Source organism: Ornithorhynchus anatinus, chromosome 3 (genome assembly GCF_004115215.2).
Source record: "Ornithorhynchus anatinus isolate Pmale09 chromosome 3, mOrnAna1.pri.v4, whole genome shotgun sequence".
Classification (NCBI taxonomy): domain Eukaryota; kingdom Metazoa; phylum Chordata; class Mammalia; order Monotremata; family Ornithorhynchidae; genus Ornithorhynchus; species Ornithorhynchus anatinus.
Window position 1 is genome coordinate 103505009 of NC_041730.1, and position 72089 is coordinate 103577097.

General features: G+C 45.4%; 2 protein-coding genes across 3 annotated transcripts in view; both read right to left on the minus strand.

Annotated features, from left to right (window-relative positions):
* Positions 1 to 1341: 1341 nt before the first annotated feature.
* On the minus strand, positions 1342 to 33479 carry HMGCS1 (3-hydroxy-3-methylglutaryl-CoA synthase 1). 2 transcript variants are annotated; one of them, XM_001506325.5, is made up of 11 exons: positions 33344 to 33479; positions 22369 to 22433; positions 16180 to 16637; positions 15766 to 15891; positions 15312 to 15476; positions 10659 to 10827; positions 10058 to 10228; positions 8118 to 8224; positions 6191 to 6316; positions 5631 to 5794; positions 1342 to 3029 (listed from the first exon to the last, which is right to left on the minus strand). In XM_001506325.5, exons 3-11 carry the CDS (start codon positions 16625 to 16627, stop codon positions 2943 to 2945), a joined length of 1563 nt encoding a protein of 520 aa, XP_001506375.1. In that variant the 5' UTR covers positions 16628 to 16637; positions 22369 to 22433; positions 33344 to 33479; the 3' UTR covers positions 1342 to 2942. The 2 variants fall into 2 exon arrangements, with proteins under 2 accessions (XP_001506375.1, XP_007665333.1); XM_007667143.2 differs by lacking the exon at positions 22369 to 22433 and having other exon boundaries at positions 33344 to 33478.
* Positions 33480 to 57878: 24399 nt separating this feature from the next.
* LOC100076636 (transcription factor A, mitochondrial-like) overlaps positions 57879 to 72089 on the minus strand; it is a 16306-nt gene continuing 2095 nt past the window's right edge. Inside the window, exons 2-7 of the mRNA XM_001507932.6 lie at positions 71352 to 71473; positions 68317 to 68387; positions 67550 to 67699; positions 65338 to 65433; positions 59992 to 60048; positions 57879 to 59155 (exon numbers count right to left, since the gene is read on the minus strand). Of these exons, the coding sequence (XP_001507982.4) occupies positions 59015 to 59155; positions 59992 to 60048; positions 65338 to 65433; positions 67550 to 67699; positions 68317 to 68387; positions 71352 to 71473 (637 nt within the window). The 3' untranslated portion in view covers positions 57879 to 59014. The remainder of the gene's footprint in view (positions 59156 to 59991; positions 60049 to 65337; positions 65434 to 67549; positions 67700 to 68316; positions 68388 to 71351; positions 71474 to 72089) is intronic.

A 72089-nucleotide genomic window follows, 5' to 3' on the forward strand; every position in this document is an offset into this window, starting at 1 on the left:
CCAAGCGCTTAGTACAGTGCTCTGCACATAGTAAGCGCTCAATAAATACTATTGAATTGAATGAGAATTTTTTTTTTTTAAACAAGCAGGAAGAAACCATCATTGCCTGTGCATCCTCTGTTGCTCCCCAAGCACAGACCTCAGAATATGCTTCCAGCAGATGAACCACTGGTCCAGCATATCAAATCGATAGTATTTACTGGGCACTTACTGTGGGCAGAGAAGTGAACTAAGTAATTGAAAGAGTATAAGACAGTTGGTAGACATTTTCTAATCCCTGCCCACAAAGAATTTACAGTCTAGCTTGACACTACAGTGTGCAAGGTTCAGATACAAGGGAAGGGCAGTGGGGTTACCTGGAAGGGAGAGAAAACTTGGCTTGTATGGTATCTTAAAACCCCAGACTCTCTTCATTAACTATGGAGCCAAATAGAGAATCATAGCAAAAAATAGAACTGGAGAACCAGCAACTTACAACACGAATGATGCTTTCAAATGAGGGTAAGAGTTGAAAAGGCCTAGACTAGACTTAGAAACCATTTGCTTATAACTCACTTTAGATAGATTTAGGGTGTTTTCTCCACCCCTTACTGGGAACTACTGGCTTCTAGCTAGAGGTTGGATGTGAAAAGCAATGAGATTCTTCAACAATGTTGGCTCCAAGCTACAACTGGGAGGCTTTGAGCAGCAGCGATCTGGCACGAACCACCTCTTCCCTCGCTTTAGTGGCTTGGCTCCCCTGTACTCAATCGTATTTACTGAGTTTTTACTGTGTGAAGGGTACTGTACTAAGCTCTTGGGAGAGCTTACTACAACAGAATGGGTAGACATTCCTTGCCTATAAGCTTACAGGCTACAGCATGGATATGCAAGAGATGGGATACCTCCCGCCTTTTATTCTTCACTCTTTCCGTGCTCCTTTGTTGATGACCGTGTGTTTATCACTTCTCACTAGAAAGATCTACAAAACTTAAGTAGATCAGGGACACACGAAGTACAAAAGACAAAAACCAGACCACACTTGAAGTTGAGAGGAAGAGTTTCCCCTAGCAAATCCGACAAATTACGAATTAGGTAGAATGTCTAATTTGTGTATTTAAAATTGTAATTCCAAATGGGCAGGCAGCAACACGACGGATGCACATCTTACAAGTATGTACATTTATATCCTGGATTTAAAAGTGCCACTGGAAGCCATGTCAGGAAGAAGTGAGATTGGCAAGCATTTGATTAAGGACAATAGGGGTAGCCCATCGTGTTCCCCATTTCAGCTCCTTTCGGGATGGGATACTTCTACTCAAGATTCACAGAGATCTGAACAAACTACACAAGTGGCAGAAATATTTCTAAAACTTTTATTTCAAAGTTGCTCTCACGATTAATGAGATGGATGGGGTTAATATTCTGTGCCCAGCGGATCTAAGGGCTGTCCGTTGCCGGCAACAGACTCAACCATCTCCCGGCACACAAGTTACGCTACTCATACCGTTTTTTGAGTCCACGATGCTTGCAAATGCATTTCATGCACCATTTTTCATCAATCTTCAAATCAGAACATACATTATTCATCTACAAATGTTAAAATGAAGTCATTTTAACATACTGAGACTGTACAAATCAAAATAACTACCAGTTAGACTAGAGTATTTTACAAACACATTACACAATGCCTTGCAATTTGTAACATATTACATTTTATGTCATTTGTGCAAGTATTAGATAACTGAAACTTCACAGAATTTAACCGTAAAATAAAGTTAAAAAATTTAGTTCTGTACATTAGTTCCACTACCTATGAGTATTTTTTTTTAATTTTTTATTTTTTTTACAGCCTCACAAGGCTCATGTCATAACTCAGCACAAACTGGGCCTGAAAAACTGCCAAACCTAGCTCCTCATAGTTCTCAAGTATCTGCAATGGGAAATAGAACAAAGGCTAACACAACCATCTTTTACCCATATCGTTGGATATTTACTGTTTCAATTCAACATGGGTGCAGATTATCAGTTCAGGTTGGGCCTTGAACACTAGACTACCAGCATTAAAATATGCCTGGATCTTGAAAATGTTTTATGCAAAACAAAACAAAAACCCCAGGAGTAAAGGATTTCAGGCTAATGGAAAGGTGGTGGAAAACCCCACCTCCTCTCACTCAAGATAAGGTGCAAAAAAGAACTGCAGCAGCATAGACTTCGAGTCTCAGCCGTGCCACCAAATAAACCATTAAGGAATAATCAAGGAGCAGCAGAGCAAGGACAGGTACAGACAGATGCACAGACAGACACACACAACTTCTACGATAGGGAAGAAATGGGGTGATATTATTTTTATGCCATTGAGGAGTCTGATCAAGACAGATCAACTCAGTTCACATAGGCTATTATAACAATAACTTCTGGTCACTACTGAGCTGGGTCTTGTCCAAACTGCTCAACTCTTCCTTTAAAAGGGAATAGCAGAGTCAGGACATTTCTGGCCCCACCATTTTCAAGTTTTATCATCTATAAACAATATTTAAAGGTACATATTTCCTGGGCTAGGAAGACTGTGCCAAGTTTTTAGCAGTTTAAATACGTTATCATATAAAAAAAAGTTGAAGAGGGAGAAAACTAGCACCTCCCTTCTTCTGCTCGGAGCCCAATTCATTTTATCACACTAAAATGCCAAACCTCATTTACAAATAGCCGCCAGAGGTATGAAGGTTTATACAGAGCCCTTAATATCTTTCCAATTTTCATGCTTTAGTGTTACATAACCACAACAGGAAATGTCAGCAACTGAACAGAAAGCCTCTCAGATACGATAGCTCATCAAGCTCTAAAAAGTCACATCAAAACTTCAGCATACATAAACCCTTTAAGTTTTCCCAACATACCCCACCCTGTCTCATTTGCTCCCTTCCCCTCCACCCCATTAAAATTTTCCACCTCACAGAGGTGTTTTAGTGCTCTCCGTTGCTAATGGCAGCTGCTTCTGGTTCTGCTGTTGCAGGAAGTCTTGGCACTTTCTTAGCAGGGCTTGGGATATGCTACAAAGAGGAAGGAAAGATACTGTTATAAAAGTCTTCTAATTTGTTTGCTTTCCAGCCACAATAATCACTTAACTTTGGTTAAGTTTGTACATTTCTAAGCAGAGTGGAGCTGAAAATTGAATGACCTACAAGGAAGCAACATGACCTAGTGGGAAGAGCATGGGTCCGGGAGTCAGAGGACCTGGGTTCTAATCCTGGCTCTCTCACCTGCAGCGTGACCATGGGAAAGTCACTTAACTCCTCTGGGCCTCAGTTCCTTCATTTGCAAAATGGGATTCAATATCCATTCCCACTTCTATTTAGACTGTAAGCCCTGTGGGGAACCTAATTATCTTCTACCTACCCCCAGCACTTAGTACAGTGCTTGGCAAATAGGAAACACTTAAATATCATAATGATTATTATTACTATAAGGAGATGAAAAGCTGTAAAACTCACGTGGGCCACTCTCTCACTGATTTTTCCAAATACCTAGCTAATACAGGGCTCTGCAAACAATACATGCTATTGACGATCACGTGCTGGGCCAGCAAAAGAAAGAGTGAATCAGGGCTTCTGAAAAGGGGATGCTGGGGGTGCCCCTACCAATTTGAGGACAGAATCTCCAAACGTGTCATGGATGGCAGGGGGGAGAGATTGCTAATGGGCCCAGAATGGGCTAAGCTTTCTTATCTAGTAAGCCCCACTGGCTGGAAGTGCATCTCTCCTTGAGGCTGGAGACAACATTTACCCAATTACATTTATTAACAAGGTTCCTAAATGGCTCACTCCAAGCCAATCAGTCTATACAATCACTCCAAGCTCTCACCTCTCCTTAAAACTGCATACTATAAAGAATTAGGGGATTTTTGAGGATGAAAGACATCTGAGCACAGGGGAGGAGACTATGATGAACCAAAGGAAATAAATTTCCCAGTTTGGGCTATCCACAGAGCTGGAATCTTCTTAGCAACCCTTGGCTTCCCTAACAGCAGGCCTTCATGCTGTTCAGACATTCTGTTTTTCCTACGCTGAAAATGATGGCCACATAGGAAGGAAGAGTTTGTGTCATATGGATGGCTGCCAGGAGCTAACAGTTACCTTCCACTTAGGATCACCCATCAAGCTCACTGCCCTTAGCCCCAGCCCTATAGTGGGACCATGATGGCAGACCTGACTAGTGGGAACCAGAAAGTTCTCCTTGTGGGTCCCAGCATCGAAAGAGCAGGAGACATAAGCCTCCGTGTGCCCGAGGGGACTACAAGCCCCCCGAGGGACATAGACCCTATCTAATTTACACCTGTGTATTCTTTCCCAGGCTTCAGAGTTCGGAGCACTGTACAGCAAGCGCTTAGTACTTTTACGACCACTGGTGATTAGATTTGGAAAGGGCAACAGAAACGCATAGCAACGCAAACCCCCTTTTGGTAGGAATTCACTGTTAAATCAAAATTGGGAATCCTACATCTGGAAGGGACAAGAAGTCAAAAGGCCTAGCTCCCTGCTCTCAGGAAGGTGAAGGGGGGACTGCGGTAAGAGTCTCCAGGTAGAGACCCCACAGACTCTCATTTCAGTGGTTCATAGCCCCTAAAAGTCAAAGTGTTCTTCCTTATTTCCGAAAACATCTCTTCTGTCATTTTAGTCATTTCCTCTTCCTTGATTCTCTGGTTATTTTCTTCCCCTCGAAAGTCTTATAGGATAGTTTTAAATCCATCCCTTCCTCTCTTGCACCAAAAATTTTCTAAAGTCCCCTCAAAACTTTAAAGATAACCTCAAAGAGTCTATTTACATTCCATCTATGCCCTTGGATCTGTACCCTTTCGGCATTTGGTATTCCCCTTTGCCCCCACAACATTTAAGTTATAAAAGATACAGGGGACAGGTCTCACCATGGCAGAATACAGTGGAAGGATTTACTTCCCAGGTCTTTCCCACAGGTAACTATGTCTTTAAGAACAACAGGCATATAAGAGTGTGCCCTGAGAGTCAACTGACCAGAAACTGAATAGGTACAGGTGCCTATCCACTCCTCTCCATTCTGTTACTTGCAGAGTTTGTTTCTGCCCTATCTTGAATTTCATTCTGCTTTGTACCCATGTCTATTTGCTCAAGTTCTTCTAATCGCTATACCACTCTTGCATCGTGTGAGCAACCTTGCCCAATTCAGCACTGTTTAACAAGGCTGAGGAGCCTGGCTGAGGCTCTGTCTACATTGGCATTCCAGGGCCAATCTCTACAGCACCTCACCACTAGGAATTCCTTGCCCCTGAGCCACTGATGATTATGAAGCTGGTGGAACTCAATAATCAACTCTCTCCTGATAACAGAATGGTCACTCTCCCACCTGGTCAGGGGGACTCACATTGGGACAGAACCAAAATCTTTACTAAAGACTAGGCACAGAGAGAAGCAATGGTTTTCATCCGTGTGATCTCCCACTATTACCAAAGGGAAGTGAATGGTTTGAGTCTTGTGAGAAAACTTTTGAAGTGCATTTGATTTTATCTTTATTTTGGTAATAATTCTAGTATTATTATGGCAGAGGTACCCATTTTAGTGGCCTAACTGTTGTTCAGGCAAGTTTTGACCTTAGGACGCACAAGAAAATATTCAGCTTACCTCATTAGTGATGCTGGCGTGCGCAAGACCTACTCCTGCATCTAAAGCACCATCATTTGGCAAGGGGCGTCGAGCATATGTCCTCCTGTGCTTTTCATCCACTCTGACAAGGTACCAGGTCCCCTCGAAGAGCCCATCCACTGAACTCTGGGGAATGTAATTGACTGGAAAAACAAAAAAGTTGAAATTATGCAAAATTTAAGACAGTACAAGCTCCTCTGGTAAATGTTATTTGTATAACTGAAGTTACTTTACATAAGGTTTCACAAAAAAGGAAGGATTTAAGGTAGATTCAACATGAAAACTGTAATACACTCAGTCCTCCTAGAACAAGGGACTGTGTTCTTGACAAATCTCACTGGAAGGAAAGGTCACATTAGAGTGCAAATGCACCACTGTTTCTCACCTCATGTTCTATCCAGGTAGACATATTTACAGTTCTTAATAAAGCCCTATTCAAAGAGTGTAGTGGAAACACATTTTTACAGAAGAATTGAGTGTATTTTTTGCATATTCCAAATAGATTCTTTAGTGAAAGCATAAACACTCCAAATGTTTACCCAAGTGATGAGTTTCCTCTCTTAGCTTCATATTTTCAGCAAAGACTTCTGGTGCAACACAGGTTCTGGAGTCAAGTCTTGACTTAAGATCACACAAACTAGAGGTTATTTTATCCAGGGAGGAACCTGCAACAGATATGCCCAGAAATAAGCCACAGGAACAGATGGAGAAAGTATCACCCAATTTGGAATATATGCATGAAAAAATTAAGCCTCTACAGACTGCCACTCCGGGATCCTGCACTGGCTGTCCTCCACATCACCAAGACACCTCCATCCTGACTGGATTCTCACCACCCCAGGGGTCAGAGAGGAGCATCTGCAGCCTGATGGCACCTCTACAGAACCTTGGGAAGACTGGACAGCTGCTGGAGTGCTCAGTGTAGCCGCAGCTGTGACTGTGGACTCCATCACCTTGCCCCCTCCTACCTCACCTCCCTTCTCTCCTTCTATAGCCCACCCTGTAGACTCCGCTCCTCTGCCTCTAACCTCCTCACTGTGCCTCATTCTCACCTGTCCCGTCGTCGACCCCTGGCCCACTTCCTACCTCTAGCCTGGGATGCCCTTCCTCTTCACATCTGCCAAACTAGTTCTCTTCCCCCCCTTCAAAGTCCTACTGAGAGCCCACCTCCTCCAGGAGCCCTTCCCAGACTGAGTCCCCCTTTCCCTCTGCTCCTCCTCCCCTCCCCATTGCCCCTACTCCCTCCCTCTGCTCTACCCCCTTCCCCGCCCCACATCACTTGTGTATATTTGTACATACTTATTATCCTATTTATTTTAATGTGTATATACAGCTATAATTCTATTTATCTATTTTGATACTATTAATGCCTACTTGTTTTGTTGTCTGTCTCCCTCCTTCTAGACTGTGAGCCCATTGTTGCTTATGGACTGGTCTCTATCTGTTGCCAAATTGTACTTTCCAAGCGCTTAGTACAGTGCTCTGCACCCAGTAGCACTCAATAAATATGACTGAATGAATGAATGTGGACACAACCACGAGGAGCCCAAAATTCTGCTCCTTCTGCCACAGACCCCAGTGAGCTTTATTTCTGTCGGTGTTTTTAGGTTTCTCTCTCCCTTTGTGTCTGTCGCCAGTCCTTCTCCCAATTTTTAAGCTGTGAGCCTCTCAAGCAACAGGGATTGTGTCTAACTTCCGACACCTGGATTCTCAGTACAGTGCTCTGCACACAGTATGTGGCCTTTTAGGGAGGTGGGGACTCTGGGCCATTACTTCATTATGGACTTGGGAAAGGGCCAGCAGAGAAAAGAAGCAGGTGGACTAAATGTCACAGATATAAAACGACTGCAGGCAAAGTACATCAATAACAAAAGAGTGGGGAGAAGCCCGACCAAACCAGTCAAGCTTCTCTAGGGATGTTTAATAAAACTAATTAGCATTCTCTGATACTCTCAGAAGCAGTATCGCCAGGAAGGCGACCAACTTGGGAATCCTGGGTTCTAATCCTGACACCATCACTTGCTTTGTGTGAAACCCTAGGCATGTCACTAACTTCTGGGTGCCTCAATTTCCTCAACTGTAAAATAGGGCTTCACCATCTGTTCTCTCTCCTACTTCCAGATTGTTAGGCTCATGTGGGACAGGGATTGCGTCCAACCATACTATTCTGTATCTACCACAGTGCTCGGAAAATACTAAGCACTTTACAATGGCCAAATAATTCTCTCTACCTTCACTTTTTAAGAAAAATAATTTGAACAGAAAAATCTTTCATAGAAGTGACACCCAGGCCCAGCTTTTTGTACTTCCCCAATTCTGACTGCCCTCCCCTACATGCACTCATCGTATCCCACTTCTCTACTATGATAGTAGAGGGAAAGAAGTGTTGTAATGACAAGTCTGCCTGTGGTGACGAAAGTGAAGCCAGTTTCACGAACAGCCTAGGAAACTACCAAAATCTCTTACCTGGTGTGGCATCTTGAGTAACTTTAAGAGAGTACAGAGTAGCAGCAAAACCAGACCCATAGGAGAAAACACCAATCCTCTGTCCTGCCAGCTGCTGAGGGGAGTACCTGCGTAACAGACAAAGTTGTTAGCTAAAGGCTGAGCTCAGGGCCACCTAAGTTGTATCGACAATAGCGGACCACATGACTAGAAGTCCATGTGGGACGTGCATTTTTTTAAGCAGCATGAAGCCGTGGCTTAGTGGATAGAGCACGGGCCTGGGAGTCAGAAGGTCATAGGTTCTAATCCCAGCTCCGCCACATACCTGCTGTGTGACCTTGGGCAAGTCACTTCACTTCTCATCAGTTAACTCATCCGTAAAAGGAGGATTAAGAGTAATCGGGCATTAAGCCCAATGTGGGACAGGGACTGCGTCCAACCTAACTTGTATCTACTTCAGCGCTTAGAAGAGTGCTTGGCACATATTAAGCACTTAAAAAGTACCATTATTATTTAACTGAAAACAATGAAGTATAATTGTGTCGGCTACTTAAAACTATGAATTTTTTTTAGCAGTAATAGGTTACCAGCCTAGTGCAAATCATTGATCACTTTTAATCACATCAATGAGAGAAGCAACATGGTGTAGTGGATAGAGCACGGGGCTGGGAGTCAGAGGTTGTGGGTTCTAATCCTGGCTCTGCCATTCATCTGCTATGTGGCCTTGGGCAAGTCACTTCACTTCTCTGTGCCTCAGTTACCTCATCTGTAAAATGGGGATAAAGGCTGTGAGCCCCATGCAGAACAGGGATTGTGTCCAACCAGATTTGCTTCTATCCACGCCAGTGTTTAGAACAGTACCTGGCATATAGTAAGTGCTTAAATACCACAATTTTATTATTACTACCTACTAGAGAACTGTAGGAGGTATCCAGCTGTGGCACATCTCAATTTAGAATAAGCACTATTGGCCTAGTGCTCATGTGAGATAATTGGGGGAGGGGGGGCCGGGGGGCAGTGGAGGAAGAGTAGGGACGGGAGAGGTGGGGAAGGGAAGCACTGCACAGGAAAGCACTGTATTTTAAAATACATAATCACCTCTACTTTCCTCCCCTTTTATTGCCCAGTAGCACAGGGATTTTCTTCATACCAATTTAAGTTCTAAAATTTACATCACCTTGCAGGGAGACTATGATGCAGAGACTAGTGATCTTTACATTTACAGCAGTTAAAGAAGCTCCAGAGGGCAAGGTGTGGTGTTTTTTTTAATAGAGTATTTATTAAGCGCTTCCTATGTGCCAGGCACTGAAATAAATAATAATAATAACTGTGGTATTTATTAAGTGCTTACTGTGTGCCAGGCACTCTACTAAGTGCTGGGGTGGATACGAGCAAATCGGGTGTTAAGCGCTGGGGTAGATATAAGCTAATCAGGTTGGACACAGCTCATACAGTTTTAATCCCCATTTTATGGATGAGGTAACTGACACAGAGAGAAGTTAAGGGGCACACAGCAGACAAGTGGCAAAGCCAGCATTAGAACGCAGGTCGTTCTGACTTCCAGGCCTGTGCTCTATCCACTAGGCCATGCTTCCTCAGTTGTATGTTGTTCAGTTTCACTGCTCCTGCTAAAGAACATTTCATCTTTAGAAATATTACTGTAGCTTTTTGATCCAAGGCCAGCAGTAGTTTTGCACTTTGCTAGTTACACTTAGACTAAGAAAAAGGACTATGTGAAAAAGGCGAGGGAAAAAAAAATATGCCTCCACCCAACTCAATTAGGTCCCTGTCTTTCCATCCTCCTCACCTAAATTAGTGAGTTTGAAGGGAGGATTTGAGGGGAGCAGTAGAGGCTGGCTATTGGGGTGACCCCCTCAAGCCATAAAATGGTTCCTTCTGATTCCGACTGAAATTCTACACCCTCCAAGGAAGTGATTTGAGACCGAACCTACGGTACTTACTGTGCTAGAACAGAAGCAAGGGAGCCATACACTGACGGAGTGTACATGTTTCCATTCTGATTAGACACAAGAAGAGAAGCTTTAGTTTTCTGATTAAAGAGCTCAGCACTAGCCTTCATAAACGCCTTTTCCACATCTCGATCGAAGTATGTGTCTTCCAACTTAACATCCCTAAAAAAGCAAGATTTAGAAAGCTGGTAAGCTATTATTCAATGTGAAGCCTTAGAAGGTCACTACCCTTCAGAAACCCTACTGCTCAGGGGGTGGGACCCCAGTGTTTGGTGCTTCAATTGTTTGAAAGAGCCAACAAATTATTTTTGTGAGTGTGTCTGGAAAGGGTGGGTTGGGGATAGAGTCTTCTCTCTCCTCTAACAGTGGAAGCAGTAGGATAAGGGCCAGGAGACCCTGACTGTCACTGAAGGAGGGAATAGAATAATTCAAATCTAACAGGTTGAAGTTACCTCGTTGAAGTCTACAAGGCTGGTCTACTGGAAAGGTAGTACCATACTTAAAAAGAACTAGCAACAAGCTTCTAGAGACAGTACCGGAATATAGAAGGGGGAAAACAACAAAAAACAAACAAAACTACAATAATTCTTACCCAAAGGCTTCCAGGCCATTATACAGTTCAGTCTTCATGTCTTTATTTTGGCTACTTAGGAAGTCATTCAGCAGTAATCGTGCTAGAGATTTCTGAACAAGTTTACAGTAGGGTGAATGAAAGATCACAAAGCCAAAATCATTCAAGGTAAAATCGCTATCATTTCCCTCTGAAACAGAAAAGCAAAACATTATGGCATTTAGGCAGTAAGTCTTCAATGGAGTGGATTCTTTCTTTTTTTAATTTAAAAACAGCTTAGGGGAAAAAAATTATAACTACATTTTTTCAAGATCTAACTGTAAAAATAATAATAATACTAGTACAGTAACTTGTCACTTTCCTGGCTCATTCATTCATTCAATTCAATAGTATTTATTGAGCGCTTACTATGTGCAGAGCACTGTACTAAGCGCTTGGGATGAACAAGTCGGCAACAGATAGAGACAGTCCCTGCCGTTTGACGGGCTTACGGTCTAATCAGGGGAGACGGACAGACAAGAACAATGGCAATAAATAGAGTCAAGGGGAAGAACATCTCGTAAAAACAATGGCAACTAAATAGAATCAAGGCAATGTACAATTCATTAACAAAATAAATAGGGTAACGAAAATATATACAGTTGAGCGGACGAGTACAGTGCTGTGGGGATGGGAAGGGAGAGGTGGAGGAGCAGAGGGAAAAGGGGAAAATGAGGGTTAATCTGCGGAGAGGTAAAGGGGGGATGGCAGAGGGAGTAGAGGGAGAAGAGGAGCTCAGTCTGGGAACGCCTCTTGGAGGAGGTGAGTTTTAAGTAGGGTTTTGAAGAGGGAAAGAGAATCAGTTTGGCGGAGGTGAGGAGGGAGGGCGTTCCGGGACCGCGGGAGGACGTGACCCAGGGGTCGACGGCGGGATAGGCGAGACCGAGGGACGGTGAGGAGGTGGGCGGCAGAGGAGCAGAGCGTGCGGGGTGGGTGGTAGAAAGAGAGAAGGGAGGAGAGGTAGGAAGGGGCAAGGTGATGGAGAGCCTTGAAGCCTAGAGTGAGGAGTTTTTGTTTGGAGCGGAGGTTGATAGGCAACCACTGGAGTTGTTTAAGAAGGGGAGTGACACGCCCAGATCGTTTCTGCAGGAAGATGAGCCGGGCAGCGGAGTGAAGAATAGACCGGAGCGGGGCGAGAGAGGAGGAAGGGAAGTCAGAGAGAAGGCCGACACAGTAGTCTAGCCGGGATATAACGAGAGCCCGTAGCAGTAAGGTAGCCGTTTGGGTGGAGAGGAAAGGGCGGATCTTGGCAATATTGTAAAGGTGAAACCGGCAGGTCTCGGTAACAGACAGGATGTGTGGGGTGAACAAGAGAGACGAGTCAAGGATGACACCGAGATTGCGGGCCCGAAAGATGGGAAGGATGATCGTGCCATCCACGGTGATAGCGAAGTCTGGGAGAGGACCGGGTTTGGGAGGGAAGATGAGGAGCTCAGTCTTGCTCATGTTGAGTTTTAGGTGGCGGGCCGACATCCAGGTGGAGACAACCTGGAGGCAGGAGGAGATGCGAGCCTGAAGGGAGGGGGAGAGGACAGGGGCAGAGATGCAGATCTGCGTGTCATCTGCGTAGAGATGGTAGTCAAAGCCGTGAGAGCGAATGAGTTCACCGAGGGAGTGAGTGTAAATGGAGAACAGAAGAGGGCCAAGAACTGACCCTTGAGGAACTCCAACAGTTAAAGGATGGGAGGGGGAGGAGGCGCCAGCAAAGGAGACCTTCGAAGCTTCCGCTACGAAGAGTTGCTTCTTACGCTGTCCTCTGCTACTTCCGACTCTGTCGGGATTGTTTAGCCACTCTATCTAAAGAGGCTGAGGTTTCACCATGAGGTCAGGCACGGTGAGTAGAATTTGGTGGGTGGTGAGGACTCCGATTCATATGACCCTGAAATTAAACGTGTCATTTCCCCAACCAAAACAAAGCGCTATTGGCCTTGGAGAAGGGGTCTCTGGCAGTCTTGGGAACGAGATCGACAATTCTTTTTCTGCCCGATTATACACTAGCCCGGGTCATCTGGGCCTTTTGCGTGTGACAAATATTAATACCGAAGAGGATTTCTAGAAAATACGGGCTTTTTGAAAGACAATAAACAAATTACACTAGAAGCGTTAAGATGGGAGTTGTGCATTTTCTGCATGGTACCATATATCCTGTAATTCAAATTTATTTTCTTTCCAAATTCCAGGGTCTTCTTAAATTGTTGCCACTTGTTCTTCTGCACTTTGAAAATCTTGGACAGTCCTCCCAAAGCTTTTTCTAAAACACTAACTGCTTTGGATAAGATTTTCTCCCAGTCATTTGAAAGTCTAGGTAAGGCTTGTCTGATGTGATAGGACTCCCACAATTTAAAATAATGTTGGTATTTGTTAAGCGCTTACTATGTGTAGAGCACTGTTCTAAGCGCTGGGGGAGATACAGGGTAATCAGGTTGTCCCACGTGAGTCTCACAGTCTTCATCTCTATTTTACAGATGAGGTCACTGAGGTACAGAGAAGTTAAGTGACTTGCCTATAGTCACCCAGCTGGCATGCGGCGCAGCCATGATTAGAACTCACGACCTCTGACTCCCAAGCCTGGGCTCTTTCCACTGAGCAACATTGCTTCTGGGTGCTTTCTCTCCTGCTGCAACTGACAGTCTGGGAAAATGTTTCTTACGTGACCAGCCGTAAGAGTGGAAATAAACATGAGGAACTGGGGGCATAAAAATAACTTTTATATTAGCTCTGCGATCTTCAAGTGAGGGTACGCTGTCCAAAAAGAGAAGTACCTCTTGCTTAGGTTATTTGCAGCACAATATTTCAACTTCCGGACAAAAATAATCACCAAATGAATGTTGGAAGAGGGACTTGGTCATCTAGGTTTTATTTATAGCTCACCCAGTTACAAGTAGCCTTGTTTTACAGGGCTCTTCAAAGCCTTTGGATTGTCCAAGTGGTAAACTAAGAGTGCTCAGATAAGCGTTAAGTCGGTTGGCTCTTTGGAAACCATACATTTGGTTCCTAGTTTAAAGATCTAGGGGGCATTTCTTTTCCCTAATACAGGAACAGTGTGTAAATACTGAAGACCCTCCTCGACCCCAGACTGTTTTCTTATACACAAAAGCTGCTTATCAGCACTAGTGGTTCTCCTTGAATGGCAGGGTTTAGGGTGAATGGAAACGGGCCATTTAAAAAAAAAAAAAAGTTATCCCTTACATGAATTAAAACGTAATACAAACAGTAAGGTTTGTTAAGAAGTGCTTACTGTGTGCCAAGTAGTGTACTAAGCCCTGGGGTAGATACCAATTAATCAAGACTGAACACAGTCCCTGGTCCACATGGAGACTGAATTCCCTCCTCCCCTTTTTTTTTTTTTAAAAAAAAAAAGGTATTTGTTAAGCACTGTGTGCCAGGCACTGTACCGTACTAAATACTGGAGTAGATACAAGATAATTATGTTGAATACAGTCTACATCCCACAGCCTTAATCCCCAATTTATAAATGAGCAATCAGGCACAGAGAGGTGACTTGCCCAAGGTCACACAGCAGACTAGTCACAGAACTGGAACTAAGATACAGGTTCCCAAGCTCATGCTCTTTCTACCACAGAAGGAGCATGGCCTAGTGGATAGAGCTTGGTCCTGGGAGTCAGAAGCACCTGGGTCCTAATCCCAACTCTGCCACTTGTCTGCTGTGTGACTCTGGGCAAGTCACTTAACTTTTCTGTGCCTCAGTTACCTCATCTCTAAAATAGGGATTAAGACTGCAAGTCCCCAATGTGAGACAGGGACTGTGTCCAAGTTGATCAGCTTGAATCTACCTCAGCACTTAGAACAGTGCTTGACACATAGAAAGTAACCATCTGGAACATCCATTTTTAAAATCCTAATGGGGAATTCCATTTCAGTTCAGGAGTCCTACTCAAATCACTTACTTTAGTATTTAAAAGGGTTGGAATTTTGTTCGACTAAGTTTCATTCTTTTCCAGTATGGTCCATATTATTGATCCAGGAAAATTCCCCATTTTAATGCTTACCTGCTTCAGTTTGCTAATAAATCCAACTTCAGTTCCAGTGTCTAACTTTTTCAAACTTTTTTCCCCTTTGGCTCGAGAAAAAGGATCTCTGACTCACAAAGATTTAGGGTAAGGGTTAATTTTGAATGAGAGATAACGAGCATGAATGTACTTGCCACTCTTGAACCTGGCGTAAACCTATAAAAACCCTGGCTCGACTTGCAGATAACATGCACAACGCTGCCACGCTTGAAACTGCAAAGAGCCCAATGGAGTTGGAGAACAGAAAGCGTCCGACACCTGTTTAAAGGGCACTGCATCAGCAGTAAACTGTACAGGTGACGGACCATCTGAATAGTAACATTATCAGTTAAAAAAAAGCAAAGCAATCTCAAAAAGACTAGCCCTGCTGAACTTTTTTTTTATTTGCTCCCAGTTTCTTTTCACTGAAAACCTGCAAGACTATGTTTTTCCATAAAGGAAACCAAGTTAATCTTGAAGAGCATGAGAAATTCTCTCAAGTTTTTTAATTCGGGGGAGGTCCCACAGACATTGAAATGTGCCTACGTTTGATTTTTGTGAACCCTGAAACCCCAAATTTTAGGGCAAAAACATTCTTCCAATAAGATTTCACAAAGATACGTACCTTTCTGCCAACGAGCACGAATCTTGTTGCGGTAGACTGAATAGCAGCGATCCAAGGCACTGAGGTAGCACTGAATGGACAGTTTACCATCAACCACAGGATACTCAGACATCATATCAGGCTTGTAAAAGTCATAGGCATGTTGCATGTGTGTCCCACGCAGCCCTAGTCCCCCCCCACAAAAAACGAAACAAAGGCAAAAAAGATTTCAGTCCCCTGCAGTCTTATTTTTGCTAGTAGGCATGCCAATTTCAACATGAACCCAAACTTGGTCTTGAAATGCCAACAGCCTAGAGCTTACACTGCAATATTCCCATGCAAGTGTGATGTGGGCCTTGGGAATAACGGCATGGCTTCTTCCCAGTAGCACTAAAAAGAGCAAACTCAGAAAACACCTACATCCTTAGCAACTAATCTTCCACAAAAGTCCGAGTTTTCAAAACCTGCGACTCACCTCGTTCAAAAATTAATGGTGCATTTGGGCCAATGAGGATAGCAACCGCTCCGGCTCCACCCGTTGGCCTAGCATTTCCTGTGGCGTACACAGCAATATCTCCTGCAACAACCAGAGCATAGCGGCCTGCAAAAGACAATTTTACAGACTTAACCGACCGTTCGAGGATAAACAAAACAAGACTTAACATATATTTCAACAAAACTGACGTCAGCATTTGGCAATTTCTAGGGGCAATCCTTGATCATCACTGTGGCTGCCAACCTGGAAAAGGGTTTCGTAACTGGAAACGAACGGTCCGTGAAATAAACACATTTCAGAATGGTTTTAACTTTAAGATGAGGTGAGAGATAAATCATCCAAACATTCAAGCTAAGTTTACAACTGCTTTTAAAGGGACATCCTATAACTCACCATCCCAAGAACTGGATTCAACCCAGTTAACCGCATTGAAGATGGCAGCAGTGCCCCCATAGCAGGCATTTGTGGTATCGATGCCTTCTATATCTGTATTCCCAGAATCTTCAAAGAGCTGCATCAGCACTGTCTTCACTGACTTTGACTTGTCGATGATCGTCTCCGTGCCAACCTCTAATCGGCCGATGCAGTCGTAGGAAAGGTTGCTCCTCTCCATCAGATTCTGAACCACAGTCAAGCACAGCGAATTAATGTCTTCCCTGTCCGAGCAGAAACCCATCTTGGCCTGACCCAAACCAATGGTGTACTTTCCGGCGTCGACTCCATCGAATTTTTCCAGCTCCACTTGGTCGACATATTGAGAGGGAAAATAGATCTCAAGGGCAACAATTCCCACATCTTTAGGCCAGCAGGCTTCGGCATTCAGAGGAAGAGAACCCGGCATGGTGAGGGAACTTCAGAAACAAAACAAAGACAAGACAGAGCCGTTTGGCTTAAGTTACAACTTGGTCATTTTCTAAATGGAGAACTCTGCAATAAAATTTTGATAGTGTTTCTCAGCATTTATGGGGTTTACATTAACACTGCTTCTTTTAAATACCAATCTGACTATTGCAAGCTAAGTTAAGAAGGCAGAGAATGCCTCTGGATCAGTTTCTCCCCAAACCACAAAATGGCTAAACAGCAACATAGCAGAGCAGAAATGAGTTCAGGGGTTTGATACATTAGCCAGTTTCCAAACTGTATTGGTCAGGTGGGTGAGGAGTAAGGAGAGCATGAACACACATGAGAGATCCCAAGATCCTGTGATTTTATATCTCTCATTATACATATATATACACACACACATATATATATATATAATTAGAGGGAGAGATTATATATTATCATATTATATATATGTCTATATATCTCTTCAGTAGGTCTGTCCATCTACCCACTTCCCATACGGAGTTGCTCTTTACATTTATGCCGTCTTGTTGGGGGGGGGGGGGTGAGAGGGGAGGGAGAAGCAGTGTGGCTCAGTGGAAAGAACACGGGCTTTGGAGTCAGAGGTCATGGGTTTGAATCCTGGCTCGGCCACTTGTCAGCTGTGTGAGTTTGGGCAAGTCACTTAACTTCTCGGTGCCTCAGTTACCTCATCTGTAAAATGGAGATTAAGACTGTGAGCCCCACGTGGGACAACCTGATTCCCCTGTGTCTACCCCAGCGCTTAGAACAGTGCTCGGCACATAGTAAGCGCTTAATAAATACCAACATTATTATTATTAACACCTAGGAAAATAAACTCAAAACTAACAAACGCCACCTGAAAACCAGGCCATAGACACAGAGCAGTCAAGACTCCAAACTCAGTAAATTTTGATATTAAGAATGCAATGTGGAAGGAACTAGTCACCATTAGTCTTCTCAGCCACAAATCAATAATTTTATCTATCACAAAATCAAAAACAGTTACACAAATATTGTTAGAGGCCAAGCTCAAGTAAATAGTATACACTATTGAAAAAATATATCAAAGGCTTATCGGGCACATATACTTAGCCTATACTAAAAGACATGTTCTGTTTATGTCGGAAAGATTATGGCGTGAACCTTGCTTTCGGCAGTGAATCCCAGGAGTCTGCAATCCAAGCCTAGATATAACGTTCACCACAGTCTACTGTATTTTCATTGCCACAAGAAGCAAAAAAGTGGCAGATTCTCTGTTTCTAACTCATACTTATGGATATGATCTCCCCTCAGGAGCGTTTGGGCTTGGGAGTCAGAGGATGTGGGTTCTAAACCCCGCTCTGCCACTTGTCTGCTGCGTGACCTTGGGCAAGCTGTTTAACTTCTCTGGGCCTTAGTTATCTCATTTGCAAAATGGGGATTAAGACTGTGATTCCCACGTGGGACATGATTACCTTATATCTACCCAGTGCTTAGAATAGTGCTTGGCATATAGTATAGTAAGCACTTTACAAATACCATAATTATTATTAGATACAAGGAAATAATACAGTATAAGATACACTACACACAAAAAAAGAGGACAGTGAGCCACTTAAATGAAATGGAAGTGCTGAGGTATCTTCCAAGCTGCTAAAACCACTCAAAGTTGGTCTTAATCTCTTCCACAATCCTAAAATTACGAATATTTACTTCATTTGGATAAAGGTGAAGAAGGATCCATTCAGTTACCAAACAAGTAGATGGTACTCAATAAGATGTCCTACCTCTCACCCATGATGTCCTACCTCTCACCCATTTTGGGAAAGACACTTTAAAAATCTTGACTGGATTTTAAGATGTCAGCCACACGATAATAGCTTTATTGCAAAGAATAACCTCTGTACTACTATGGAAGTGGGTTTTAACAATCCTTAATACAAAATATCCCCAAAAAACGGTTCCTTTGAAAGTGCTCCTTCGCACGCACGCACACACACACACCCCCACTCCCCCCCAAATACTCAAAAACAGCAGGGATTTAACAAGAAACCTATCTGCTCCTTCTGTCCACCATTACTATAATGGCTCTACACCTCCACAATGCTGTGAAGTAGGCCCTATCTTCACAGCTGCTAGTTCATTGCAAACACCCCACAGTTGGATCTGGGAGAGAGACTGGGTGGTAAATTGGCCTGAAATAGCTAGAAAGGATTTGGTGGTCATTCTGAAAGAGGAGGTCACCGCAATGGTGCATTTGGGATCTCATTTCCCGGCAATTTAACTTGGCCTTGAGTCAAAACGTAGAGCAGCTCATAGCCAGGCTGGGTGTGTGAGACCTGACTCTTGTTGCCTTTTTTTTTTTTTTAAATCAAGGTTTGAGTCTCACCACTTTATACCCCACCTCTGCTAGTCTCACTACTGCAATAAAAGAACTGGATTTTGAAGACCAAAAATGAATTTGGGAAAAATAATTTTAATTTGAGTCCTGTTTCAGACCATGTTTTAATACAGATTTAAAACTCTGGGATGATAAAATCCTGCATCAAAAGTCAAAGTGAAGTGTATTTAAGTGTAAAAAGCCCAATATTTTCCTATATAAGGTTAAACCAGCATACACACACACAAAATCTATATTGGTACTGATGGATTTGAATCAAGTGAAAATTGTGCTTCCAGAAAGCCTTCTTGAATGATTAGCCTGGAAGAAAAAAAGAGAACTGATAAATTTGAAAGTGCTCATGGAGAGTATCACAAGCAGTGATTTTAGGGAAACATTAATCAAAAAGCCATTCATTTATTGGATTTTGGGTTCAGTGTAATGATTGTCATAGATAATGACTATATCATCAACAAGTCCTTTCCAAACAGCCTCAGATCAACAAACGATGTATTTCCTGCCCAGAAGCACGTGGAACTACATAAGCCGGCATCAGCAGCATGGCACCTGCTCTTCGGACACCTACAATCTAAACATATTCATTCAATGTAGGTACACAAGAGGGACCTAATCAATCTGTCGAGACATAAAAGGGACGGTTCTTTGACAGGTGACCCAAAAGCCTCAAGAGAGGCAGAATTCATCTCATAATGTGATAGCTAAATTCTTTTGGAGAAACACTAGTAGGTTTTATGCAATATTTTCTCTAACGTCACGCAGAAGTCCTCTCCTCTTTCCCAGAAAAGTTGAACAGAAAAGTTTCCCAGAAAATGCAGTGTAAATGCACCCTGCATTTCATCTTCTACCTGGATTTTGGAGCGCTTTAGGAGCCAGGATTAATTCGGTCACAAATGCACCTAGAGGGCTTCCAACCTTTGAAAGAAGCTGTCTTTCTTCTACTTCAATCCAACTTTCACCTGAAGCATGCTGCTCACACCCTGTCACCCACCCAGGAGAAGCCTCTCAAGTGAGCCGCCGAGTAATGAAGGGGAGGCCTTCCTTGCTTTCCCCCTTACAACAGTCAACAGCAGCACCAGGCCGGTGATTTTCTTACCCCTTTCTGCTCCGTCTCTCGATGGGTTCGCATGACTCCTTAACTTGGTGAGGGAACCCAACGAGAAGCAACAAGAGCCCTGTGATACCTTGAAGTTTTCAGTCAGAGATACGTGTACACCTTGAAGAAAGCCTCCACCCTTCCCACCTCAAGTTTCACCACTATCTCCTGAATTCACCCCTCAGATGAAGCCTGGCTTCCCGTGTATTTCATCCTTTATGGAATGGGAAGAGCCATCTGCAGTCTCTTAGGGAGGGTAGGGGGCATGGCTTAGTGGAAAGAGCCCAGGCTTGGGAGTCAGAGGTCATGGATTCTAATCCCAGCTCCGCCACTTATCTGCTGGGTGACCTTGGGTGAGTCACTTAACTTCTCTGGCCCTCAGTTACCTCATCTGCAAAAATGGGGATTAAAAAATGTGAGCCACACTTGGGTCAATCTGATTTCCCTGTATCTACCCCAGCACTTAGAACAGTGCTCAGTACATAGTAAGCGCTTAACAAATACCATAACCATAATTATTATTATTACATCATGATTGAGTTGTCTTTTGTCTGTCTGCCTCCCGCGATTAGACTGTAAGCCCGTCAATGGGCAGGGATTGTCTCTATCTGTTGGCAAATTGTCCATTCCAAGCACTTAGTACAGTGCTCTGCACATAGTAAGCACTCAATAAAGCTCAGCCACTAATCAGCTGTGTGACTTTGGGCAAGTCACTTAACTTCTCAGTGCCTCAGTTCCCTCATCTGTAAAATGGGGATGAAGACTGTGAGCCCCACGTGGGACAACCTGATTCCCCTGTGTCTACCCCAGCGCTTAGAACAGTGCTCGGCACATAGTAAGCACTTAAATACCAACATAAAAAATAAATACTATGGAATGAATGAATGAGAGGGAGGGCTCAGCCCAGGGTGGAACAACAAACTCGCTAGATCCAGTTTGACAATGGGTTCCTGTCGCTATTTTAATTCAGTCAGGTGGGTGACTGACTAAAATCAACTCATATACTACCTGGCAGTGGTTTGGCTAGTGGATTCATCATCAAACAACATCTTGGAGAAATGAGCTTCTGGATCACCTATGAGTCAGAAAGCTCTGGGTCTGATCTGCTGCCATTTTATCTACCCCAGTGCTTGCCTTATACAGTAAGCTCTTAATACCACTATTATTAGAAGCAGCGTGGCTCAGTGGAAAGAGCCAAGGCATGGGACCCAGGTCATGGGTTCTAATCACAGCTCTGCCACTTGTCAGCTGTGTGACTTTGGGCTAGTCACTTCTCGGTGCCTCAGTTACCTCCCCTGTAAAATGGGGGTTAAGACTGTGTGCCCCACTTGGGACAACCTCATCACCTTGTATCCCCCCCAGTACTTAGAACAGTGCTTCGCACATGGTAAGCGCTTAACAAATACCATCATTATTATTAAGACATGTTATAGAAATGTGTTTTTTAAGATGTGAACATGTGGCAATTGCATAACAACAAAAAAAAGATCAAGAAAAAGCAACCAGAAGAGACAAGGTCATAAAGCAGCCCTATTGTAATACGGTACCGTCAGTTCTCCTAAAACACATCTTCACCGCAAATTTTGGACAAAATACCATTATGGAATTAGGAAGCATTCTTCCCACAATGTGTCTATCTGGAATTAGAAATTATTTTGCATGTATGAGCAGAGCCAGTACATTTTTCTGAAGCACAACCTCTGTGATATGGAATTATTTCCAGAACTAATTTCACCATGCACATCAGTTACGGAAAGAAAATAAAATACTATGAGGTTATCATGCACACACAAGCATCTGTATCCCTTGACATTCAATAAAACTTGACAAACCATAGCCTAGTAACTAAGCATGCCAAAAACCCAACTTAAAATGAAATGCCTTTGTAAAGAGAAAGGGTTGTAGGGACAAATCATGAAAGACAAAAGTCTTACTCAAGGCCTGGCTAATGCAGCCAATGAGCCAATCCCAGTCCCCTATTACTGACATATTTTTTGACCTTTATCTCCATGTGGGAGGCTGAAATTTGTTTGGGTTCTCAGGTGAACCTTAACAATGACTTATTAGACAACCCATTATGCTACTGAGGTTACTTTATTCACATGCTGGTAAAAGTATCCAAAAGGAAAGCACTGATTTTGCAAGAAGCCCCCAAAACTAGACTCCTTGAAGAAAATCTACCTTCTCACCCCAGCAAGCAGTTTTTGCGATTTTTTGTTTAAAGAGCGGCGAGACATGGCAATTACGTGGGATGCCATACCTTTTGGAGGGAGAGAGGACTTCAGTCTCCAGGTCTGTCAATCAGTCTGGCTCCTTTTCCAAGCACTAGGAATTTCATATAAGATTTTTTTATAAATATCACGAATCATAAAACTAAAATCCAGAGAACAAACAAGACTTGCCTATATGCCTTTCTTTCATATTTTAGCTTTTGGCTTCCAAAAAAAAAAAGTAATTAAATGGCCTAATTGCAAACCTCAAACCAAATAATCCATGAGGCCCCAATGTTCCCTCTCAATAGAAATCAAATCTTTACCTCAATGCTGATCTCAATGACTGGGATAAACAGTACAGTACTTGACTGAACAACAAGATGGAAATTCAGTTTTTCATGAATATATGGAAAACCGGATGAACTGGGAATTTGGCAAATATGACTGACAGCTCCAAGTCTGAAAATTCAAATGGTTTTTACTGTTAAAAAAGCTGCCTTAAATCCTTTTAATCTTTCCACCTAGTTAAGATTTCAACCTCTAGCTTTGCTCCCAGTTTCTCCCCTGAAATATACTGATACTCAAAAAAAGTACAATTTGTTGGAGTTTATGGCAGATAATTTCCACAAAATTGACTTGCCCTTCCTTCCCTATTGCCAAGCTTAGCGTGGTTTCTACATTAAACAACTTTCCCTTCCCCCTCCCCAAAATTAAAGACCTTCTTAAGACACATGACTAAAAGTTGACAGACATCTGGATTTAATGATAATCCTATGGGCCAACCACTGTGCTGTGGACTGGTCTAAATGCAAAATAATCAGACTGGACATAATCCCCGTCCCATATGGGACCATCAAAACTGAGCAAAATTAAGTTACTGGTATTTTGCTAAAGGTGCAACCAAAATAAGTTCATCTCTGGCCTGATTTTGTCACAGCGTCACAGTAAAATCACCTTCAGTTCCCATGAATTGACCAACAGTATCTGTGGCAATCTGATTTACTGAGACAGAAGAATTGGAAATTAATATCTTCTGTTCTAAGATCAGCAACTGATTAAGCAATCTGATTGTTAATGATAATAATGGTATGTTATGTGCTTACTACATCCTAAGCACTGAACTAAGCACAGGAGTAGATAGAAGACAGTCAAGTCAGACACAAGGCCACTGACCCCCTGCCTCCCCTGCCCTGCAGCTCACAGGCTAAATAAGAGAGGAAAAGGTATCGGATCCCCATTTTAGAATGAGGAAACTGTGGCACAGAGAAGTGAAGTGACTTGCCCAGGTCACAAGGCAGACAAGAGAGGTAGCTGGGATTAGAACCCAGGTCCTCTAACTCTCAAGCCCATGGTCTTATATTCTACTGAGGTATTTTCCCTCTGACTATATCAAAGGTAGCTTAATCAGAATCAGGAGTCTATCTTGCAAAAACAGAAACAACAAAAAAAATTATATTTAAATTTTCAGTGGTTCTCAACTCTGCTCCTTAGACCAGGTTTGGAAAACAGCAGAAGCATATTCGGGTAAGTGTGGCTGCTTCAGAGGAAGTGTGCATCACACTTCTGCCTCTGGACAGAATCGGGAGGCCTGATCCCAGCAAAAACAAAAGAAAACAAAAAAACCCACCACTCTTTGGCAGGCACTAGCCTGGTGAGTTAAGACCATTCACTCATTCAATCATATTTACTGAGCGCTTACTGTGTGCAGAGCACTATACTACACACTTGGAAAGGACAATTCAGCAAGAGAGACAATCCCTGCCCACACTCCACTCAACAAGGTGCATCGAAACTTGGAACCATTCTTCAGACTATACAATCCACATTCAGTGCAGTTTGGTCAATTCAATCAGTTCTCCCCTTCTTACCTTATCCTTCGTTGATATTCTATCATCAACAATGGTACTTATTGCGTGCTGTGTGCCGAGCACTGTGGTATGTGCTTGGGAGATACAAAGTTGGCAGACCTTTGCCCTGCCCGGAGGGAGCTTACAATCTAGAGGGGGAGGCGGATAGTATAATAATTTATAATCGATAGTTTAAAGATATGTATGTAAGTGCTGTGAAGTTCAGGGTGCTGCTACTACCAAATGCCCAAAGGACAGAGATCCAAGAGCACAGAAAACGCAGTAAGGAGAGGGGGCCGGGGAAAAGAGGGCCTAATCGTGGGAGGTCTCATGGAGATGTGACCTTAATAAGCCTTGGAAGGTGGGGAGATGGTGGCCTGGTGTATCTGGAGGGGGAGGGAGTCCCAAGCTATGGAAAGAACCTAGGAAAGGGGCTGATGAGAGAGACGAGATTGGGGTAGAACAGGTAAACTGGCTCTAGAGGAGTGAACCGTGTAGGCTACGCTTTAGCAAGAGATCAGTGAGGTGAAGGAGGAGGGGATGAGCTGATTGAGTGCTTTAAAGCCAACGGTTAGGAGTTTCTGTTTGGTGTGGAGGTTGGAGGGCAACCCTGGAGGTTCTTGAGGATTGGAGAAAAATCACAGACTGAACTTTCTTTAGAAAAATGATCCGTGCAGCAGAATGCAGTATGGATTGGAGTGAGGAGAGAAGGGAGGCAAGGAGGTCAGCAAGGAAGTAGATGCGGTAGTCAAGGCGGGATAGGTTCAAGGGCTTGGATCAGCGTGGTAGCAGGCTGGGTGGAGAGGAAAGGGTGGATTATAGCAAATGTTGCGAAGATAGAACCGACAGGATGGGGTGACTGATCGAATCTATGGGTTGAATGAGAGAGGGAGAGGAGTCACGCACAACACCAAAGTTACGGGTTTGGGAGATAGGGAGGACAGTGGTCTATGGTGACGGAAGAGACACGGAGAGGACAGGGTTTGGGTGGGAAAGTAAGGTGTCTACTACAAGTCAGCCTGTTCAGTTTGCTCCTCTGATACCAAACTCCTCCCTGTATCCCAATCTCATATGTCTTAGTGCCAACCCCTTGCTTAGGCAGAGGAATACTAATAATACTAAATTGTGGTATTTGTTAGGCATTTACTATGTGCCAGGCCCTGTACTAAGCTCTGGGGTAGATACAAGGTAATCAGGTTCGGATACAGGGACCCACATGAGGCTCACAATCTTAATCCCCACTTTACAGATGATAATAATAATGATGGTATTTGTTAAGCGCTTACTATGTGCTAGGTACTGTTCTAAGTGCTGGAGTAGATATAGGATAATCAGGTTGTCCCACGTGGGGCTCACACTTTTAATCCTCCTTTTACAGATGAGGGAACTGAGGCACAGAGAAGTGAAGTGATTTGCCCAAGGTCACACAGCAGGCAAGTGGGGGAGCCGGAATTAGAACCCACGACCTCTGGCTCCCAAGCCCATGCTCCTTCCACTAAGCCACGCTGTTTCTCAAACAAATCATAAAGAGAAGATGGCTTATCCAGATTGCTGTCTGACCAGTCATGGAAGGCTTCTCTTCCCTGTTGAAGTCAGACCCAAGACTCAATCCCACATCTTTCTGCCTGATGAGAACATACTGTCAGACCCAGCGTGACACTAAGACACCACCATGCTCTACAGACCATACTGGCTTTACCAGTGGGTCCTAAATGACTCCTTACTAACCAGGAGGCATGGAAAAGGATGAGATTTCCTAGGCGCTCCTCCAACATGCCTCCACACTGCACCACTTCATACCTTTCCTGGGCCAATGTAAAGGTATAAAGGTCTTGTCCACAGACCTCACAAAGAGGGGGCTTGTCCAACATGATGCCCTTTGCTGTTGAGGCTTTATATCAGACTGAATCCTAGAGTATGTAGATAAGGACTTGATCCGAACAAAGCAGTACAAAATCACTTGACAACACGCACCTGGTTGGGAGAGCGTGCAAAGAAATGACTTTGTGCAGGTCTAGCCAATGCCTATTAATGCAGGGTCCACCAAGAAAGGAACCTCCTTGTTAAAGAAGAATTGAATGTACCCTTAAAATTGCCAGACTATACCCAGGGTTAAAAGTGAGGTGTCACTTTGCTCTGAATTGTTTTAGTCCCTTTGCACATTCATTGTGCCTGCATAAGCCTCTGCTTCTCCCCAATCCAGTTTGGCCTATTTCGGTAAGCCCTGTCATCAGTTGCATACAATGTTTCTATCTTGTGTGCAGACAGAATGCTATTGCGTAATTAGGGAGCGTTCTTCTGACGGGACAGAATGCAAGGCGATGTCAGAAGAAATGGTTGTGCCCACGCTCACAGCATCAGTAGATCAATAACAGTAACTGTAGGAAGCACCGTCCTAGCAATTGGAAAAGTACAACAAGATGCAAGACGAATAATTTACAGTCTAATGCATGAGTACTGCAAACAAGATTTCCTTAACGTGAGGTTAGCATAATCCTTCACGACAACAACGACCGCATCATTAACCCCAGTCTTACCCCCACTCAGTTTAACCTATTTAAGCAGCACATCTGGTTGCGACTGAGCCGGCCAAAGTTAATTCCTACCGATACCAGGGTGGCGACCAGCTGGATGTGAAAGGGTTTCAACCAGATTTTCCTCGGTGGGAGTGTAGTGGAGTCACAAGGATGGTTCACCTCTTGGGCTGCCCTTAAAAAAAGCCAGCTGATTCATCTCCATGAGGCTTTCCCCAGAGTCACCTACCCTCCTGGTCTTCCGTTTTTAACCTGGATCTTGAGATTCTCATTCTTCTGAAACGCTCTGCCCACTTCTCTTAGCTCTTACGAAAATAATTAAATCTTGCTGTTTAAGATAGGCCCCTCCAACAGTCTCAAGCCGTCTCTGCCAGTCAGAAAGCAGGACAGTGCTTGGCACATAGTAAGTGCTTAGCAAATACCATCACTATCATTATCTCTCTCCAAGCGAAATCCAACAAAGAGCATCAACTGAATAGATCAACTGAAAGATCAACTGAATAGGAGTAACCAGACTGGTTCAAAGAGAAGATCCCCCTGAGATCCTGCCAAGGCAGTACAGTTCTGCAGATAAGAAAGCACTGCCCACACCCACATAAACAATCTGTTCCTTTCTGCAGCGTAGGTTATCCTCCTACAGACACATTACACAAAACATCCGAGGGCAATTTGCCACTCAGATTTAGGCATGCACATCAATGCGCCCTCATAAAGCCCATGCCAAGTGACATTAAGAGTTGCAGAAAGATGTTTTGAACAATTAGGACATTTAAGAGCTCGGTCTCCAACAAGTTAAGGGAACAATGGCATCGTTAATAGAGTTAGGCGTTGAAGACTGGAAAGACTACACTGTTACTTGTTCTTAAACACAGTTTCAAATGCTGCGGGACACGGAGCTGGCTAAAGAGCTTTACTTTTTCCTGGACTACCAATTAGTAGAAATACCAAGGGGCATTCGCTGAGTTGGGCCTAGAAACCCAGGTCAAAATTGAACTGTTTTAGGTTCTGAACTAAGACAGAATGAGTAAGGTTTCTGATTCTTATGATCTGCTCGGTACTCCTTCCGGCAGTTACGGCAATAATTTGACTATTGTGTGTTCTGTGCCCCACGAGATGAAGGTCTCCAAAAGCCAGTAAAAGTTCCAAATGCATAGGATAAACATTCCACCCCTTAAATCAGAAAAACCAAACTTGTTCCAACCTGTTCCGAGGGGTGGCCCAAGGTCTCTGCTAGGGCCTGGCGCTCACCCAGAATATTGAGTCAACTCCTGGTCCAACCTGAGAGTTCACATCCTTGAGACAAAACAAAATCCCGCGGCATCTCAAGGACAGACCCAAATCTCCAGAAAAACCTCAAGGTAATGAGGGAGGGGATGACAGAAAGGCAATCTGAAAAGGAGCAGGTAAATTTAGACCTGTTGGGGCTCGCCCCTTTGGGGTTGGCTCAGTCTTGAGGACGGAGGGGGAAAGGAGTACTGTCCCACAGCCTCGTCCTCAAGGTTGCTTGGGGTGGAAGGGGAGGGATGGAGCAAGACCATTCCACCGGTTAGCTGCAAGAACGAAGGCTTTCCTTTCTCTTCACTCAGGCTATTGCTCCTCCCAAGCTTACCTCTTTTTACAATATTACTAAAAAATTAGAGTCCATACTAACTTCCGCTGAAATTGGCGCTTTTATCTATCTTATCCCCATCTGAACCATGTAAAGAAAGATCAAAAACACAAACAGTACCTAGGAGCACTGTGTCCCCCAATATTTTCCTAGCATTTAACGTGTTCAAGGCCGTAAGGCAGGTCAAGTTGAGGAAACAGGGGTATTGTTAATACAGTTAGTGCACTAGTTCAAACCCGGATCTTCCCACCCCAATCTGGCAGGCTTGCTGGAATCATCTGGAGGCAGAGCTGATTATTCACCTCTAACTAAGGAAATATTAGAGGGACATTCAGGATACACGAGCACTGCAGCAGCAGGTTGGCGAAGCAGGAGGGTGGAGGAAAAGACATCAATGGTGCAGCGTGTTAAAGCAGAAAAAACAAGCATGGTAGGTATACGGAATTTAGGAAGCCATATTACCGCAAGAGACTGCCAGCTTTCAGTGCTTATTTCCCCAACTCCCTCCATCAGAACAATCAGAGGCAACCAGATCCCAGGAGCATCTCCTCATATAGTTGTCTCGCAAGGCCCAAGCAACTCCCTAATGGCCTCCCTCCCTCCTATTTTCTGGTTGGGAAGACTATATCCTCCCCTTCCTTCCCTCTCTTCAGGATGAGAAGAGCACAACCTTATCCTCTCCACCCTAATTCTCTATCAGCCAACAGCACTGTTTCAACAGTCCCCCAAGAACATCAGCTCCCAATACCTCTTCTCCCCGGTCTCCCAGGGCATAGGCACAGGTAAGGATTACTTTCTTCCCCACCTCATTCAATAGTATTTATTGAGCGCTTACTATGTGCAGAGTACTGTACTAAGCACTTGGGATGAACAAGTCGGCAACAGATAGAGACAGTCCCTGCCGTTTGACGGGCTTACAGTCTAATCGGGGGAGACGGACGGACAAGAACAATGGCAATAAATAGAGTCAAGGGGAAGAACATCTCGTAAAAACAATGGCAACTAAATAGAATCAAGGCAATGTACAATTCATTAACAAAATAAATAGGTCCCCGACCGCTCTGGGCAGGTCGGACACACCTGCTCTGCTCCCCCCACGGCCAGTCAATCGTACTTATTGAGCGCTTCCTGTGAGCAGAACACTGTACGAAGCGCTTGGTAAAGTACAATACAGCAATAAAGGGAGACGTCCCTGCCTGAAACAAGCCCAAGTACCTACACTGCAGGACACTGCCTTAAATGTTGGTATCTGAGAAGCGCTTACTACATGCAGAGCACTGTTCTTAGCGCTGGGGAAGATACAGGGTAATCGGGTTGTCCCACATGAGGCTCACAGTTAATCCCCTTTTTCCAGATGAGGTAACTGAGGCACAGAGAAGTGAAGTGACCTGCCCACAGTCACACAGCTGACAGGCGGCAGAGCTGGAATTCGAACCCATGACCTCTGACTCCCAAGCCCGGGCTCTTTCCACTGAACCACGCTAACTACAACATCTCTGCCCTTTAGAAACGAATCGTCTTCTAAGGTTTTATTCCCGATCCCATGGTAGAAAATACGGTGCTTGACAGCTCCATGTGACCTTGGATTCTTTACCTTACGCTTTCGGGAACCTAGTTCGCCGGGCAGCCAGTAAATACTGATGGTGAGTTTGCAGACACAAGAGACGAGAGTAACAACCTAACTACAACTGATTAAAAAAATATCCCAAAGCGAACAAGTGAACGGACTTGAGGCTAAGGGGGTGGGGGATTAGGATGTCGTGGTCAGGAAGGGTGGTTTTTTTGGGGGGGGGGGGAGAAGGTGCGGAATCAATGACACTTACTGGGTGCTTACTCCTTGCTGGGCACTGTACGAAGCGCTTGAGAAACCACAACAGAATTAGCAGAGACGTTCCCTGCCCCTGACAAGCTTCAAAGTCAGTGCTCAGTGCTTAGAACAGTGCTTGGCACATAGTAAGCGCTTACAAAATGCCATCATTATTATTCCAGTCTAGGAGGCTGACAAGGAATTACTCTTGGAGGAGCCCGGGGTTTCTAGAGGCTGGGAGCATTTGTCCCAGGGCGCTCTGCGGAGGGACAGGGTGAAGTCTTTCGTTCGCTAATTCATTCGATGGTATTTACGGGGCACTTACTGTGTGCAGAGCACTGTACTAAGCGCTTGGGAAATGCAACAGGCCTTCCCTACCGACATTGCACTCCCAGTCCTTTTAGACTGCGAGCCCACTGTTGGGCAGGGACCATCTCTGTTGCCGAATTGGACACTCCAGATGTTCAGTAATAATAGTAATAATAATAATGACGGCACTTGTTAAGCACTTACTATGTGGAAAGCACTGTTCTAAGGACTGGGGAGGCTACAAGGTGATCAGGTTGTCCCACGTGAGGCTCACAGTCTTCATCCCCATTTTACAGACGGAACTGAATCACCGAGAAGTGAAGTGACTTGCCCAAAGTCACACAGCTGACAAGTGGCGGAGCCGGAATTAGAACCCATGACCTCTGACTCTCCAGCCCGTGCTCTTGACCCCCGCTTTCCCTCTGCTCCCCCTCCCCTCTCCCTCTTTCCCCTTCCCCTCAGCACTGTGCTCATTTGTATATATTATTTTTTACCCTATTTATTTTGTTCATGAGGTGTACATCTCCTTGATTCCATTTATCTTGATGATGATGTCCTATTTTTGTTTTGTTCTCTTTCGCTCTGCTGTCTGCCTCCCCGTTTAGACTGTGAGACCGTCACTGGGCAGGGATGGTCTCTGTTGCCCAGTTGTCCATTCCAAGCGCTCAGTACAGTGCTCTGCACATAGTAAGGGCTCAACAAATACTACTGAATGAATGAATTTCCACCGAGCTACACTGCTTCTCCATAGTGCTCTGCACACAGTAAGGGCTCAATAAATACGATTGAATAAATTTCCACTGAGCCACGCTGCTTGTCTCCAGCGCTCTGCACATAGTAAGCGCTCAATAAATACATTGAATGAATGAATTTCCACCGAGCCACGCTCCTTTCCTATAGCGCTCCGCACACAGTAAGCACTAAATAAATACTACTGAATGAACGAATGAATTTCCACTGAGCCACTCTGCTCCTCTCCGGTGCTCTGCACCTAGTAAGGGCTCAATAAATACTACCGAATGAATTTCCACTGAGCCACGCTCCTCTTCTCCAGCGCTCTGCACCTAGTAAGGGCTCAACAAATCCTACTGAATGAATGAATTTCCACTGAGCCACTCTCCTTGTCTCCAGTACTCTGCACACAGTAAGGGTTCAAGAAATCCTACTGGGTGAATGAATTTCCACTGAGCCACTCTCCTTCTCTCCGGCGCTCCGCACCTAGTAAGGGCTCAATAAATACTACTGAATGAATGAAGGTCCACTGAGCCACTCTCCTTGTCTCCAGCGCTTTGCACACAGTAAGGGCTCAATCCATACTACTGAGTGAATGAGTGAATTTCCACTGAGCTCCGCTCCTTGTCTCCAGGGCTCTGCACACAATAAGCGCTCAATAAATACGACTGAATGAATGAACGTCCACCGAGCCACTCTCCTTGTCTCCAGCGCTCTGCACACAGTAAGGGTTCAAGAAATAGAACTGAGTGAATGAGTGAATGTCCACCGAGCCACTCTCCTTGTTTCCAGCGCTCTGCACACAGTAAGGGCTCAAGAAATACTACTGAATGGATGAATGTCCATTGAGCCACTCTCCTTTGTCTCCAGCGCTTTGCACACAGTAAGGGCTCAATCCATACTATTGAGTGAACGAATTTCCACTGAGCTACACTCGTCTCCAGGGCTCTGCACAGAGTAAGCGCTCAATAAATCCTACTGAATGAATAAATGTCCACTGAGCCACTCCCCTTGTCTCCAGCGCTCTGCACACAGTAAGGGCTCAATAAATAGAACTGAATGAATGAGTGAATGTCCACCGAGCCACTCTCCTTGTCTCCAGCGCTCTGCACACAGTAAGGGTTCAAGAAATAGAACTGAGTGAATGAGTGAATGTCCACCGAGCCACTCTCCTTGTTTCCAGCGCTCTGCACACAGTAAGGGCTCAAGAAATACTACTGAATGAATGAATGTCCATTGAGCCACTCTCCTTTGTCTCCAGCGCTTTGCACACAGTAAGGGCTCAATACATACTACTGAGTGAATGAGTGAATTTCCACTGAGCTACACTCGTCTCCAGGGCTCTGCACAGAGTAAGCGCTCAATAAATCCTACTGAATGAATAAATGTCCACTGAGCCACTCCCCTTGTCTCCAGCGCTCTGCACACAGTAAGGGCTCAATAAATAGAACTGAATGAATGAGTGAATGTCCACCGAGCCACTCTCCTTGTCTCCAGCGCTCTGCACCTAGTAAGCACTCAATAAATCCTACTGACTAAACGTCCACTGAGCCACTCTCCTTGTCTCCAGCGCTCTGCACACAGTAAGGGGCTCATTGCATACTCCTGAATGAATGAGTGAATTTCCCCTTACCCACTCCCCTTGTCTCCAGTGCTCTACACACAGTAAGGGCTCAATAAATCTTACTGAATGAACGTCCACTGAGCCATTCTCCTTGCCTCCAGCGCTCTGCACACAGTAAGGGCTCAATACATACCACTGAGTGAATCTGTGAATTTCCACTGTTCCTCCGAGCGCTTTGCACACAGTAAGGGCTCAAACACTACTGAATGAATGAATGAAGGTGCATTGAGCCACTCTCCTTGTCTCCAGCGCTCTGCACACAGTAAAGGCTCAACAAATAGGACTGAATGAGTGACTGAAGGTCCACCGAGCCACTCTCCTTGCCTCCAGCGCTTCGCACACAGTAAGCGCTCAAGAAAGAGGACGGGATGAGTGGAGCGAATGTCCCCCGAGCCCCGCTCCTTGCCCCCAGCGCCTGCCACACAGTGAGGGTCAGTAGGTGGGGGCGCAGGTGCGCGCGGAGGAGGCGGGCCGGTCCTGCGGAGCCCGTCGGGGCCTAGCGGAGGTGGGCGTTGGGGCCGGCGGCCTTCGGTTGGGTCCCCCGCGCGGCGGTCACTCACCGGAGCCGGACGAGGAGGAGGACGACGAGGAGGAGGAGGAGGACGACGAGGAGAAAGAGGAGAGGGAGGCGTCGCGGCGGCCGAAGCGCGGAAGGCGGCGAGTGTGCGGGGCGGCCCCTCGCCGGGGCCTTTTAGGCGGCGGCGGCGGGTCGGGGGGTCGGCAGGCCGCGGCCGGCAGGCCTCCGGCCCCGCCCCCCCGCCGGCCCGGCCAATGGGCGCCCGCCGGCCCCTCCCCCCTCCCCGCGCCAGCCAATGGGCGCCCGCCGGGCGCACGGCCGCCGCCAATGGGCGCGCGGGACGGCCGGCGCCCCCCCGCCCTCGAGGCCGGGCGCGAGGCAGTGGGGTGAGGCGGTGACGCGGCGTGGGCCGAGCGCCCCTCCGCCAATGGCGGCCCGCGCCGCCGCGGCCGCGGCCAATGGGAGCCGAGCGCCACGGACAGCCGACCAATGGCGGCCCCCGCCGCGCCCGCGCGGACCCATGGCGGACGCGCCACACCTCCCCCGGCGGGGCTCGCGCGGCGGGCGGGGGCGGAGGGGGGGGCGGGGGCGCCGCCGTCGCTAGGCAACGGGAGCGGCCCCGCTTTCCCCTCCTCACGCCTTCGAATCGCGACGCTGATCGGGCTGTTTCCGAGGCGCTCACTACGTCCCCGGCCCCGCTGGCCCCGCTGGCCCCGCTGGCCCCGCTCGGGCCCGTGCAGGGCAACCAGCCTGTCCCAGCGGGGGCGCACGCTGTTCATCCCCATTGGACGGATGAGGAAACTGAGGCCCAGAGAAGGGAAGTCGTCATTATGACAATGGGGGGATGTGTTAAGCGCGTCCTCTGTGCGGAGCACTGCTCTAAGCGCTGGGGGAGATGCAGGGGAATGAGGTGGTCCCATGGGAGGCTCACGGGCTTCATCCCCATTTGACAGATGAGGGAACTGAGGCCCAGAGAAGGGAAGTCATCATCATGATAATAATAATAATGTTGGTATTGGTGAAGCGCTTCCTCTGGGCAGAGCACTGTTCTAAGCGCTGGGGGAGATACAGGGTCATCAGGGGGTCCCACGTGAGGTTCACAGTCTTCATCCCCATTTGACAGATGAGGGAACTGAGGCCCAGAGAAGTGCAGTGACTTGCCCACAGTCACCCAGCTGACAAGGGGCAGAGTCGGGATTAGAACCCATGACCTCTGACTCCCAACCGCAGGCTCTTTCCCCTGAGCCACGCTGAGTAATCAGGTTGTCCCAGCTGGGGCACACACTTTTGATCCTCATTTTACAGATAAGGGAACTGAGGCACAGAGACGTGAAGCCATAATAATAATAATGTTGGTATTTGTGAAGCGCTTACTATGTGCAGAGCACTGTTCCAAGCACTGGGGGAGATACAGGGTCATCAGATTGTCCCACGTGAGGCTCACAGTCTTCACCCCCATTTGACAGATGAGGGAACTGAGGCCCAGAGAAGTCAAGTGACTTGCCCAAGGTCACCCAGCTGACAAGTGGCGGAGCCAGGATTAGAACCCATGACCTCTGACTGCCAAGCCCGGGCGCTTTCCCCTGAGCCGCGCTGCTAATCTCGCCTCTGCCACTTGTCAGTTGTGTGACTTGGGCAGCTCACTTCACTGGGCCTCAGTTGCCTCGTCTGGAAAGTTGGGAGTAATAATAATGTCGGTATTTGTTAAGCGCTTACTGTGCGCCGAGCACGGTGCTAAGCGCCGGGGTAGATACAAGGTTATCAGATTGTCCCACGTGGGGCTCACGGTCTTCATCCCCGTTTTACAGATGAGGGAACTGAGGCCCAGAGAAGTGAAGTGACTGGTCCAAAGTCACCCAGCTGACAAGTGGCGGAGCCGGGATCAGAACTCACGACCTCTGACTCCCAAGCCCACGCTCTTTCCACTGAGCCACGCTGCTAGCCCCACGTGGGACAACCTGAACACCTCGTATTCCCCCCCAGCGCTTAGAACAGTGTTTCTCACATAGTAAGCACTTAACAAATGCCATCATCATCATCACTGTTATTATTACCTGCCCTTATAGCCACCGGGGGAAGGGTCAACGGCCCGGCTACAGCAGCCTTCCCTGCCTCCGCTCGGGAGCCGGCCCTGCTAGCCTTCTGTTGGCCTCACGGGGCTTTAGGAAGGATGGAATCAAAGATGTATTTGCTTTCTACCGGAGATGGATTCAAAGGCATATTTGCATTCTACTAGATGCTTTTTCATGGAATCGGTATCATTTTATTAACGCCGGGAACGTGTAGCATACAGTCCCTCTTACCCCAGAGCACTCACACGTCAGCTGTCTCGTCCCGGCCCGGTACCGCGCGGCACCGAGGGCCGGATCGTCATCCCTATTTTACGGACGAAGGAACTGAGGCACCGAGAGGCCTTGCCCGAGATCGCACAGCAGGACTGGGGCGGAGCCGAAGTAGAATCCAAGTCCTCTGGTTTCCAGCCCCTTATTCTGACTAGTCGGATATGCTTTATAATAATAATGTTGGCAGCGCTTACTATGTGCAGAGCACTGTTCTAAGCGCTGGGGGAGATACAAGGTAATGAGGTGTACATCACCCTGATTCTATTTATTTGCCATTGTTTTTATGAGATGTTCTTCCCCTTGACTCTATTTATTGCCATTGTTCTTGTCTGCCTGTCTCCCCCGATTAGACTGTAAGCCCGTCAAACAGCAGGGACTGTCTCTATCTGTTGCCGACTTGTACGTTCCATGTGCTTAGTACAGTGCTCTGCACATAGTAAGCGCTCAATAAATACTATTGAATGAATAATTGATAAAGGATGGTCCAGCCCCTTGCTCTGACTAGTAGGATATGCTTTATAATAATAATAATGGTGGTGTTTGTTAAGCGCTTACTATGTGCAGAGCACTGTTCTAAGCGCTGGGGGAGATGCAGGGTAAGATATATATGGTGGTATTTGTTAAGCGCTTACAATGTGCAAAGCCTTGTTCTAAGCGCTGGGGGGATACAGGGTGATCAGGTTGTCCCACATGGGGCTCACAGTTTTAATCCCCATTTTACAGATGAGGGAACTGAGGCACCGAGAAGTGAAGTGACTTGCCCAAAGTCACACAGCTGGCAAGCAGTGGAGTCAGGATTGGAACTCATGACCTCTGACTTCCAAGTCCGGACTCTTTCCACAGAGCCACGCTGCTTTATGATAAAGGATGGTCCAGCGAGATTTTTTTCAATAGTATTTGTTAAGCACTTACCACGTGCCAGGCACCGTACGAAGGGCTGGGCAAGATGCAAGTTAATCGGCTTGGACACAGTCCCTCTTCCACATGGGGCTCACAGTCGTAAGTCCCATTTTACGGATGAGGTAACTGAGCACAGAGAAGTTAAGTGACCTGACCCAAGTCACACGGCAGACAAGTGGTAGAGCCTGGATTAGAAGCTCCTCACCGTCCCCCATTCTCGCCTATCCCGCCATCGACCCCTGGCCCACGTTCTGCTGCTGTCCCGGAATTCTTTCAATAGTATTTATCGAGCGCTTATGGAATGCCCTCCCTCCTCACCTCTGACAAACTAATTCTCTTCCCCTCTTCAAAGCCCTACCGAGAGCTCACCTCCTCCAAGAGGCCTTCCCACACTGAGCTTCCCCTTTTCCCTCTGCTCCCTCTGCTGCCTTCTGCCCCCTCCCTTCACCTCGCCTCAACTAAGCCCCCTTTCCCCCCCCCCGTTTCCCTCTGCTCCTCCCCCTCTCCCTTCCCCTCCCCTCAGCACTGTGCTCATTTGTATATATTTTTATTACCCTATTTATTTTCTTAATGAGGTGACCATCCCCTTGATTCTACTTATTGCGATTCAGTTGTCTTGTTTTTGTCCGTCTGTCTCCCCCGACTAGACTGTGAGCCCATCAATGGGCAGGGATGGTCTCTATCTGTTGCCGAATTGCACATTCCAAGCGCTTAGTACAGTGCTCTGCTCACAGTAAGCACTCAATAAATACTAGTGAATGAATGAATGAACCCAGGTCGTCTGACTCCCGGGTTCCTGGTCTTTCGACTAGGCCACACACCGCTTCACCACTGTGAGAGAGCACATGACAAGTGGGCTGTCAAACTGCGATTCCCCTCGTTCAGCTGGAATCCCATCGAGGGACAACCGTCCACTTTCAAATCACCTTGGAGGTGAGGTGGAGAAAGGGGAAAAATTGGGCGGATTAAAGTCTGGTCTAAATAAAACAAAGCCCCCTTCTGCCTGTGGAAGAGTGTGCCTGAGATCATAATAATTATAATTTTTAATAATAGTTAAATATTTATGTTATGTTATGAACAGTTATGAACTTACTATGTTCAAAGCACTGTACCCAGCACTGGGGTAGATACAAGCAAAATGGGATGGACACAGTCCCTACCCCCATTTAACAGATGAGGTAACTGAGGTTCAGTCTACAGAGTTTAAAGGTTACAGATCCAAATGCATAGGTGACGCAGAAGGGAGACGGCGTAGGGGAAATCGGGTTGGTCGGGGAAGGCCTCTTGGAGGACATGTTGCTTTATTAATAATAATAATAATAATAATCATGGTATTTGTTAAGCACTTACTATGTGCAGAGCACCGTTCTAAGCACTGGGGTAGATACAGGGTAATCAGATTGTCCCATGTGGGGCTCACATTTTTTAATCCCCATTTTTACAGATGAGGTAACTGAGGGCCAGAGAAGTGAAGCGGCTTGCCCAAGGTCACACAGCCGACAAGGGGCGGAGCTGGGATTAGAACCCACGACCTCTGAGTCCCAAGCCCGGGCTTTTTCCGCTAAGCCACACTGCTTTAGTAAGGCTTTGAGGATAGGGAAAATGGCAGTCTGTCCTATATTAAGATAGAGGGAGTTGCAGGCTAGAGGGAGGATGGGGGTAAGGGGTCAACAGCCCCACAGCACTTTTTTGACATATCTGTAATTTTATTTATAAAAGCAGCGTGGCTTTTATTTATAAAAGCAGCGTGGCTCAGTGGAAAGAACCTGGGCTTGGGAGTCAGAGATCATTGGTTCGAATCACAGCTCTGCCGCTTGTCAGCTATGTGACTATGGGCAAATCACTTAACTTCTCTGTGCCTCAGTTCCCTCATCTGTAAAATGGGGATTAACTGTGAGCCTCACGTGGGACAACCTGATAACCCTGTATCTACTCCAGCGCTTAGCACAGTGCTCTGCACATAGTAAGTGCTTAACAAATACCAACATTATTATATTAATGTCTGTGTCCTCCTCTAGACCATAAGATCACTGTGGGTGGGGGATGTATCTGTTGTACTCTTCTAAGCGCTTAGTCCAGTGCTCTGCACACAGTAAGTGCTCAGTAAATATGACTGACTGACTGAGATCATGTCGCTCAGTGGAAAGAGCCCGGGCTTGGGAGTCAGAGGTCGTGCGTTCGAATCGCAGCTCCGCCACGTGTCAGCTGGGTGAACTTGGGCAAGTCACTTCACTTCTCTGTGCCTCAGTTCCCTCATCTGGAAAATGGAGATGAAGACTGTGAGCCTCACATGGGACAACCCGATCACCCTGTATCTTCCCCAGCGCTTAGAACAGTGCTCTGCACATAGTAAGCGCTTAACAAATACCAACATTATTATTATTATTATGAGATCCAAGTACAGAGAGTAGATTGGATTTGTGGAGTGGGCTGGACTGTGGTAGGAGATAAATAAAATGAGGTGGATGGGGAGAGCTGATTGAGTGCCTCACAGCTGATGGTACAAAGTTTCTGTGTGATGCAGAGGTTGATGGACAACCACTGAAGGTTCTTTTTGGTGGTTTCTTTTGTTTTTTTATGGTATTTGTTAAGCACTTACTATGCACCAGACACTTCTAAACTCTGGGGTAGATGCAAGGTATATGTCCCACATGGGGCTCACAGTCTTTAATCCTCGTTTTACAGATGAGGTAACTGAGGCAGAGAGAAGTTAAGTGACATTATTATTGTTATTATTATTATTTGTTAAGCGCTTACTATGTGCCGGGCATTGTACTAATAATGATGGTATTGGTTAAGTGCTTACTCTGTGCCAGGCACTGTGATAATAATGATGGTATTTCTTAAGCACTTACTATGTGCCAGGCACTGTACTAATAGCTGGGGCGGATACGAGCAAACCAGGTTGTACCCAGTCCCCTGTCCCACCTGGGGCTCACAGTCTCAATCCCCACGTTGCAGATGAGGAAACAGAGGTTCAGGGAAGTGAAGTGACTAGCATGGCCTAGTGGAAAGAACACAGGTTTGGGAGTCAGAGGACATGTATTCTAATCCTGGCTCCACCACATGATGATGGTATCTGTTAAGTGCTTACTAAGTGCCAGGCACTGTTCTAAGCGCTGGGGTAGATACAACGTGATCAGATTGTCCCACATTGGGCTCACAGTCCTAATGAGGCCGCGGGCATTATCCTTGGCTCATTTCTCTGATTCATCCCACGTAGTCTATCACTAAATCCTGTCCATTCAGCCTTCACAGCATGGCTAAAATTTACCCTTTCTTCTCCATCCAAACTACTACAAAGTTAATCCAAGCATTTATCCTAGCCCGTCTTGATTACTCTTTCAGCCTCCTTGCCGACCTCCCTGCCTCCTGTCTCTCCCCACTCCAGTCCACACTTCACTCTGTTGCCCGGATCGTTTTTCTATAGTAATGTTCAGTCCGTGTTTCCCCACTCTTCAAGAACCTCTTCAGTGGTTGCCCAGCCACCTCTGCTTCCCCTCCCCTCCCACCCTCTGCTCTTCCCCCTTCCCCACCCCTCAGCACTGTGCTCATTTGTATATATTATTTATTCCCCTATTTATTTTGTTAATGAGGTGTATATCTCCTTGATTCTATTTATCTTGATGATGTTGTCTTGTTTTGTTTTGTTCTTTGCTTGTCTCCCCCATTTAGACTGTGAGCCCGTCTTTGGGCACGGATTGTCTCTACCTGTTGCCGAATTGTACATTCCAAGTGCTTAGTACACATAGTAAGCACTCAATAAATAATATTGAATGAATGAATGACTTGCCCAAGATCACACAGCAGACAGGACTAGAACCCAGGTTCTTCTGACTTGGGGCCTGTCCTCTATCCACTGGGCCATGCTGCTTCTCTAAGCAGTTCCTTAAGCACTTGTTAAGCACTTACTTGTTCTGAGTGCCCAAGTATATACAAGTTAATCAGTCAAAGACTGTCCCTGTCCCACACGAGGCTCACAGTTTAAGTAGGAGGAAGAACAGGTATTGAATCCCATTTTCCAGATAAGAAAACTAAGGGGCGTGGCTCAGTGGAAAGAGCCCGGGCTTGGGAGTCAGAGGTCGTGAGTTCTAATCCAGGCCCCGCCGCTTGCCAGCTGTGTGACTGTGGGCAAGTCACTTCACTTCTCTGTGCTTCAGTGACCTCATCTGTAAAATGGGAATTAAAACTGTGGGACAACCTGATCACCTTGTATCCCCCAGCGCTTAGAACAGTGCTTTGCACATAGTGAGCGCTTAACAAAATTTTAAGTGACTTACCTAAGGTCACACAACAGGCTAATGGTGGAGCTGGGATTAGAACCCAGGTGCTCTGGCTCCCAGGCCCCGGCTCCATCCACTTCCCGGATCCAAAATGGCAGCGACGGTAGGAGGACTGTGAGAGGGCTCTGAGAGGCAGCAGCGATGGCATCAGACATCTGAGATAGGGCAACCCCTACAGAGCCACACACACAACGGGGAAGGGCCGCTGCCCTTGCATCCCCTCCCCACCTGTGGGGGCAAGAGGGGGTCTAGGACTAAGATGGAAGAAAGGGACCCCGAGCCCTCTGGCCCCTCCACTCCCCTCTCCCCGGAGGCTGGGGATTGTGCCACACAAAAGGGTCATGACCACCCTGGCTCCCACTCAGAGAGATACAGGCCACAGAAAGAAATGAATAATAATAATAATGTTGGTATTTGTTAAGTACTTACTATGTGCAGAGCACTGTTCTAAGCGCTGGGGGAGATACAGGGTCATCAGGTTGTCCCACGTGAGGCTCACAGCTAATCCCCATTTACCAGATGAGAGAACTGAGGCCCAGAGAAGGGAAGTGACTTGCCCACAGTCACCCAGCTGACAGGTGGCAGAGCAGGGATTCGAACCCCTGACCTCTGACTCCCACGCTCAACCAAGGTGAGGGTCTCCGCTTGACACCCCCTTCTCTCCTGACCTTTTTCCCACTCTGGGGAATTTGAGAGAGGGGTTGCCCTCTGTGTAACCTGAGGACTGAGCAAAGGGAAGGGTCGTCGCCCCCGCAGCCCCACCCATTGGAAGCCCAGAACTGCCCAAGGGGAAAAGACCCCGGCCCCCTGGACCGCTCCCTTCCTCGCCCACACGCTGTGCACCGGGGCCTAGAACTGCACTGGAGGGAGGGGACACCGGCAAGGTAGAAACAAGGTCATCAGGTGGACAGAGTCCCTGTCCCACGTCCCTACCACCTCATTCCCAACTCCCCCTTTCTGTGCACTGAGAACTCGGAACTGCACGTGGAAGGAATCGCCCACCACCCTTACCCCTCTGCACCCTGGCCCCGATCCCCGCCTAAGAAGCGGGCCTGCGACTCGCCAAGGAGACAGCCAAGTGTCAGCAGCTGACCACTGTTTGCCCACTCACTTGGGACAGACGCTTTGAATGACCCTCTAATCGTAGCTCGGAACTTGAGGATTCCCCCCAGCTGGGACCTGCCGAGTGGCCCCCTAATAGAGGAATCTGCCACAGGTCACTAAGTCTACAGATCAGCTGCTGCGGCTCTGGATCTCCTTTCCCTTCCACCCTAGCCCCACAGTGTGTTTTCAGTCCTCTCCCTCTCATCCCCCCTCAACCAGCACCCCGCCTCATCTCCCGCCCACAGGCCGATCCTCCTCAGTGCAACCTTCCCCACTCATTATGCCGCCCCCACCCCTCTCCCCATCCCATCCCTGTCATCCTGTCGCAGTGCCACCCCTCAGCTCCTTCCCCCCCTCCAAACTGGCCCCCCACCAGCAGACCCTCATTCAACCCTTCACACCATCCCTTCCCCACTCACCCTCCCCACAGCGTCAGGCAAATGCAGCCTGGGGAACCCCCTGCTCCATTATGGGGAAGCTTCCTTTTAGCATGGACCTGTTCTGGTCGCAGTCACCGCTCCTCCTCACCATCACTGAAACTTGGCTCTCTTCAGATGACGGTCTCCCCTGCTGCTCTCTCTAGAGAGAGGGAGCCTCATCTTCCCCCACCCCCCTGGACTCACTGAGAAAGGGGGAGGAGTCAGCTTCTTTCTCACTCTCCAATGCAGCTTTTGCACCATCCCGCTTATCCCATCCCTCATTTTCCCTTCCTTTGAAACCCATATCATCTTCCTTTACCACCCAATCCAATTACTAGTCGCGGTCATCTACCATCCCCAACCCAGGTCCCACCTCTAACTTTCTGAACCACTTGGTCCCTTTTTCACATTCTTTCTCTAATTCTCCATCCCTATATTGATACTTGGGGACCTCCATATCTATATATCTATATGGAGGTCTCCAATGATCCTTCCACCCTCCACCTCCTCTAACCCCTCTAATCCAATGACCTCCTGCGCCACCCCACCTCACACTCACATACTTTATTTTAGAGTCTCTAGAAATTGTAGAGTCTCTGTCCTCACCAATTCTGAAATTCCTCCATCAAACCACAACCTCCTCATGTGCTGTCTTTCCCACATACCCCTTAACCCCCCACAAATCCATTCTTTTCCTGCACAGAGACCTCTGTTCTTTTGACCCTCTCCAGTGTTCTGCAGCCATCCTGCCCATGGCATCATGGATAGAGCGCCATTCTGAAAATCAGAAAGACTTGGGTTCTAATCCTGGCTCTGCCACATGCCTGCTATGTGACCTTGGGCCACTCACTTAACTTTCCTGTTCCTCAGTTAACTCAGCTGCGAGGGAGGGATTACGACTGCGAGCCCCGTGTGGGACATGAACTGTGACCCACCTCATTAGCTGGTATCTACCCCAGCAATTAGTACAGTGGCTGGTGCATAATAAGTGCTTAAAAAAAAATTTTAAAAAAAGTTCTTCCCTAGGACCCAAAATTGAGAATGGGAGTATTTTGTTATAGGAATTCCAACTCAACATCAATCAATTAAGGGAAGCTGGCTCTGGACTTTGCCTACAGACACATTACTGCAGCTGCCTGAGCTCCTGGAGGAGATGTATGCCAAAGCCCCCTGAGGACTGTGATAGCCCTGTTTGGGAAGCATCGGGAAGTGTTGTCACAACCTATTCCTAAAAGGCGTTTATTACAAGGGGTGTAGGCATCTGTAACATCCACATCTTCTCCCAACCAATCAATCAATCGAGAAACAGCATGACCTAGTGGGAAGACCACAGGCCTGGGAGTTGGAGGATCTGGAGTCTAATCTTGACTCTGCCACTTATTTGCTGGTGACCCTGGACAAGTCACTTAACTACCCCGTGTAGCCGTTTCTTCACCTATAAAATGGGGATTAAATACCTCCTCTCCCTCCCTGTTAGACTGGGAGATCCAGGAGGGATAGGGACTGTGCCTGATCTGTTTATCTTGTATCTACTCTAGTGCTTAATACAGGGCTTGGCACATAGTAAGTGCTTAACAAATGCCACAGTCATTACTTGTATTGATCATTTACTCTGTGTGGATAATAATATTATTACTATTATTATTATTATTATTATGGTAATTGTGAAGCACTTACTCTGTGCCAGGCACTGTCCTACACGCTGAGGTGGGTACAAGCAAATCGGGTTGGACACAGTTCGTTGTCCTACATGGGCCTCACAGTCTCAATTCCCATTTGACAGATGAGGTAACTGAGGCAACGTCAGATCACTGAACTAAGTGCTTGGGAAAACACAATAGAGTTAGTAATCAAGATACTTGCCCTCAGAAGCCTACGTTCTACCCAGTGAGACAGACCCAAAAATATATTACAAGAAGTGGGAGGAAGCAAGAGTTTAAAAGTATGTACCTATGTGCTACGGTGCCTGTGCAGGGAGTGAATACTTGTGGCCTCTAATGCCAACCTACTTAATGTTCCTCAATTTCATCTGTCTCACTGTAAACGCCTTGTTCATCTCCTCCTGCCTGATGAACTTTTATATCCAAAGACCTCCATTCTCCTCCTTTATATCCAAAAGACCACCTTTATATTCTCCTCATCTTCAAAGCCAAACTAAAATCCCATCTCCTTTAGAAGTAATTCCCGACCAACGTCTCATCTCCCCATCATATTCTCCCTCCCTTCCACCCCGACTCACACCCGCACAGCACTTGGGGACGTATCTTTAGGCTCCATTACTTCCTCTATTAATAATTTATTTCTGTCTCCCTCCCCAGATTGTGAACTCCTTGAAGGCAGGGATTGTTTCTACCAATTCTATTGTACTCCCCCCCAGTGCTCAGTACAAATGTTCTCAGTAAGGCCTCAATAAATACCACTGATGGACTGACTGAGGGATTTAGGGGGTGATGGCTGGACCACATAAGACAAGACTCAAATGTATAGGGGAAGCAGAAATGCTGAAATGGCAGTAGGTGAGGAAATGGGTGTGGAGATGAGAAAGTAATCAGGAAAGGTCTCTTGAAGAAGATGTGATTTTTAGAAGGGCTTTGAAGATAGGGAGAATATACCCCTCTGCTTGATGTTAAAGGAAAGAGTTTAAAATGATGATATTTGTTAAGCACTTATTATGTGCCAAGCACTGTTCTAAGCACTGGGGTAGTTACAAGGTAAGCAGGTTGTCCCACCGGGGGCTCACAGTCTTAATCCCCACTTTATAGATGAGGTAACTGAGGCACAGAGAAGTCAAGTGACTTGCCCAAAGTCACACAGCTGACAAGTGGCGGAGCCAAGATTAGAACCCATGACCTCTGACTCCCAAGCCCGGGCTCTTTCCACTAAGCCACGTTGTTTCTTATGCAGAGAGGAGCCAACGTCTCCCAGAGCTAAATCACATAGGTTCTGGCTGTAGGATTCCTGGTTTCTATCCCTCAGGTCCCAAACAGTCAATAGTATTTATTGAGTGCCTTCGTGCTGAGTCTTGGACTAAGCACGTGGGGGAGAATAATACAACACAGTTAGTAAGGCCCTCAAGGAGCTTAAGATCTAGCAAGGGGAGACTTTTTAAAAAAATTACTTTTTTTAATGGTATTAAGTACTTACTATATGCCAAGCACTGTTCTAAGCACTGGGGTAGATACAAGGTATTCAAGTTGTCCCATTTGGGGCTCACAGTCTTAATCCCCATTTTACAGATGAGATAACTGAGGCACAGAGAAGTCCAGTGACTTACCCAAAGTCACACAGCTGACAAGTAGCGGAGCCGGGATTAGAACCCACGACCTCTGGCTCCAAGCCCAGCTCTTTCCACTAAGCCACACAGCTTAGTGCCATTTTACCGCTTCTGACCCTCTTTAATTTGTGGGGTGGATTCCCAATCAAACCCAAAAAGGCTCAGTGGCTCTATGGAGCCGAGACCACCAGGAGTAGAAAGTCTACAGCTCCTGAAACAGCACTGAGCCAGGGACAGGTATTTGGGCATTATATACTGATTTATAAGCTAGTGCTTAGAACAGTGCTCTGCACATAGTAAGCGCTTAACAAATACCAACATTATGATATTCTAGATGGACTAACTATAAAGAGTGTGCAGCTCTGGTTGAAAAACTGCTAAAAGGATAATGAGTAAACACAGCAAATGATGCGGTCCCATGGCAAGCCACATCGTTCTCTTCTAGGTTTAACCTCTTTCAGTTGGGGGACTTTATAAGGAAACAGCTCGAATGATGGAGAGGAAGTGCGAAACTCCGCCTCAGTTTGGCCCCCTACTTTGTGGGAAGCCAGCTGCCAAATTTTCCAACATTTAAAGTCAATCTAATCAGCCCCTCTGCATGTCCTTTTCTGTTTCTCTTTTCTGTGTCTTTCCCTCTCTGTTATGCATTTCATGTTTATCTACTGAGGATTTCTTAAATGGAGTTGAGATTAGACACTGTTTGTTGTTGGTCTCCACCCTTGACAGTGGAGAAATAGGAGAATTTTGCCTCAGCGGTAGAAATGCTGGTTTTGGGTCCCACCCAGACCAGTTGAGCTATTCCCTCCCCTCGTCCTCCTCCCTCACCCCTTCTCTTTCCTGCCGCAGGAAATCGGGAGGCCATGGACGGAGGAAGGACAGGGCTGGCCCAGCCCCCCCCCGAACATCTTCAATCTCTTCAATCTTCATTTATTCTCGTGCAAAGCACGAGGAATAGAGGAGCAAGGGAGAGGACATGGGAAGGTAATTCCCCAAGCCCCGTCTGAACCCTTGGACTCTTCAGCTGGTCCCACAGTGGACACCTCATTAGTGGCAGCAATAATAATGGCCAGGATGTGCAGCAAAAAGGTTAAAAAAAATCCTGAAAAATTGTGGTGCTGTATCTCTATTCACAGCCAGTCCCCTGACACTGCATCACCAGTGCTCATTACATGAAAAGAGATACCATCCCCCCACCACTACCAATCGCCGGCACCACCCACCCACCACCATCGACATTCCCATCTGTCCTTTGTTCTCCACCCGGGACAGCTGCTGGATGAGGCTGGGACACTTTTCAGAGCACTGGGAAGGTTGGGGCTGCCAACAAGATTCACCAGGGCAGTGACTGGGACTGTGGAGTCTAAGCCACTCCTCTAGCACGATGTCCTATCCCTCATGTTGTCATCTACCGCGCGGTATATAGCCATAGATACCGATATATATTATCATTATCCTTGACTATTATTTTTTTTGTTTCAATCTTTCTTACGTGTCTGTCAGCCAACCCCTCTCCCTTCTCTTATTCTTAAATGTAATAATAATAATAATAATAATGTTGGTATTTGTTAAGCACTTACTACGTGCAGAGCATTGTTCTAAGCGCTGGCGTAGATACAGGGTAATCAGGTTGTCCCACAGTCTTAATCCCACAGTCTTAATCCCCATTTTACAGATGAGGGAACTGAGGCACAGAGAAGTGAAGTGACTTGCCCACAGTCACACAGCTGACAAGTGGCAGAGCCAGGATTCGAACCCGTGACCTCTGACTCCCAAGCCTGTGCTCGTTCCACTGAGCCACGCTGATTCTCTAAATATTAAGCCTCTTGAGGCCCAGGCACTAAGTCTAATTTTCACCCACGCATTTTCTTTCCAGCGCACAGTAGAATGCTCTGCACAAGATACTTATGAGGTACTGGGAGTGGGGTGAAATTTGGTTGGGTGTTTTCCAGGAGATTAGTTAGCTTTACCATTGTATTATTACTGTGACAATCCTGTGAACTGGAAGAAGGTGCCCACCGATGGAGAAGATATGGGACCCGCAGTCTTGACACACTGTGGGCACACACAGACAGTTCTTGATTGTGATGTCACTGGGGGACGACTTACTGTAGGTCCGGCAGGACAGTTGGCATCTTTCAGCCTTTCTTTACTCAAGACACTGCCCACAGCCTCATACACCACCCTGCCACTCCACCCCGTGTGTCAGACCCCCTCCCCGGCTTCCCTGGAGTCGTGCCCTGGGACACACACCTTAGGTCCATATCATTAGCAGTGTCACCACTACAAATAATAATGATGATAACAACCGTGGTATTTGTTAAGGGCTTCCCACTATATGAAGCCCTGGCTTCAAGGCTGTCCTTCGCCCTGCCCTTTCCTACCTCTCCTCCCTTCTCTCTTTCTACCGCCCACCCTGCATGCTCCGCTCCTCTGCCACCCACCTCCTCATCGTCTCTCGGTCTCGCCTATCCCGCCGTCGACCCCTGGGTCACGTCCTCACCTCCGCCAAACTAATTCTCTTCCCCTCTTCAAAACTTAAGTAGATTAGTTAGCACCATCGAGAGAGAAGAAAATATGATTGGCAGGTTTAATTAGACCATTTTCCCCATCAGTTCATGTTCTGCATCATTAAAATGAAGGACCATTCGACCCTGGGACCTCTGATACATACATACCTTCTAGCCTCTCCCAGAAGTTCTTTCAGATCTATATTCAAACGGACCCACACGATTGGCCCAGGTCACCCTTCAGAGCAATCCAAACATCACTCCACTTAAATGAGATTAGGCACCATTTCATCTGTTTAGATTCCCAATTTCCAAAAGCTAGCAACCACGACGGCTCTGAAAAGAGTCTACACCGTACTTGTCGGGAAGTCTGTCAACATCTTCAGATTAAAGTCACAATAATAGTCTATTATCAAGTATACATTGCTTTGCATACGGTAGTTGATGGGATTTGAGTACTGCTCAGCAAAAAGCATGAATGCTGACTTTTTTACTTGGTTTTTGAAATTGGCCAAGACCTCTTTAGGGTGCAAATGTACATCTACCCATTCAAGGGAATGGGGGCGAATAGAGCAGCGAGAAAAGGTAGAGAAGAGCTGTTAGATGGAGTGGGGGGAGTAAAAAGCAGGAAAGGGACAGGAAAAGACAAGTAACTTAGAAGAAAGCTTGTTTGGGATTTGGAAATGATATTATTACACCATGTTATGCTCTCTCACCTTTTGCTTATGCTGGCTTGGAACCAAGGGTCTCTTTGGTTCCTTCAGGAGGTATTATATGTTAAGTGTTTTCTGGGCTTTTTTGAGTGGCCTCACACTGAATGTCAATCATTCTCAATTTATTATTATTATTATTATTAATAGTGATAGTGGTATTTGTTAAGCACATAATATATGCTAAGCACTGTACTAAGCACTGGGGTAGTTACAAGGTAATCACGTTGGACGCAGTCCCCGCCCCACTTTGGACTGTCTCAGTTTTAATCCCCATTTTACAGATGAGGTAACCGAGGCACAGAGAAGTTAAGTGACTTACTGAAGGTCAGCCAGGACACGAGTGGTGGATCCGGGATTAGAACTCAGGTCCTTCCGACTCCCAGGCCCATGCTCTATCCACTAGGCCACGCCGCTTTCTCTTCCATGATGTAACAAACTGCCAATTTCCAGTGGCTGTATGTGGACCCAATTCACAATCCCGTAAAATGCACGCCTGGTTTATGATTTTAGTGGGTGACCTTTTCTTTCTGCGTCACCACCACCCCCAACTATTTATTAATCACTCTCAGGTGCCAACAGCCTGCAGCGGTGCTCCCGGTAATTCAGCATATCTGGATCCTTGGATCCTCAACAGAGCACTTCAAGTCCCCCTTCTGTTTGGGGCAGGGGGAGGGAGAGGGGGAGAGGGAAGGATTTTGTGAGATTATATTGCTAGAGAAGGAGCAGGGCCTCGGGGAAAGAGCACAGGACTGGAGAGTCAGGAGACCTAAGCTACAATCCCAGCTCGGCCACCTACCCGCTGCGACCTTGGGTACATCTATTCACTTCTCTGTGCCTCACTTTTCTCATCTGAAAAATGGGGATCAAGTGGGACTCTCCCTCCTCCTCAGACTGTGAACCCCCAGTGGGGCAGGGACTATGTCTGATCTGACTGTATCCATGCCGGCACCTGGCACCTGGCAAAGTAAATGTTTAAGCAATGTCAAAATTGTTATTGGGGTTCACTTACAGACTCTATAAAGAACCAAGCCAAATGGTGGGGCAGGTGAGTGGTCGTGGGGAGTGATCGGCAGTAGATCTGGGGAGCGTGGATGAGTGGAAAGAGCCCGGGCTTGGGAGTCAGAGGTCATGGATTCTAATCCCAGCTCTGCCGCTTGCCAGCTGTGTGGCTTTGGGCAAGTCACTTAACTTCTCTGTGCCTCAGTTACCTCATCTGTAAAATGGGGATTAAAACTGTGAGCCCCATGTGGGACAACCTGATCACCTTGTATCCCCCAGTGCTTAGAACAGTGCTTTGCACATAGTAAGCGCTTAACAAATACCAACATTATTATTATTGTAGAAGGAGGGTTAGAGAAGGACCTAGTCACAGGGAGATGGGCGTGCCCAGCCTTTTCCCACAGGCGTTTGGCCTCAGTGTCTGGTGCTTGGTCAGAAACTCCTAAAATGTGTTCATGACTGCCTGAAAACCAGCAAATTTCCTTGCTGTTTTAATAAAGTTGAAATAGGTACCCTTCCTAAATTCTATCGAATTTCAAATAAGTAGAAATAGAAACAACTCTTAAATTTTTATCAAATTTCAAATAAGTAGAAATAGATACAATTCTTAATCTAGTAGGGTGGCTCACTGGAAAGAGCCCGGACTTGGGAGTCAGAGGTCGTGGGTTCTAATCCTAGCTCTGCCGCTTGCCAGCTGTGTGACTTTGGGCAAGTCATTTCATGGCTCAGTGGAAAGAGCCCGGGCTTGGGAGTCAGAGGTCATGGGTTCGAATCCCGGCTCTGCCACTTGTCAGCTGTGTGACTGTGGGCAAGTCACTTCACTTCTCAGGGCCTCAGTTCCCTCATCTGGAAAATAGGGATGAAGACCGTGAGCCTCACATGGGACAACCTGATTACCCCGTATCTACCCCAGCGCTTAGAACAGTGCTCTGCTTAACAAATACCAACATTATTATTACTATTAATAATTACTACTGTTAATAATTAATAATAATTAGTAACTATTAATAATTACTATTATTACTATTCTCTGGGCCTCGGTGACCTCATCTGGAAAACGGGGATTAAAACTGTGAGCCCCAAATGGGATATTCTGATCAGCTTGTATCCCCCCTGCGCTTAGAACAGTGCTTTGCACATAGTAAGTGCTTAACAAAAACCACCACCACCATCTATTGAATTTTGAGTAATGACAAAGCCTTTTGGATTTGGTTAATTTTATTCAGAAATGACATGAGGCATCAGTAATGATAGTCAACAGTATCAGTACGCATGAAGTGCTTCCTGAAAGCAGAGCACTGTACTAAGTACGGGGAGAGAATACACATTCACAGGTGGGAATCAGACATGGTTCCTGTCCCTCGGGGAGTTCCCAGTCTAAAGATAAAAAATGGGAGAGGAAACTGGAGTCAGATACATTCTATTTATTGCGATTAAGTTGTCTTGTTTTTCTCTGTCTCCCCCGATTAGGCTGTGACCCGTCAATGAGCAGGGACTGTCTCTATCTTTTGCCAAATTGTAAATTCCAAGCGCTTAGTAGAGTGGCCTGGACATAGTAAGCCTCAATAAATACTGTTGAATGAATGACAAGAAGAGGCGAAACAAGAAACCAAGATAACTGTCCTAAGGGGGAATTCATGTGGCTCATTACATTTTTTAGTATGATGGTGGGCATTGGTGAATTTCAGAATTAGAAATACTTTTCAACAGCATTTACTGAGCGCTTACTATGTGCAGAGCACTGTACTAAGCGCTTGGAATGTACAAATCAGCAACAGATAGAGACAATCCCCGCCCATTGACGGGCTTACAGTCTAATCGGGGGAGACAGACAGACAAAAACAAGACAACTTTTGAACTCACTGGAGGGTTTCATTATCTTGGCTATGGAGCACATGCCATTTGCCACCACCAGCCTTTGGCCAATGGAATCAGGAGAAATTATCAGACTGCAGAGTTGATTAGCATCATTTGATTTTTAGTAAAAGGGGAAGTAAAATAAAATTCTTCTCCAAAGAAAGATGCAAGAAGAACTAGTTAGTACAATGATTTTATCTTCCATTTTTCAACTGTAATGCTGTGGATTACACAGAGTGGAAAAAACGTGAGCCAAGATGGCATTGTAATTTGGAGCTGGACAAGTGGTTTGGAGGTTTTACATCTACGTTTTGTTTTTATTTTTAAATAATTTGAAAATTTTCTTTCAAAAAAAAAATCTTCTGGATACTCAAACCTTTTATTTCAGTTTAAAATAAAGTGCTCTCTATTCCCTAAGGTAGAGGTTCCGTAAAGAGCAGGCATACCCCAGGTTATGTAATAATGTTCCTCAAAAATATGGGTGCATTGTAAATCGTAGCACTGCGGAACATATTTTTTCCCCATAGACCTGAATATAACTTGTTAGTTTCCTGTTCTAGGGCCAAGTCAGACATGACAGAGACCTTCCAGGTAATTAAAAAGTGTTCTGTGGAGTGGTCCCTCTCCCTTCCTGGCCTCACTCCCTTCAACCTTTCTCCTCCCCTATTCCGAAGGACTTTTTTGATCCCCGTGTACCCTAAACCCAAACCTCACTATCAGTCTCCCCAGCCCCCCTCCACCTTACCCACCTAGCCAGTCGTTTTTTAAAAATCTTTAACCATGAACTCTCTCAGCTTCTACCCCAGTTGGGTGTCACCACCTCTGCTCCCAGTAGAAAGGGGGCAAGAAAATATGACGAGGTTCCAACATCCTGAGAGCCGGACAACCGAGTCCCAGATCTGCTTCCCTGTCCTAGATGGAGGCAAATCAGCTTGTTTTGACCCAATCATGCTCATTCATTCATTCATGTTTATTGAGCACTTATCATGTGCAGAGCACTGTACTAAGCGCTTGGGAAACTACAACGATAATTAGTGACATTCCCTGCCACTCCTTCCTGGGAGCCTCTAAATTCCTCCTGCCATCACCTGTCACCCCTGCTGTTAGCTTAAGTCCTAGAAAATTACTCTCCAGTAGTTGGAAACTAATATCCCGTTTCTTCGTGCCCTGTTGAGCTGCCATTTGTTCCAAAGAGATTCCTCTCTTTGACTTCAATTAATTTCCCCTTTCTCCTGTCCCGCTGCACTCCTCTGTCCATTAGCCTGTAAACTCAACGTTTATGTTCCCAAATGCTCAGTACACAATAGTCGATCAATAAATCCTGCTACCGACGTCCTGCTGAACTGGTTGTCCCTCTGGCCTCCTGCACTTTTACCTGCGTAGTCAGATCAGGATAGCTTCCAAGAAGTTTAACAAAAGGCTGTCCAAAGTTTTGCTGCCAGGCAGAACTAACGACACACTCAACAGAAATTTAGGTAGGCGATACTGAAACATTCGCAAGAAACACTGAGTGGGAAGGGATTGAAACATAATCTACAGAAGCTGCCGATTGGATGGGAGTAGAGAAGAATACAAAGACAAGAGAAGAATACAAAGACAACCGCAAGCTGAACTTTGGTTAGCTTCAAAAACAATAGGGCTTGGGTGTCCAGGCAAGGTGGATGGGATGGGGTGTGTGTTGGGCGGTGGGGGTGGGAGTGCACATAGGATAAGAGGAAGGAATAATAGTTATTTGTAGGATTTGAGAGGAATTTTCTTGGTTGGTAGGGATTGTGATTAATAACGGGGCATTATCCTCAAGGGCCAGCGGGATCCTTTCAATAAAGAAACTCCACCTCTGAATGGGAATCTTGGAGTATGATTCCTTGCAGGAATCATGGAATGACAGTGCTTGCCTATCAGGATAGAATGGCATAAGAACAACGATGACGATGGTAACAATCACGGTAATTACAAAGTGCTAACTCTGTGCCAAGAACTGTGTTAGATATTGGAATTAGATATGAGATAATGGGATCGAAAACAGTCCCTGTTACACACAGGCTCACAATCAAAGGGGGACATAGAGAAACGGGTAACTGATTCCCATTTTTCAGAAATCTTCAATGACTTTCTTTAAACCGCATGACAGGCAGTGGACGGAGAAAGGTTTAGAACCCGAGACCTTGGACACCAATCCCAGGCTCTTCCCAGTCGGATACAGCGTCAGCAAAAGGAGTTAACATGCACGCTTGACACAAATAAAGCTGTGCTTGCTATAATGTGAACTCTCTTCAGTGCAAGTTCTCCGTAATCCTCGTGTTACAAAACGGAGTGAATTCATATTTATTTTAATTGTGAGATGGCACTGATTAATATTACCAATTCATGCATTTCAAAATAGCGCTTTGTGAATATTTAACTGTCTAAGCCTCAAAGAACTGTGAAAACTGTATTCTCAGATAAGAACTCAGATACCCACAGGTTCACTACATTATATGCTAATAGTGTTAGCAAGGCTCAGCATTCAGAATCTGAGAACTATGTGGGATGAGTCATATGGGCCAAATTGGAAAAAGGGTGCACGGGAATTTATCAGTGACGAATAACGTGGACACACAAATCATTAATTGCCATGTTTTCTTTGAAATGACCAAGATTATGCCCAAAGGTGAAGCCTTAAAATTCAGTGACCTCGAACACACTCAGCCCTTCCCAGTTCCCATAGCATCGCCAGTGGCATAATCTGAAACGGTGCTAACTCATCTACTTTGGGCTCCTTTCATTTCGTGGCTCCTGCCCTTTGTACAGCAGGAGATGCTCAATGAAATTCATGACCCTGATTGGGACAGAAAGTTATACCCGTGTTTCAGAGCAGCACTCATTCATTCATTCAGGTATATTTATTGAGTGCTTACTGTGTGCAGAGCACTGTACTAAGCATGTGGGAGGGTTAAATACAATAAACAGGCACATTCCCCTGCCCACAGTGAGCTTACAGTCTCAGAGCACGACATGGCACTCTGGCCCACGATCCAATTTTGGAACACTAAGCACCGCTAGTCCAGGGCCTGACCACTATTACTGACTACTGGACTACTGAACGTCGGGGTCAGAGCTGCTTTCTAAATGTCCTTCCCTCCCCCACAGGGCCAGTGATAAAAGGCAGAAATGCCAATCTGATGGGCCCTAACTCCTGTGGGTTTCACCCTGGTCTCATCCCACTGAAAGATTAGACTAGAGGCGGACGGGCCCACCGAATAATAACGATGGCATTTGGTAAGCACTTACTCTGTGCCAAGCGTTGTTAAGGGAGTAGTATGGCAGAAGGGAAACGGAGCTGCTGTGACTTCCCTTCAAGAACTCATCCAAAAGTAAAGTGAGTGAAAACACTTCCATTTCACACCACTACAATGATTCTATTTATTGCTATTGTTTTAATGAGATGTCCATCCCCTTGATTCTATTTATTGCTATTGTTTTTGTCTGTCTCCCCCGATTAGACTGTAAGCCCGTCAATGGGCAGGGACTGTCTCTGTTACCGATTTGTACATTCCAAGCGCTTAGTACAGTGCTCTGCACATAGTAAGCGCTCAATAAATACTATTGAATGAATGAATGAATTCTGCCTGAAGAGTCTTCCTCTTCCCCATGCTTCACATAATCCTTTCATTTACTTAGTCACTGTTCAGACTGGCAAGCATATGATTTCTCCCTGATTTAGCCATTATTTTCCCTACCCACCATCCCCTCTGCAAAAGCCTACGGACATACGGACATACATACCTGTACCCACTGTGCACTTGATATTCATCCCACCATTAACCCCATAGCACTTATATACGTATCTTTATATTCTGTATTCTATCTCCCCCTCTAAACTGCAAGCTTCTTATAAGCACGGATCATGTCTACCTACCCTTTTGTATTATACTTTCCCAAGCACTTAGTACAGTGCTCTGCACACAGTAAGCGCTCAGTAAATACGATTGACCGAATACCACTGATTGACTGCGGACCAAAAGGCCAAACTGAGTTTAGCAGTTTCCTCAAGAAAAGTGAACTGCGTCTAGTCAGAAAGCGCACCCAATTTAAATGCTCTTTTCAAATTGACAGGCATTTTCATACAGACCTAATATAAAAACCTGCAAGAATTTATGATCATCCCACAGCCAGATACTTTCCTCTCTTCTGAGTCAGGCCAAAGACTTTTTTTAATGGTGTTGAGGAGCAGCATGGTAGAGTGGTTAGAGCATGGGCCTAAGAGCCAGGTCAGGGATTCTAATCCCAGTTCAGCCACTTGCCTCTTGTGTGGCCTTGGGTAAGTCATTTCACTTTTCTGTGCCGCAGTTACTTCATCTGTAAAATGGGGATGAAGTCTGTGAGCCTTATGAGGCACAGGGACTGTGTCCAACGGAATTTGCTTGGATCCACCCCAGCGCTTAGAACAGTGCCTGAAACATAGTAAGGGCTTAACAAATGCCATAATTGCTATTGTTATTGTACTTAAGTGCTTACTATGTGTCAGGCCCTGTACTAAGTCCTGAGGAAAATACAAGCTAATTAGGTTGGACATGGATCATGTTCCACACGGGGCTCACAGTATTAATCCCCATTTTACAGATGAGGTAACCGAGGCACAGGGGAGTTAAGTGGCTTGCCCAAGTTCACACAGAGCCTAGTGGCGGAGGTGGGATTAGATTTTCAGGTCCCCTCCAAAAATGACCTCTGACCAGTCCAGATGAGCTATCTCAGGGATTTGCGATTTTTTCGGGCTTTTCGTTCATTTAGCCATACTTTCACTCAGCCATTTTCGCAACCGATTCCCACCAGAAAGAATGTAGTTGATTGGAGAACATACCTGCATCACTGAAGCCAATCTATGCCAATAGAGGCTCAACTGTATTTATTGAGCATTGGGTGCAAATCCCCTATCTTTTGTCACAGCAAGACTGTAGCGTAACGGTGAGACACCAGAAGAGGTTCTAAACCTCCTCATCTGCCAGACCACTTCCAAACGCAACGCCGCCGTCTAATGTGCCACTGATTCTGCCTCATTAGTTGTGGGTATTCCCCACTCTCAAAGCAAAAGTGACGACAAAAATGTTGGAAGGTACAACAGTTGCTTGCTGCCCTCAGTGTTTGGAAAAGGTCTGCGTTTGGTAAATCCGCGCAGGTCGTCGGTCTGAAATTGTAAGGTCGCATGGGGTAGGATTACAGTTCCGTACATCCAAGGAGGATTTTGTCAATCGGCTCTTGAGACGAAGTTATATTTCTTTATTCCATGAGAATGTTTTTCCTACGTCCCTCAAGTGTGGGAGTGTGTGTGAGGGAAGTGATCAAAGCTTTATTTGGACAACCACAAGTACTTACCCTATTTGCACCTCACAGAAATAGGGTAATAATAATAATAATTGTGGCATTTATTAAGTGTTGTGCCAAACCCTGCACTGAGCACTAGGGTAAACCCAAGGTAATCAGGTCAGAGACAGTTCTTGTCCCACATGGGGCTCACAGTTTAAGGGGGAGGGAAAAGAGGTGTTTAATCCCTCTTTTATAATAATGATAATGATGGTAATTGTTAAGCATTTACTATGTGCCAAGCACTGTTCTAAGCACTGGAGTAGATACAAAGTAATCAGGCTGTCCCATGTGGGGCTCACAGTTTTCATCCCCATTTTACAGATGAGGTAACTGAGGCACAGAGAAGTTAAGCGACTTGCCCAATGTCACACAGCTGACATGTGGCAGAGCCGGAATTAGAACCCACGACCTCTGACTTCGAAGCCCGTGCTCTTTCCACTAAACCACGCTGCTTAGATCAGGAAAACCGAGGCACCTAAAAGTCGAGTGACTTGCCCAAGGTCTCACAGTAGACAAGTGGTGGAGTTGGGATTAGAACCCAGGTCTTCTGATTCTCAGGCCAATACTCTTTTCACTAGGGCACACTGCTTCCCAAATAGAAAATAATGTAGAAAATAATGAGTGCAAGTCCTCTGAGTAACTTCTTAAAGCAAGCAGCACATTTGCACTTTATAAACATCTCAAAGGGCATCAAAGCCCATTTTATGTAAATTAAATTCATGATAAAACATCCAACACTTTTCTTCATTCAAAATGGAAAGTTCTCAAAGTTAAGATTGGCTTAAAACATCTAATTTGGGAAATATGCTGAAAGAGCTAAGGAAATAATACCCAAAGAAGATTTATTAAAATAGTTTATTCTATGCAATGTAACAATGGAATGCATAGATTTGATATGCCATCTTTTGGGGGGTTAGGGGGTGGGAATAGAAATACAGTCAGGAGGGTGAGGAGGGGGGAAAGGAGATGGGATGGAGCCCTCTTGCAAATGCCCATGTAAAAAAAAAAAAAAAGAAAAAAAAAATAAGAGGATCACGTCAGACTCCAGAACAAGAAATGGAGGACTTGAATTCCCCGAGATTGGTGTTTGCCCACAAACCTGTTGACAACCTATTATAAATGCTTAATAATTACAGAAGTCAGTAATTACATGTAGGTATAACCTTCTCCAAGTATTTTAGGAAGTATTAATTATTACCTGTGATTTGAAATTCAATACATTTTAATTTCTCCACACTTAGCAATCCTTCCCGGTGTCTCAGATATTTGGGGGTTTAGTAATGAAAAAAAAGTTTCTGAAAAGGCTAAATACTTCCTGCTTCATTTTGGAGTCATTTGACCAAACATCATGCAGAAACAGTAACAATTCACCGTTCAACCTTACGTTTACGTCCAGTGAAATCAGTCAACACTTTACCAGTGGTGAAAGCATTGTAATGATCAAAATCTTCCCTACTACAGAGTCCCTCCTAAATTTTGCATGACCACCCTCCAGAGGGTATGGTCCTCATCATCCGAAATGTGGACACTCACTGGGAGAAGCCTTGTAAAAGAACCTTTAGGGGCAAATGATACAGAAAGGAAACAATCTCAATTTGTTCACCCCAGTAATCATTAAAAGCGATTTATCTTACTTTTTACACTCAGCAGCCCCTCCGGGTTTAGGACAACAGCACCACAGTCCTGAAAATGGAGGAGTTTTCACTTCTGATTTCTGCCTCCTGCCCTTCAGACAGTTCACTGGTTGCAGACCAGCAACAAGGCAGGTATTCTAAGTGCCGGCCCCTCCCCTGGGACAAGTGAAGGACAGATGGAGGATCCAACCTGTTGATAAATTATTGATTCTAAAATTTACCTATCTCCTCTTTAATTTTTGTCATAGTCCCAGGCAGTGACACCCAATTTGCTTCTTGAATCCCTCTAACGAGGAAAATGCGATCAAAACTCATTACGGAATGCTATGAGGAGTTTTGTTAGTCGTCATCTTTGATTTTGCTTCTTCTACTTTTGACATATAGAAGATCTTTCCGTCCAATGTCAATCATTTGTTTTTCCCAGATCTTCATCTCATTTTCATAACGAATTTTATCTTCTTGAGCAAGCTGAAAATATACCTGTGAATGGAACATTTGGTAAACACAACCTCACAACTGTCTGGGGAGTGGATGAATTTACTATTCATTCAATCATTCAACTGTATTTACTGAGCAGTGAGTGCAAAGCACTGTACTAAGCGCTTGAGAGAATACAACAACAGATACATTCCCTGCCCACAATGAGGTCACAGTCTAGAGGGGGAGATGTACATTAATATACATATATAAATTACAGATCTATACGCAAGTGCTTTGGGGCTGGGAGGGAGGATGAATGAAGAGAGCAAGTCAGGGTGACGCAGAAGGGAGTGGAAGAAGAGGAGAGGAGGGCTTAGTCAGGGAAAACCTCTTGGAGGAGACAAATATCACTGGTTAATTCTCTACTTTTGACTTGTGTTTGGTCTGATTATCTGATTATCTGATTATCACCTTTCCCTCTGTTGCTGGGTAGCTAATAACACCCATATAAGAACTGGTTATCTCAACCTTAGTATTCCACTCAAATGGATTTGTTGAGCCCAGATAATGAATACATTCTTTTAGTCTAACCTGATAAATTTTACATCATCCATCAGCAGGCAAAACGTAGCTTTCAAGTTTAAAATTTTGGTTGTCTCTCAAAACAATACAAGAGAACCAGGCCTGAGAGTAGATTGTGACCATTTCCAAGTTTTCATTTTAAATCACAATTTACTGTAGATCTATCAGTACGAGGAAGCGATCGCAGTCTGTACCAGAAAAAGATGCACTTGCCAAAGGTTTTACCTGTATGTTTTTATGGCATAATGAAATAAGTCTTGACACCCATCTTCTCTGAACACAGTAATTGTGCACTTGAGGTCTTTACCACATACCTGTTTTTGAGAACTAGGGAGATTTTTCCAAGCTTCAAACAAGGACTTGATCTTTTCCTATAAGATAAAATCTTTTAGATTAGTAGTATTGCAAAACAAATTTAAATTTTTTGCTTATTTTCCACTTCCAAAGAGCTCAGGTATTTACTTAAACAAAAGCCTTCTGCCTCAAGCAAAAACTCTGCACCTTTGGCTTTAAGACACGCCACTAAGTCACCCCACCTTACATACGTCACTCACTACCGCTCAACCCACTCTCCTTGTTCCTCCCATGCTAATCTTCTAATTGTATCGCACTCAAGTCTCCGGCTTCTGTTCCTGTCCTGTCGCTCACACTGTTCCTGGCTTGAAATTCCTTCCCAACCCAACTCCAACAGATGAGGGAAGCAAGATGGCCTAATGGAAAGAGCACAGATCTGGGAATCAGAGGACTTAGGTTCTATCCCCAGCTCTGCCCCCTGCCTACTCTGTTACCTTCTCTGTGCCTGTTTCCTCTACTGCAAAATGGGGATTCAATACCTGTTTGTTCTCCTTCCTAAAACATTCTGTAGTAAGTTTTGACCACATCATCCTTGTTAGAGGCATGGGGACTGTGAGCCCCATGTGGAACCTTATCTTGTACCTACCCCAGTGCTTAGTACAGTGCTTGGCATATAACAACTGCTTAAATGCCTCTATTATAATTACCATCTCCCTCATTCAATTGTATTTATTGAGTGCTTACTGTGTGGAGGGCACTGTACTAAGCGCTTGGAAAGTACCATTCGGCAGCAAATAGAGACAATCCCTACCCAGCAACAGGCTCACAGTCTCCACAACCCTCCCCATATGCAAAGCCCTCCTGAATCCCCACCTTTTCCAACAAGCCTTCCTCAATTAATTCCCAACCTCCTAAATCGTATAAACCATCAACCACTTCCAGCACTTAAGACATACATTTTTTCAATTATTTAATCTTGATTACTCTGTAAGTACTTTTGTGATCCCTTTTGGGCAGAGATGTATTGTACTGAAATTTATATTTATTTATATTGTCTGTCTCCCCCACAGACTGTAAGCTCACTGTGGACAGGGAATTTGTTTATTGTTATATTGTGCTCTCCCAAGTGTTTAGCACAGTGCTCTGCATACAGTAAGCGCTCAATTAATAACTGACTGTTTTGTCTTTCCCAAATACTAAGTACAGTGCCTTGCACCAAATAGCCATTCAATAAATGCTCTTACTATTATTCTCATATTTAAGTTCCTATTGCAACTATTAGACTTTAGACTTAAATGCTTAACCATGATGAATCAATCGATTCTAATAACAATAATAATAATGTTGGTATTTGTTAAGCACTTACTATGTGCCGAGCACTGTTCTAAGCGCTGGGGGAGATACAGGGTCATCAGGTTGTCCCACGTGAGGCTCACAGTTAATCCCCATTTTACAGATGAGGTAACTGAGGCACAGAGAAGTGAAGTGACTTGCCCACAGTCACACAGCTGACAAGTGGCAGAGCCGGGATTCGAACTCATGACCTCTGACTCCCAAGCCCGTGCTCCTTTCACTGAGCCACGCTGCTCCTTGCACCAAATAGGCATTCAATAAATGCTCTTACTATTATTCTCATATTTAAGTTCCTATTGCAACTATTAGACTTTAGACTTAAATGTTTAACCATGATGAATCAATCGATTCTAATAATAATAATAATAATGTTGGTATTTGTGAAGCGCCTACTATGTGCCAAGCACTGTTCTAAGCTCTGGGGGAGATACAAGGTAATCAGGTTGTCCCACGTGGGGCTCACAGTCTTCATCCCCATTTTAAAGATGAGGTAACTGAGGCACAGAGAAGTGACTTGCCCCAAGTCACCCAGCTGACAAGTGGCAGAGTCGGGATTAGAAGCCACAACCTCTGACTCCCAAGCCTGGGCTCTTTCCACTGAGCCATGCTGCTTCTCAATCCATCACAAACCTTTACAGGTACCAAAACTTTACAGGTTCAACTAAGTCCTAATATCGGGTCATTCCAAGAGTCTAAATGGACCCCTTTAATTTTGGTTTCAACATACACTAGATTTTAAGCCGCAGAATACCATTCCTCCTTCCTTCACTATAAAATAGCATATTTCACAAAGCTTTTAGATATTACAGTAATGGGCACTAAATCAAGCTTCTTGGCATTTTTATATTCTCATGCCGATTGGAGTTCTGCAAAAATTAAACCTCTGAAATACGAATCAGTTACATATCAAAGACTGCCAATAATGTTGCTTCTGCTCCCTGAAAAGAGAGAAAAGATTAGCCTTCTGCTGTATTGTATTCTCCCAAGCGCTCAGTACAGTGTTCTGCACATAGTAAGTGCTCAATATATACCATTGATTGACTGATTTGGAAAGGAATTCCAAGGCAGTGGGAACTTTGGGCCACAGATCCTTCCAACTCCGGGGGCAACGTGACTGATCAATCAATGGAATTTACTGAGCACTTACTACGTGCAGACAACTGTACTAACTGCTTGGGACACAACAGAATCAGCGGATGTGTTCCCTGCCCATAACGAGCTCGCTTAGAACAGTGCTTGGCACATAGTGAGTGCTTAACAAGTACTGTAATTAATTAATTACAGTCTGGAGGACCTAGTGGAAAGAGCGGGGCCTGGGAGTCAGAGGAACTGAGTTCTAATTCCGGCTCTGCCAACTGCTTTCTTTGTGATCTTGGGCAAGTCACTTAACTTGGGTCTCGGTTACCGCATCTGCAAAACATGGATTAAATCCTTCTCCCTCCAACTTAGACTGGGAGTCCCATGGGGGACAGGGACTGTGTGCAGTCCAGTCCTACCCCAGCGTTTATAACAGTGCTTGACTCACAGTAAACACTTAAAGCAGTTCTCAGTGGAAAGAACCCAGGCTGGGGAGTCAGAGGTCATGGGTTCAAATCCAGGCTCTGCCACTTGTCAGCTGTGTGACTGTGGGCAAGTCGTCACTTCACTTCTCGGTGCCTCAGTTACCTCATCTGTAAAATGGGGATTAACCGTGAGTCTCACGTGGGACAACCTGATTACCCTGTATCTACCCCAGTGCTTAGAACAGTGCTCTGCAAATAAGCGCTTAACAAATACCAACATTATTATTAATACCATAAAAAAAACCCCAAAACAAAAAACAAGGGTGATTCCAAGAGTCCATGATTCCCATGGTGATTCCCAAGGTAATTCCCATGGATTTTATTTTTTGGGCAGGGTGGGCAGCTGTCACTAGCATACAATAATAATAATAATAATAATAATAATGATGGCATTTGTTAAGCGGTTCTATGTGCCAAGCACTGTTCTAAGCGCTGAGGGGTTACAAGGTAATCGGATTGTCCCACATGGGGCTCACAATCTTAATCCCCATTTGACAGATGGAGATAACTGAGGCCCAGAGAAGTGAAGTGACTGGCCCAAAGTCACACAGCTGACAAGCGGCGGAGCCAGAATTAGAGCCCATGACCTCCGACTCCCAAGCCCGGGCTCTTTCCGCTGAGCTCCGCTGCTTCTCCAACTGATCTCCCCATTCCTCCAAGATGGAGGAGACCATAAGAAGAGGGGGCGGTGGGGAGCAGTGGGCTGAGGATGGCTCACCATTGGCCCCTTGCCTCAGAAAATTGAAGAGGAAGCCCCCAATGACACATTCCAGTCCCCACTGTGCTGGGAACAGGCAGTTTCTCCCCGAGGCCACGCGAGGGGGATGGGACCGTGCATGTCAGGGTGATGGGGCTGCCCCTGTTGGGCTAGGATCCCTGGCTGTGGCCACGGGCGCCACAGCAACCCGGCTCCGTTTACGAGCCTGGCCCCGGGGGGCAACAGTTGAGGCTGGGCCCGTCGCCGGGATGTCTGGTTGGACTGGGTCACGTGGGGCAAAAGGGAAGCTCCTCCTTCCGCGACTTAGGGGCTGGGCAGGAGCAGCCACTCTCACTTGGCCCCAGCGAAAATTCAAAAAGCTGGAGTGGAGAGGAAGATGAGCAGTGGCATGGATACGTAATAGTTTTCCCGTCATCTCCCACCCTTTCCTAGTTCTCCCCCCCGCCCTCTTCTCTACTTCTCTTTCCAGTCAATCAATGGTATTTATTGAGTGGTCAGTGAAAATTCAAAAAGCTGGAGTGGAGAGGAAGATGAACAGTCGCATGGATACAAAATAGTTTTCTCCTCGTCTCCCACCCCTTCCTAGTTCTCCCTCCTCCCTCTTCTCTTCTTCTCTTTCCAGTCAATCAATGGTATTTCTTATAATACTGTTCAGGGCACAGTATTAAGGGCTCTGGAGAGTACATTACAACAGAGCCGACTGACATGCTCCCTGCTGACAAGTTTATAGTCTAGAGGGAGACGGCCACTAAAATAGATTACAGGTAGAGGAAGGGGCAGAGTATAGGGATGTGCTTGTAAATGCTGTGGAGGTGGGGCGAATATCAAAGTACTTTACAGGTAGAGATTCAAGTGCATAGGCAACAGAGGAGGGTGGGTGAATAGGGTGGGGAAAGAGAGATTAATACAGGAAGGCTTTGTGAAGGAGGAGGGAGGGAAATCCAGGCCAGAGGGAGGACATGGCAAGGGGTTGGTAGCCAGGAGGACAAGATCAAGGCACAGTCAGGATGTCGGTGCTGGGGGACTGAAGTGTGCAGGCCGGGCTGTAATAAGAGATTGGTGAGGTAAAGCAGGGATGGGGAGAGAGCTGATTGAGTGCCTCGGTGCTGACGACAAGGAGTTTCTGTCTCATTTCTGCCTGCTGATGCTGTTGTATTGTACTGTTCCAGGGCTCAGTACAGTGATCGGCATATATATGTGTTCAATAAATACCACTGATTGACTGGGTGAGTGGTAGGCAGCTACTGGAGGTCCCGGAGGAGTAGGAGTCATGGACTGAACGTTTTTTGGAAAAATGATCTAGGCAGCAGAGTGAGGCATAGACTGGAGAGACGGGAGGTGGGAAAGTCAGCGAGTTGGCTGACAGAGCAAGATATGAGAGTTGGCTGATAGAGCAAGATATGAGCGTTTGGACCAGCGCAGTAACAGTTTGGATGCGGAGGAAAGGGCAGACTCTAGAAATGGCGTGAAGGTAGAACGGAAAAAGCACGGCCCCTAGTGCTCCAACTCCAAGTTCACCCCACACTCAAATGAAGATGGAACCCAGCTTCCTAGGCCAAAAAGAACCTGTCCCTGAAGCTCCAACTTTTATCTTCACTACTTGGGAAGTGACCAAGTTATTTCTGGAAAACTTCAGAACAGGTTGGGAACCACCTTCCACTGCAGATATACCAGCAGCTCACAAGCATTTCCATAGTTCAAAGGACCCAAATAGAAACTACTAGAGTTTTTACCTGCCAAGAATCCCCCTTAGCGCCCTGATAATGTTCCGACACAAAAATGTTCTGAGGTAAGCGAGTTTCTTTGGGTTTTCCAAACACTGTTAACTCCTAGAGATGGATGAACAGAAGAAAGGATTCCAACTTAATATAATTACTTGGTAAATAAGATTAGCAAATGAACTAAGAGCATTCTTAAATAATCTAAAAACAATGCCCAAGTTACAAAATGGAATATGAGCTTTCACTATCACCATCAGCACTCCCATTCAGTCAACTGCTAAATCTTGTCAAGTCTTCCTCTGCAAAACATTTCCCATTAGACAAGTTTTCAGACTTTGACATGAGTAGTTCAGGCCAAATGCAACCTAATTTGAACCCCTGTAGACAGAGTCTGTTTTCTCACTGGAGAAATGCTACACTCCATCAATCAACAGAATTTTGGGGACATCTACCGAATACAAAGCACTATACTGAAGTGCTTGGGAAAGGCCCAAAGATGAGAAACGCATGTTTGCTGACCATAAGGAGCATGGAATCTAATGAGGGAGATGGGCATACAAAAATGTAACCAGGACTATTTTTCCTGAATAGAGGGCTCTGCATACAATAAGTGCTTAATAAACACTATTACTACCACTAATGAGGTTATTATTTTAATGTGGATGAATTACCATCACTGTTGTGGTGGCAGGCATTTTCACTTAAAGGACTGCCTAATGAAATTTGAACTTAAATTTCCAAAACCTCTACAGATTACTGTTTTTATGTTCAGTTTGCAATGCACCTTAAATTCAGTTACCATTTAATATTACAGAAGCAGCAGCATAGCCTAATGGAAAGAGCAGCGGCCTGGGAGTCAGAAGACCTGGTTTCTAATCCCTGCTCTGTCACTTACCTGCTGTGTGACCCTGGGCAAGTCACTTAGCTTCCCCGTGCCTCAGCTCCCTCATCTGCAGAATGGGGATTCGATACCTGTTCTTCCTCCTACTTAGTGAGCCCTATGTGGGACCTGATTAATTCTATCTACCCTAGCACTCAGTACAGCGTTTGCCACATAGTAAGCACTTAAGAAATGCAATTATTATTACTCTTATTACGTAAGGGGTCCTAAAATTCATCTGGATACAATTATATGACCAGGGCAAATTCTGGGGTCTTAAATAAATTTGGAGTTCACACAGCTCTAATCTAGAGGTCTTAATTCTGAAGTTTTACGTCAGAGTCAAATAGTCAGTTGACGGTATTTATTGAGGCTTACTGCATATAAAGCACTGGACTCAATGCTTGGGAGAATACAACACAAAAGGGTTAGTGGGCATGTTCCTTGCCCACAAGGAGCTTATTCTAGAGTGGGAGATACACATTAAAATAAATTCCAGAAACGTACATAAGTGCTGAGGGGGGTGGTGAATATCAAATGCTTAAAGAGAACAGATCCACTGGTAAGCAGGAGGTAGATGGAGTATGGCAAATGAGGGCTTAGGTCAGAGAAGGCCTCTTGGAGGAAATGTGCTTTTACTCAGGCTTTGAAGGTGGGAAGAGTCAGGGTGACCATCCACCTCTTATCAAACAGAAACTCCTCATCATCAGCTTTAAAAACACTCAATCAGCTCCCCGCCCCCCGACCTTACCTCACAGATTTCCTAGGACAACCCAGTCCGCACACAACCCAACCTGCACACTCTGCACTATCTACCATCCCTGATTTTATCTTGCCCATAGCTGACCCCTTACTCACTTTCTCCCTGGGGCCTGGAATGCCCTCCCCCTTTGTATCCGACTTCCCTCACCTTCAAAACCCTCCTAAAATTACATCTCCTCTGAGGGGTCTTCCCTGACTATGCCCTCATTTCCCCTTTCCACTCTTCCCTCGGGGTTGGTCTATGCACTTGACTTTGTACCCCTTAAGCACTCTGATTCTCAGCCCAGGCCCACAGGATTTAGGTGAGTATCTTTACCCCTCATTTCCTCCATCTGTACTTTAAGGTCTGTCTCTCCCGTAGACTATAAGCTCCTTGAGGGCAGGGATCACGTCTACTAACTACTGTATTGCACTTCCCTAAGTGCTCAGTACAGTGCGCTGCATAAAGTAAATGCTCAACAAATACCACTGATTGTTTGACAGATTGAGTGCCTAAAGAGGAAGCACCAATCTCTTCACATTTATATATAATAAGCTTCACTTTTCCTGCAGAGGAAAAGGAAACCAAATTGAAATACTTACTCTCTTCTTTTTGGATGCTCTGCTTTTGGCCTGTTTTTCTAACTTTTCGATCTTCATAGCTATTCTCTGAAGCGGAGTTAGCTGTGCTTGATATTTAGCCATCTCTTCTCTGAATGCTTCCCAGTCTACATTTGCAGCTTTTCTGTACACCTACAAATACAGATGGACCCTGTTTTGACATAAAGTAAGTATCTCTGCTTATGGCGTGCCATGGTATCGGATCAGGTGAAAACTACGGCGCTTCAATGAGAGGTTTTGCAAATCAGTGTTTTAGGAGAATGGAGTATACCACGAGAAAGACAAAAAGTGGTCAGAGAGGTCAGGCTGGCTACTAAAATCCAACAGTAAAAGGGACAAAAGAGTTTCATGAGATCAGATCAAGGCAATCCAAAGAGGAGGAGGGGACTGAGCACTGTCCTACATTTCCCCATACATTGGGTGAATCAGCAGCATACACAAGAGTACGAGTGAGATGGAAGTTGTATTGGTCTGTTTAAAAGACAACAACAGGAAGTAGTCATGCTATGAACTATTGGCTATTCCTAGGACTTTTCTGTTCTTCCCCATAAACAGCAGCACTGATCATAAACACAGGTCCCCTCCACCACCCACTCACAACTGTACTTAGCATTTACACTGCACAGAGAACTATTAGAGGGGCTCGAAAAATTACAACGAATAACACATGTACATGACCACAAGTTCATGACTACAGTCCCAATTTCAGGTATGCATTTTTAAGAGCACAATGGGGAAATCACGTTTACCTGCTTCTCTACTTCAGGAAGTTCCCTCCACATTTCAGCAGATTTTTTTACTATTTCTTCATTTTTCATATCTGAAGAGTGATTAATTTAAGGAGAATATTAAGACACATCAACTAATCTGCAACTTATTATGAAGACCAAAACCCAACTAATAGAGATCATTATGCTAATAACACGAACAACTTTAACTTTTCCTTTTTACAATGAAAATGGATTTCTTTCCTTAATACCTTCCACTTCTTCCCTTGCTTTATAGAAATCACTCCCATACTTTAAAACAATTACTAGCAAGGACTACAGGGGAACACTACAAACCATTAGTTATAGTCCATCCAAAAACTGAAGACAGTTGGCTTAAGGAAGATTAACCATTGTCTCCTGAAATTCATACCAAAAAGAACCTTGATACTTTTATTTCCAGCCCTCAGTAGTGTCTCCGATTCAGAAAATACCTTACATTTCAATCTTAGAAATATACAACTCAGAAACTCACCTACCAACCCCACAAATCTCTAATGGCAGTTTTGGAAGACAAGAGGGGATTTGGCCTGTGGTCTCCCCACCACTTCCTTAATATCCTATATTATACAATATCCTACAGTATCCTACATTTCGCAGATCTACAGGGGAGTGGCTGGCCTATCAAAAATGTAGCTCTTGAGGTGCCTGCCTGGAATAACTCCTGTAGCCTTCTGCTGTTAGAGGACAGAGTCAAAGAGATAGGTGGTTGCTCCTCAGTAGACATGGGAAATAAAAATCAACCACAAAAGCAGCTGTCATTACATAAAGGCAAGTACAGTTCTTTATACTATGCCTAAGATGCAGAAAAAGAAAAACGACCAAAATCAACAGGGAAAAGGAAATGCTTCCACATGACGAAAGAATGGAAAGCCAAAGGCTGACAAGGCTCTTGACTGAAGTTTACAGTCACGTTAACCCTGTGGAGAGGATGAATGTAGAAATGTGGTCCCGAAATTCCACACCTTCAAACTAAGGGAACGCCCTTTGAAGTAGGAAGGTTTTAAGTCAGGGATAACAAAATGGAAAAAAAAAAATGAACAGAAAGGGGTCGTCATACGGAATTCAACAACACAGGACTATAAGCAGGAAGAAAACATCACTACGTTTATGAAGCCTGCTGAATCCACAGACAACAGGTTCATAATCATCATACTGATTTTTTTTAAACACTCCTAATGCTAAGCATGGAACTAAGCACAAGGGGAGATAGAAGATAGTCAGGTCAGACACAATCCCTTTCTCATTTGGTGGCTCACAGTCTAAGTAGGAGGGAGACCAAGTATTGAATCCCCATTTTACAGATGAGGAAATTGAGGCCCAGGGAAGTTATGTGAGTTGCCCAAGGTCACACAGCAGTCAAATGGCAGTGCCGGGATTAGCCCTCCTAGACCGGTGCTCTTCCCACTACACCACACTGCTTCCCAATAAGCTGTCAGGAAAGTAATGGGAAGGTTATGTGGTACAGACACGTGACTCTGAGCAGCAAGGAACCCGAAACGCTGATCCTCTAACCAGAGTGCCCTATCCCTTTCCTTACATGTAGCATCGTCCTTGTTTTCTATATTATTCTTCTTTTCTTATTGTCTCATCCTTTCTAATGTCTATTATCCATCCTTTCTTCCGAGTTTGTGAGGTCCAGGTACCACGTTTACTGTATTACCAGATTATTTTTTCCCAGCAATTAATTTGGTATTAGTTAATTTAGTATCCATTCATTCAGTCATATTTACTGAGCGCTTACTGTGTCCCGAGCACTATACTAAGCGCTTGGAAAGTACAATCTGGCAACAAATAGAATGTAGCATCATTTAGTATTCTGTACAAAATGCTTAAGAAATATCAGTCCTACAATAACCAATATTTTCCTGACCTACACGCATTACTATTCTCCAGAGATTTCTGGCACAGCCATTGCTATGTCAAAGCATAAGCGAAACGGCGCTATGAACATCAAAATTGGGGATTAGTTAGAGTTACTTAAACCAGTGTTACAGCCATATCCAAGACTTATTGCTCCCTCTTCTAGCTGAAAACTCACCCTTAACTAGAGTCGTCTAGGCTGAATGCTGCCTTTGCAGTGCTTACTGCCCAGGGGAGCTCTTTCCCCCCGGAACTCCGGGGCCCTCAATTCCCCTCTTCCATCCGCCTGCATGGTTGCCAAAATTGAGGAAAAGGGGCTCCTAGTTGATTGGTGCAGAAGTGGGAATGGGAGAGGTGGTGGCTTGGACCTGGACCTGCAGGTAGCAACTGTTGTCCTATAAACTGTGGAATTTCTTACTATATCCTTCTTATTCCAGTCCTTGGGAACAAGGGAAAATGTTTTCTTCCCTTCAAAGTATCCCCAGAGTTTTTTATAAGTGCGTCACACAAATGACACTCAAATGCTTGTAATGAGGAGGCAGCTGGCACTGAACCCTTCTGTGGGGCCCTCTGACCCACTTAATGACCAATTTTAGTTAACCCATAATGATTGATTATTGCCAAGGCCATTATGTTTCATCGGCATCATTTTTTCTTCAATGCTAAAAGTGCTAATAATAATAATGGCAAACGTTAAGCATTTACTACATGCCAAGCACAGTATTAAGCCCTGGGGTAGATACCGGTGCCATCAGATCGGACACTGCCCCATCCCACACGGAGCTCACACTCTAATAGAGAGGGAGAACAAGTGCTGAATTCCCATTTTACAGATGAGGTAACTGTAGCACGAGGAAGTTAAGTGGCTTGCCCGAAGTCACCCAGCCGGCAAGAGGCGGAACCTAGGTTTGAACCCGGGTCTCCTGACCTAGGGCCCGTGCTTTTTCCACTAGGCCACATTCATTGCTTCATATGCCTATTTAATCTTGTCTAACCTGACAATATCCTTTTAAGGAATGGTGAAGCATACTGGAATTAAATGATTTGTCCATGATTATGTAGTCGACGGCACAGCCACAAGATCACCCTGTGAACGTAGAACCACAGTGTGGAACTTTTACGGGAAAAGTGAACCTGTAAAAATAACCCCTTACCTGGAGTTTGCTTTTTAAATATAGAACGTTGCTGGGCTAAAAACCGGAGGTACGCAGTCAAGGGACGTCGTGGACGTTTTGCTACAGAGGATCCTTTTGAAAATGACTTTGACAATACGCACCTAGTAGAAGCAAAGTATCAATGATATGTTAACTGTATTAAACTATATATTTCTTTAAATGACGATTTAACAAACACAATTCCTTGGCTAAGTGTGGCAATTCATGGTTCTTAGATTTTGAAAAATAATAATCCCAGTCCCATTATTCTCAGTCTGGATTTAAAAGAATAGAATATGCGGAAAAACCTGGGCTTATAAGGAGCCTTAACTTTGAAGTGCAAGGACTTGCATTCTATGCAGTGCATAACGAATTAACTTTGGGCATCTTCCTATATTTGAGACCACTGAGATGCTCTGGATTTCCAGAGTTTGCCTTTACACTTTTCTTTCTGGTCAGGGCTCCTGGGAGCATCTTTGTCTGAAATCTGTGCCAGAGCCCTCTGGACCAGTGGTTCCGCAATTCTAGAATCATTAAGATTTAGATACCATTATCATCTCCTCTGGACGTGTATAAGGTCATCCTTAGGGTGGATGCACAGCCAAGGGCAATTAATTAGTCTGGTGGGTAGTCCCTTTTAGTCCATAGATGAAGAATTAATAGGCATAACTTTTGCCCTAAAGTCCCCTCCTCCTGCCTCACCCCAAGCTCCTTCACAGCAAGGCAGAGAAGGGTTAG

Coding starts and splice junctions, on each gene's coding strand:
- HMGCS1 (XM_001506325.5), bottom strand. CDS start 16,627: ATGCCGGGTTCTCTTCCTCTGAATGCCGAAGCCTGCTGGCCTAAAGAT. Junction 15,477..15,765: donor ACCATTAATTTTTGAACGAG/GTGAGTCGCAGG, acceptor GGGGGGGACTAG/GGCTGCGTGGGACACACATG. Junction 10,828..15,311: donor TCGTGCTCGTTGGCAGAAAG/GTACGTATCTTT, acceptor TTTCTGTTTCAG/AGGGAAATGATAGCGATTTT.